The 60,948-nt window shown below is 62.1% G+C and overlaps 1 protein-coding gene and 1 long non-coding RNA gene across 3 annotated transcripts; one reads left to right on the top strand and one right to left on the bottom strand.

The window, feature by feature from the left end:
* Nucleotides 1–13,313: 13,313 nt before the first annotated feature.
* Nucleotides 13,314–18,782, bottom strand: LOC141585724 (uncharacterized). The gene is made up of 3 exons (XR_012519384.1): nt 18,478–18,782; nt 14,240–14,338; nt 13,314–13,532 (listed from the first exon to the last, which is right to left on the bottom strand). It is a non-coding gene; the product is annotated as an uncharacterized LOC141585724 (long non-coding RNA).
* GATA5 (GATA binding protein 5) lies at nt 17,316–31,115 on the top strand. Of its 2 annotated transcripts, none has more exons than XM_039479244.2 (7): nt 17,316–17,371; nt 17,746–18,289; nt 20,048–20,223; nt 27,984–28,109; nt 28,584–28,671; nt 29,007–29,131; nt 29,461–31,115. In XM_039479244.2, the coding sequence occupies exons 2-7, from the start codon at nt 17,767–17,769 to the stop codon at nt 29,614–29,616; spliced, it is 1,194 nt and encodes a 397-aa protein (XP_039335178.2). In that variant the 5' UTR covers nt 17,316–17,371; nt 17,746–17,766; the 3' UTR covers nt 29,617–31,115. The 2 variants fall into 2 exon arrangements, with proteins under 2 accessions (XP_039335178.2, XP_039335177.2); XM_039479243.2 differs by having other exon boundaries at nt 29,546–29,629.
* Nucleotides 31,116–60,948: the final 29,833 nt, after the last annotated feature.

Raw genomic sequence — 60,948 nt, 5'->3', positions numbered from 1 at the left:
CTCGGGACGGACAGGCAGGGGCAGCCCTGGGCCCACGCACTGGATTCTGACCGCCTGGGGGTGGGGACGGCGCGGCTGTCCCGACTTCACTCTGAGCTTCACCTGAGTCTGGGCTTGGGGCCCTGAGCTCCTGACTCCCCCGGGCTCTGGCCCATCACACACACAGCCTTCGTGGGAAGACGGCTCCCACAGACGCCCGGTCTCACTGCTGAGTTCAGAATGGGTCTTTTTTTCAGCACCTTGTGAGTAGCGCTGCTGGGCCCCCCGATGGCTGTGGTGGCTGGCTGAGGTGGGGGTGCAGTGGCGTCGTCTACGCCAAGGGGACAACTGTCTGGGTAAGCATCAGACCCCATCTGGATGTCGGTTCTTGGCCTGGCTCGGGGTGGGTGTGGGGCTCACTGAACACTCCTCTCTGGAGCCCTGCACCTTTAACTTGAGGAAATCTACCGCGTTCAATCAAGTCTTCCTGTTTCTTCTCGGTCTGCATTTGAGCAGGTGTGACCTCCCCCCGCCCCCCGGAGGAAGACAAGACCTCCCTACGCCAGGCTCTCCCAGGCAGCTGCCGCTCAGGTCTCCAATGTCCTTAAATAAGTCTCTTTCTAAAGGAACCTACCATGGTGGCCACAAGAGGCAAAGCAGCGTCACTCACTGCCCGAATGGCGACCATAAAAATAAATCAGGACCTTCCGGCAGAGGCTCGTCCACTCCAGCCTGCGGCTCCTTGGTCTCCAGGACCTGTGCTGGGCTAAGAAAAGCGAGGGCGCCGGGGTCCCTGCTGTGCTCTGTGCCCCCCCCCCCCGCCGCTTAGTTCTTTTCCCCACCGAGCTTCCGTGGCCTTGGCTCTGTGGGAAGCTTTCTTTTCAGTGGCCCATCCCGTCCCCAAGTACCGAATCCTGCAGGACTTTCCTCCCAGCCCTCCCCTGAGGCTCCAGTCCCTGGGGCCTGACATCGCAGCCACCTCAGAGGTGGCAGAGACTCAACAGCAGCTTTGAGGGACAGAGCGCTGTGCCTGCAGCCTCACGGTGCATCCCAAGGTGCCAAAGGCAGTGCTCATGCCAGGTGGGGACAAGTCATGGAGACGCCCAGGGCCAGAGCCCCCAGCTGAGCCTCCCCACAGCCAAAGGCGGCGGACGTGCAGCCCACCAGGGCCTCGCCCTGCGCCAGCCTCCCCCGCGCCCCCAGGCCATCCTCCGACGCCCCCCCCCCCGCACCCCTGAGGTGCTGCAGCAACAATCCCTCCTCCTCCTCGTTTTGTGTGAAATACATGGCCGTCTGTGTCTAAGCATGCTGTGGTTTGCCTGGACTTAATTTGGCATCAAGAAATGAGCGTTTCGGGCCCATCCATGCCCGGGTGCTGGTGGCCCTGGGAGAGGACATCGAGTGTCACGTTTGCAGTGAGCTGGAGTCACATTGGATCAAGGACCTAAAGCCCTGGCGCTCCCGGCCCCAAACTCCCAGGACCTTATGGAGACCCCCGAAGACCCAGGCCCCAGAGAAGTGCCCCGCAAGGCCACCAGGGGGTGCACGTCACCGGTCGGACCCCACCCCTCACAACCCCCATCCCCCACAACCCACGGTGGGGGGGTGGGCGGGATAGGGGCTCGGGTGGAGGACTAATAGGCCCTGCCAGTTACAGCTCAGCCGGTCTCCCTGGGTCTGACCCCCGAGGGGGTGGAAATGGGGCTCTCAGCCAGGCCCCCAAAGCCCAGCGCTCCACCTCCCCAGGTGGCCTTCCTGACCCCCAGCCCCCGCACCTCTGCAATGCCACCATCCCGGGGCCGCTTGAGTGCCCAGCTGACAGAGGCAGGCCAGCCCCCAGAAAGCCGGGAAAGCCCTCGAATGTGCTGGGCCCCACCTGCATCCACACGCCCAGCCCCCATATGGAAATGGCCACTGCTGACCCATGGGGCGGGGCCAGGTAGAGACGCGGGCGGGCAGGCCACCCAGCCCTCCCTGCAAAGCAGAGTGTGCAGGAGGAGGAAGGGGTGCAAGGCCCAAAGACCGGACTCAGGAGCAGCTGGGAGACGCCAGCGGCCAGGTACTGGGCTGTCTCCTTCTCTGCAAACTGAGCGGAGCTGTGGGCAGCCTCGCCCTGACCTGTGAGAAAACAGCCTGGGGAAGGTAAAGGGCATTCTGGGAGCCTCTGAAGTCATCACCTTCCTGGGTGCCAGGTGAGTCCAGGGACCTCCAGCGCCTCGGGAGGTGCAGGGAGCCTGGGCCGGGGCTGGCAGGACCAGGGAGGCCACGAGGGCCAGAGCCCAGGGAACCTCCAACTGTCCCCTCCCTCCAGAAGCCTCCATCTGTCACCCACACGTGCTCAGCAAACATCCCTCTGCGGCAGGCGGTAAGGGAGGGAGGTGAGTCCTGGCGGTGGTGGGCTAGTCTGCTTGGGAAGATGGGAAGGAGCCTTCATCAGACAGAGTGGCTGGGGTGAGGGGCCCTCGGAGCCAGGGCAGGCTTCCTGTAGGAGGCAGCGATTGCCCCACCAGCAGAAAGAGGCCACAACTTCCTTGGCGCCTGGGCCCCCCTCCACCCACAGCCTGAGGACAGCCCGATGGAACAGGAGGGTACCAACCTCTGCCAGTCTTGGCACCGCAGGGGCTGAGGACATGCTCGCCCGCGTCCATCTGTCTGCTCTGCGCATCAGGGACCCCATACGCCTCCTCCTTGTAACGAGCCCCTGCCCACCCCACAGGACATGCAGAGTGGATTCCGCTTTCTGGAAGACATTGTGTGTTGTTGAGAATTATTGGACACTTGGAAAAATGTGTTCCGGGAAGTTTCACAGCTATATTTAGTCTGGCGGTTTTTCAAACCAGCTGACATCTCCCCGAGCCTCAAAGGAGAAGAATTGAGTGCCGCGCCCCATCCTGGCGCTCCATCTGCACCCAGGGCCAGCGCCAGGGTCCCGGGGCAGGGCCCTCCTGCTGGAGACCGGAGCGTCCTCAGTTTTCCTGTCTGTGAAGTTGATGTCCGCAGTCCACCATGCCTGCTCCCCCAACATTTCTGCACCCAGGAGGCCGGTCTCTGAGACTGCAGATTTCCCAGGGCCTCCGTCAAGGGGTGCTGTGTCCTGTCCCAGGGCGCAGGTCGAGGTCTGACGCCTGAGCTCTGGGGGGCCTCAGGGCATTTGGAATCTCCATCTGAGCAGCGCTCACAGGAACCTTCAGTAAACTCCTGTTGCAAAGGACCCCTCCCACCTTCCTGTATCTGCAGGCCGGCCCTAAAAGTAGTCTTGGAATGAGGGCAGAGGTGGCGTGAGGCAGGACTTCAGCCTGAAAAGGCACAGTGGGGAAGGCAGGAGCGACCACTGCCCATGCTTGGGGGTGAGCAAGGCCTGGGCTCCACCCTGGCATGGACTCTGGCAAGCTCACAACCTCAGACAGGCTACCTGCCTTTCCCAAGCCTCAGTTTCCCCACTTTGGGTCCCCAGCAGAGAGGCCTCGTGTCCTCATCAACTCTGCCTGGTCCGATGGGGTTGAGGAGCCGATTTCAGGATGTCCTGGGCTGTGATCCCAAACCCAGCACTCTCCACTGGGGGACGCCTGAGCTGGTGCCTCTAAGTTCTCATCTGTAAAATGGCTGGCAATAATGCCACCCTGTGGCAGACACAATAACAGCTCCCCAAGATGTCCACACCCTAATCCGACAGCCTTTCAATATGTCACCTGATGTGGCAGAAAGGACTTTGCAAAGACGGTTCAGGACATCAAGATGGAGAAATGACCCCAAATTAACCAGGGGGGCCCTCCATGTGAGCCCGAGTCCTTATGAGAGACAGGCAGAGGGAGATTGGAAAGAGACAGCGGGGGAAAGACCCGTGGAGACACAGGCAGGGACGGCGGCCACGCGGCCACGAGCCCAGGAACGCGTGGAGTCCCTGGAGGCTGCGAGAGCAGGAAGGGGCCTCCCCCAGGGCCTCCGGAGACAGCAGCTCTGACTTCGGCCCCTTAAGGTTCATTCAGAACTTCTGACCCCAGGACTGCTCCCTGAGGAAGCAGTGTGGTCTCGGACCCTAGTGTGTGGTCATTTGTTGTGGAGCCTTCTGACTAACAGTCCCGAGACGTCTGCAGGGTTCCACAGGAGGCCCTGCGCAGAGGTACGCAGTCCACGCGGGGCGTCTGGTCCAGCCTCAGCCTGCTGGGTCCAGGCAAGACGCCCCCACCACCTCCCTGCCCTCTTCCCTGCACAGCGCTGCTGGGACCCCTCCAGGGCTGGGGCCCTCACCGCTTCCTAAGCAGCCTGCCCAGAAAGCAGAGCACGACACCAGCATGGGGCCACCTGGGGTCGAGGTCACAGCCCACAGCCCCCGAGGCCAGCCCTGCCTGGGAGGCTCCAGGGTCAGTCCCTGGGAAAGGAGCCCCTGTGTTCTCCCAGAGCACGGAAGAGCCCTGAGGGGCCCACCCCCACCAGACAGCAGGGTATCCCAGGGACTAAGCAGGCGGGAGGGCTGGGCGCTGGCCCGCTGTGCAGAGCCTTGGCAGGATCTCTTGATGCCGTCCCCAGGCTCTGCAGGGCCAGGAATAGGGCCACTGGCCTCAGGGTCCTTGTGCTTCAAGGGTCGCCCTAAACTGCAGGGCTCTAACTATAGAGACCCCAGGGCAGTGATGCCTGTGCCTGCCTGCCTGTCACTCCCACCCCTCACACTCCCCCCGCCCCCTTGCCCTGCCCCGCCCCTCACTCACACTCACGCCCCCTTGCCCTGCCCGTCACACTCACACACTCACTCCCTGTCCCCTTGCCCTGCCCGTCACACTCACACTCACACTCACTCCCCGCCCCCTTGCCCTGCCCCTTACCCCTGCCCTGGCCTTCCCCTCCTGTGATGGTTAATGCTAAGTATCAACTGGACAGGATTGAAGGATGCAAAGTATCCATCCTGGGTGTGTCTGTGAGGGTGTCGCCAAAGAAGACATTGGAGTCAGTGGCTCCCCGTAAATCACATCCTGTCCCACAGCGTCACTCACCGATCTCCACACAGGCAGTTGAGAAGGAGCCACGATGAATCCCACTTGGCAATGAGGAAACTGAGGCAGGAGCGGCTCAGCAGGTTGCCCGGCGTCAAGAGGGAGGATGCACGGTTTGAACCGGACACCGTGGCCCTAGGGCCCACGTTCTTGGATGTGTCCTTGACGCCCCCAGGAGCACGGAGGGCCCTGGGCCGAGCAGAGAGTGCCTGCTTCCCCCAGAACGCAGCCGGGAGAGGCTGAGCACCCCTGGCCCTGAGCCCTGCTACCCACACTGGGCTCCCCTCCCATTCTGTAAAGTGGGGGGCAGATGACCTGTGGACTCTGTGACACTGTTAGTTCTCCAGCTACCCTTGCTCCCCTCCCTGGGACTCAGTTGCCCTGGCAGTAGCAAATGAGTTGGAATAGGTGGGTCTGGAATGGGTGATTGTCCCAGAGTGGCCCAGGCTGCCCCCTGGGGAGGGAGATCTGCCTAGCTCGGGGGAACACTGAGCCTGTCACCCCGACTTTATGGCTGGATGAGCAGTGAGTCACTGCCGGCTACAGGCTGTGTAGGCACCACCTCCCCGGGCGGCCCCTTGCCTTCCTGCCCCAACCCTCAGGGCGCCCAGCTTTCAACGCTAGCCCGCCACCTGCAGTTGCGATGCCGCTGACGTTTAGGACGGTGTGTGCTGGGGGACGCCCTCTCCCTGGCCCCCGAGGCCCAGGCTCAAAGTCCAGAGCCGCCTGCCTGCCTCGCCAGGCTTCTGCCCCAGGAGTGCTCAACTGGCAGGAGGGCCCCAGAGCCCACTGGCCATGCAGGGCCAAGCACAGGCGCAGGTGCAGAAGGCCCAGGTGAACCTGAGGGCCAAGCCACTCCAAGACAGAGAGCAGCGTGGAGCCACTCAGGGTGGCAGAGAGCAGCGGGCACAGGGCAGTGTCTTCCCCTCCAGCCGCCAAAGATTTTCAGCAGAAACTTCAGGTGTGGCAGGGGAGGAAACAGACCCGCAGGTGCGTGGTTGAGACGCCCTTCGTTTCGGGAAAGGGCTGTGCAGCATTTGTTCATGGCGTGTCTCACTGTCCCCAGCAGGCCCCCTTCTGGGAACTTACAAAGGCCGCTCACTGCAGCCATTTACCTGGGCTGGAAAAACTGGCGACACCTGAGCATCCATCGCCAGGGACTGGCCAAGGCCCTCACACCCCATCCAAACGTCCTGCAGCAGGCAAGGGAGGGAGAGCGGACCCCAGCCTTCCGGGGGCTTGTGGGGAAAGGGGTGGCGTGGGAGAGGCAAAGGATCGTCGCTTTTCTTTTTAGAAACTGTATTATCTGAACGGTTACCGTCAGCGCGCAGTATTCCGGAAGAGTCCAAAAGGAAATCCTATAGAGAGCTTTGCTCTGACAAAAAGAAGGAATTGATTCTTCTGCCTTAGCATCCACTGTCTACCAGATAAATTCCCAGCTCCTTGAGCACCCCCGATCCCCAGGTGTCCTTCCCCATCTTCAGTCATCCCAGTTCCAACCACTCACTCATGGCAGTCACTCTCCATGTGCCTCAAGACCCTTCTTACCATCCCTAACCCGTTCCCTCTGCCCTGAAAACCCTTTCCTCCCATTTCACTCAGCAAACTCCTACTCATACCTCAAAGCCCTGCCCAAATGTCCTCTCCTCTGTAAGGCTGACAGACATCGTTCCATGGCAGATAAGCTCCAGGCTGGGGCAGGCTGATCTGGGGGGCTTCTAGGTTCTTCCTTACGGAGCCTGCATTGGTTGGTGTCCAGCTACAAAACAGGGCGTGATGGAGCGAGTGGTCTTCGTGGCCTCTAAGTGTCTGACAAGGATGATGATGACGATAGCATTGTGGTGAGGACGGAGAGCCAGACTGGGGTGAGCTCTGCCCACCCCCCAGCTCCCTTCGAGGCTGGGCCCATCACCCCACTTCTTGGATGAGAACCCTGGGCACGTGGGGCGCTGACTCGCTCCAGACACAGAGTGGAGGAAGAGCTGGAACTTGCCGCGGGAGGCCTCTGGCTGCGTCCCAGTCCGTGCAGCAGAAACCTGCGTGTGTGGAGGACGGGGTCTCCAGCTCACCTCCTAGTGTTCCTAGCGTGTCCTGCTCAATTGCTCCACAGTCACAGGGCCCGTGCAGCTCAGGGCCACAGCTGGGAGGCGGACAGCGGAGGACACTCCCCTGTGCCCCAGGTGAGAGGTTCCTGCCCAGAGCGGCCTCTTCAACCACCAGCCCCCCTCGCCCCACTAGAAGAGAAAGAGCAAGAGGAAGGTGGTATTCACTCCACCCCCAGCCCCAGCGGCCTACAGGGGCCAGGGCAGGGGAGGGGAGGGCGGACTGGGCAGAGCCCTGGTGTTCTCCAGCCAAGGCCAGGGGATTACGCGGCCAGATAAGGCCTCTGGCTGGAGCAGGGCGCTTATCAGACCTCGGCAACAGCAACAGAGAGCGCTGCAGCGGGGCGGGTGGACGCCCCTCGGCCCCCCCGGCCCAGCCCTCTGCAGCCTCCTGTCCTATCCTCATCCCGGGCAGGGACTGGCCCTGTCTGCAAGGCTTATCTCCAGGGCAAATGTTCACCTCCTTGAATCAGGTGCAAATGCTGCCAGCTTCGTGACTTATCAGCCCCTGAGTGAGGAACGTGTGAACAGTCTTGTGGGAGGCACCAGATCTTAGGAGGCTGGGAGCCTGGGTCTGCCTGGACAACAGGCCCCACCCCACCCAGAAAAGGAGCCCGAGGCAGGGAGAGCCCCACTCCTCCCTCCCCCGGCCCTGAGACCCCCGGACTCCAGAAGCTGAAGTCAGCTCACAGAGGAAAGATCCCACCCTCCCCCAGCTCTCAGTGGGGAGGGGGCAGTGATGGGGCAGTGGGGAGCGCAGAGCCACGGCCAGACCCATCCCGTGGCTTAGGCCCGTGGCTTAGTCCAGCGCGGCTGAAAGACGTGTCCGGAGAAACCCTTCTTGCCGAGCCACGGTCAGTGCCTCGGATCCCAGCCCCAGCCAGTGCTCCAGAGCCCAGGAAAGACGGGGCGGAAAGGCCCCCCCAGAGACCCCTCCTAAGCCTCTCTCCGTTTGTTTCCTCCTTGGGTTTCCTTTTGCAGGAAGGCCTGCGAGGCCACACCAGTCTTGCTCTGAGGAACCTGCCTGGTGGACTCCATTCATCCAGGCCTTTAAGGGTTAGAGAGGGATCCGAGGTCTGTCCCCAAGATGGTGATACACGCAGCCCCTCGCATCCCGAGGGCCCTCTAAGCCATCGCGAAACCTTCCCCCACTGGATGCGGCCGGACAGCACACTCAGAGCCAGCGTTCCAACCAAGGTGGCCGCCGTCGAAGGCTGTGCGGTTCACAGGATTCGTCCACAGCACAGACGTGGGCACACGCGGCACTGCGCTCCACAGTGGGAGGTGGGTGCACGCAGGGAGTTGTGGCACGGGGGCACCCCCAGCTGCGAGCTCTGAGCACCTCAGGACAGTCCCATGACACAGGTGTTAGCCCCTCTTCCGATGGAGAAACCGAGGCACAGAGAGGCAAAGTCCCGCTCAAGTCACAGGGCGACTGGTAATGAGGGTCCAGTCCCGAGTCCAGGCCAAGTGACCTCCTGAGAAGGAGGACCTGCCCGTGGGGGCCGGGCCTGCCAGTGAGATACCTGAACCAGGGGATGGGCCACAAAGAGGCCCAGCAGGCAGCGGGTGAGACGGCAGGGCGTGGGGGCACCTCTGCCCGCCTCGACGTGCAGAAACCTGCCCGCCGTGCTCACAGCTGGCTGTCAATTTTTTTCAAGAAAAAATAAATGTGGGCTTTTACATGAATTGTTCCCATTTTTAAGAGCACAGTGTGTCAACCGCAGCCACCAGTTTGCAGCCTCTGACCTCACAGACAGGACGGCATCCCTCGCCAGGGTGCCACAGTGATGGGGGTGCTGGGGGCAGGCGAGGGTCTCCACCCCTGCACAGGGAGCCCCTGACCGTCTCCATGGGGACTGCCCGGCCCTCTCTGCATCGCCCACACCCCGGGGAGACGCCAAGGTTTCCCTGTGTGCCTGTCCACACCTGCCACCCCACCCTGGAAGGCTCCAGAGGGCAACTACATCCACTGGCTCACTCTCATGTCCCCCTGTCTGGCCCGTGGCAGATGCCATGGAAAACTTGGCAAAGGAGTCCAGGAGAGAACACGCTGGCTTGTCCTTGGCTGTACTCAGCTCCAGCTCTGAGTGCGACACGGTGCCCCCAGGAATGAGTCCTCCCTGTGTGCTGGGCACGCCTGAGCCCCTGGCTCCCGGGCTGGCTGGGGTGGCACAGCAGCAGCAAAGCCCCCAGGCTGGGGCCAGGCGGATCTTGACCCTGAGGGCTTCCTTCCGCAGCAGGAGGGGAGGGCGCTGCAGGGGCCGAGGGAGGTGGAGGCTGGGCCCCGAGGTCTGCAGCTGCCTCTGGCGCCTCCCTGTCAGCATGCTGGGCGGGTTCTTCAGCCTACAAGATGCCAGGAGCCCCTTATCTCCCCTCCAAAGGAAGCCAAGCCAGGGCAGGGGATCCAGGGCTCGGACGCCAGCCCACGTCTGCAGGAGGAGACAGGAGACGCTGGTTTCCCTCGGAACGACCCATCGGGAGACAAGTTCCAGCTGCAGTGGCTGCGGCTGCTCGGGAAATTCTTTGCACATGAGGAATGGGCTTGGCCATCTCCAGGCCGGCGCTCGGAGGCAGGCGCAGCCTGGGACGGGTAGATTGGGGGTGGAGCAGAGCAGCTATCTCGGGGGTCAGCCTGGGAGGCATCCACAAACCTGCTGGCCCTGCCCTCCTGACGAGGGGACTGCCAGCCAGCCTGGGAGCTGCCCAATGGGCTCAGCGGCCCTGGGCCCCTGCGCGGGCTCTTGGCAGGGGTGTGGTCGGGCTGCTGCCTCTCAAGGGCTCGGGTGGCCGGGACAGCAGCAGCCTCGGACTTTCTTCCTGCCCTGCTGGCGCAGGGCTGGGGACTCTTCCAGGAGCGACAGTGGGGCTCCTGCTCGCTGCCCTGCCCGCCAGCCAGTGCTCCTGGGTGCTGCTCTCATTGCCTCACGTCGACCTCACCACAGATGGGGAAACTGAGGCTCAGAAATGGTAGGATCTGACAGAGGCAACCCCTCCTGCCAGCAACAGAGCAGGTCCTGATCCCAGCAAGAGTCTCATTCCAGCAGGGACTGGCCACACCCCGGATCGTGCTCAAAGAACCCAGCGGGCCTGGGCCTCACCCAGGAGGTGGACATCACCACCCTCCTCCAGGATCACTGACTGAGGCGCAGGGCATGCGAGTGGCTCCCCCAGGGCCCCAGAGCCCAAGGGGCAGGGCGGCCCCCCAGGGTGACACCCCACTCCTTGCTCAGAACTGTGCTCTGCTCATCACTGGCAGGACAGTGGCTTCCCTCTTCTCTCAGGCCCAGCAAATGTGTGTCTTTGCTGCGAACCCTCAGAGCTTGAAACCACGGCTGGCTCCAGGTGCACCTGCGTTCTCACCGCCTCGGGCAGGTTTGTGCGTAATCACCAGAGCCGCTGCAGCCAGACCCTAGAAAATGTGATTTCCCTTTTCAGAGCATCTCCTTGAATCGCCCATTAAATTCTTGAGTGTCTCGTGTCAATGAGCTGTTTTGTTCACTGCGGAAAATGCGGAACTGCAGGAAAGTGACAGGATGAGAATAAAGGTTCCCGTCGCCCCAGCCCTCGACCGCCCCAGCCCTCGACCGCCCCAGCCCTCGACCGCCCCAGCCCTCGACCGCCCCAGCTCTCGACGGCCCCTTTTTCACGTAGCCTTTTTAAGGCCTTCCGAAACTTTTTAACTCCCCCGGATTCTCATCTCGGGTCCCCTCCCACCCACGGAGCGGAGCTGACGCTGTGACACTCACCGAAAGCTGAACATCGGGCAGACAAAACTGGAACGTGACAAAGTCTGCTGCTGGCCAGAAACCCCGTGGTCCTGCTCAGAGGCAGAGAGGCGGCCGCAGGGCTGCTGGGCAGGAAGGAGCAGCTCGCGGCCCACAGGAAGGCTGGACGCTCCCGGCTCTGCCACGCTGCTCCTCTGCGGAGGGCCCGGCCCACGACAGGTCCCCTTAATGGGGGTCGAAGCCCCTTGCTGGCACACGTCTCCAGGAAGGCAGAGCAAAATGAGGAACACGAGGTCAGGTGGCTGTGGGCTCCCCAGGGCCCTCCATGGGGCAGTTAGGAGCCAAAGGAGGGAGAGAGGGGAGGAACGGGGAGAGGAGGGAACACATGAGAGACATTTTTAAAGACAGAGCAAGAGAGAAAGCAGAGGCTGGGATGCAGGGGATGGGGGCTCCCAGGCACCAGGCAAAGGCTCCAGCCAGCCGATGATCCAAGCGCCTCCACAGCAAATCCCGCCCTGACATCCTAAGGAGGTGGCGTTGCTGAGGTGGTGGCTGGGCTCCACAGATGGGGCCACCGTCCAGTCGTACCTAGCCCAGCCCAGTTGACCCCCGAGCCCCCGAATCTGGACCTGAAAGTGAGTTGAGTGCAGGCCCCGTCACAAACGGCCACGCCTCCGCACAGGACCAAGGTCACCCCCAGCCCCGTTTGCCTCCCCAGGTAAGTCTGCCATCTGGGAGACTCCGGGAGTGCGGAGGGGGTGTGACAAGGGGTGTCACCAACTGCAGGGACATCAAAGCAGCTGAGACGCCCTGCAGGCCTCTCGGCTTTGGGTCCTAACAGCCCAAACCTGCTCCCATCCCGGCTCCTGGACCCCAAGCCTGTGGCGGGAGAGGGGGTGTCCCAGCACCGGGCAGGGTGTTTGCAAACACTACAGTCACAGGGAGACTCCCCCTCAGAAGACCACCCCCGCCCCCCGCCAGCGGTCCTGGGGTGATCTGGCGGCCGGCGCCTGCCGTGCCGAATGCTGAGCCCCCGTCGCAAGGGGCTTTGAAAGCAGATCCGGTTACACACGCGACGGGGCTGAGAGCTGTTTTCTTGCCCGCTCCCTTTTCTCGGCAGCCAGTTTTCGCCCGGCCGGCCGGGTCACCCACAGGCCAGGCTGTTTCCAAGACCCAGCGTGTTCCGTCGACAGGACCTGGCTGCCACCTCTAACACGAAGCCTGCCCAGGGGGTGGGTCGAAAGTGGAGCTGGTGGGTGCGGGGCACTGAGGTCTCGCCCCACCCCACAGACCCTCTGAGGGCTGCGGGCGCCTTGGATGATGGAACACCCACAGAGCGGGCGCCAGCAGGAACTGAGGCTGCGGGGCCCACAGAGCAGCACCCAAGAGGCAAGGAGCTGGGTTCAAATGCCACCCCCGCCCCTGCCCGGCTGTGGCCCTGGAGCAGGTCACCTCTGTGCTGGCCTTGGTTTCCTAACTCATGAAACGAACATGAGAATCACCCACCTCCAGGAGCTTTCAAACGTCAGCTTGCTGAGCTGAGCCAGGCCCAGGAATGCTCCAGAAGCCCCAGGCTGCAGTTGGGCAGAGAGGGGACATTGCCGACCTGTCCTTGCCCCTGGAGCCCGACCTAGAAGTGGCACCAGCCAAAGGGGCAGCGGGCTGTTGAGCCCAAGGTTTCCGCAGAAGGGGGCACACACTGCATCCGAAATGAATTCTTACACCCGCGCGGTGCCCCCAGGCTCCCCAGCCGCACCCAGCTGGGCCCACTCCCAAAGCACCCACCTCCCGGCCCCCTCACCCTGATGTGCTCTGCAGTCCTTGGCCTTTGGGCGAATGGAGCCCCCTGCGTTGGGGAAGGCCCGGAATGCTGCCCTGTGGACTCCAAGGGGTGGCGAGGTCCTGAGGGTGCTGTGGGCCTGGCGGGGTCAGCCGATGCCCCGGGCCCCACAGCCCTGCAGGGTGGAGCCTGGGAGAAGGGCAGTGCAGGAGGCGGCGAGGGGCATGACCCAGCTTTCCCCCACTCCGGGGCCCAGGGCCATGAGCTTTACCTGAAATAACTGCGGAGGACACTGCCCTCCCCCTGGCAATGACCACCCCGCGGAAGCAGGCCCTCCCCTCCTCTAACGACCTGTCCCCTCACCCCTAGGCCTCAGCACAGCCCCCAGGCCTCCTTCTCTGCCCCGGGGTCTCTGGGACATTTCCCCACAGCTTCCCATGGCGTTCGCACTTGCAGGGAGGGGCAAGAGCCAAGGAACCCCAGGACCAGGGCTGAGGGGGTCATCCCAGCCGCAGCCCTCAGGCAACCCTGACAGCCCCCTTCGAAGGGGCACCCTCCCCCTGGCTGGACAGAGGGTGGCCTTCCTGGAGCTCAAAGCCCCAAGTGGAACCATCCCCGGGGCCCGAAAGGCAGAGCATCCACCACCTGCAGGCATCGAGCAGGGAGGTGACCCCACCTGCCAGGGCCAATCCCTGAAGGGGGCCCTGCCTGGGGTGTTCCTGGGACAGGGCCCTCCCTGGGCCCATTCCTAGGCAGGGACCAAGGGCCCTGGGGGAGGGCATCCTGTACCCAGGACTCCACCCACAGGGGCCGCATCTGAGGTGTCTCCAGGGAGCTGGTCCAGAGGCGTTGATGCCCCTTATCCTCCTGAACAATGGGCTGTTTTCTTTTCCTTGATAAGTACGTCTGAGTCAAGGGTTCCCAAGCTGAGGGCAGGCTGCGGGCGATGCGAGCGCTGCTAGGAAAGTGACAGCGGGAAATGAAACCAAAAGCCTGATGGTTAGAGCCTTCCTCCCCACACCCAACCCCCAACCCCCACCCCTCTCCCACCCCAGCCTCCAACCCCCAACTCCCACCCTTCTCCTACCTCAGCCCCCAGCCCCCACTCCCAACCCCTAACACCCACCCCTCTCCCACCCCAGTCCCCAAACCCCAACCCCCACCCCTCTCCCACCCCAGCCCACTCAGGCTCCCAGAAGCCCCTCACAGCTCAGGACTCATGAAACTTAACTCTGCATGGTCACCAGGGGGTTAACATGCCCACCCTCTTATCTCACAGGTGTGGGGGCCCCCACCCTAGAGATGTGTCCTCACAGGCCAGCCCTGGCAGGTCCCTGCATCCCAGTGAACCAGGGAAGCCTTCAGGAGACAGGGGTACCCGTGGCAGGGCCAGAAACTCGTTCCTGGGCTTTATCACTCACCCCAGCTGCCCGGCTCTCAGGGCCCAGGACACACAGCTCAGAGCCTCCACCCCCACACTGGAACCCTTAACCCTTTACTCCTGGCCAGCATTAGCACAATGCCTGCTGCATGCCCATCCCAGGACAGATCCCCTTGGTACCCAGTCCCACTAAGGCCTCCCCAAAGCCACTGCGAGAGGCAGGCACTATCATCACCCCCTTCTTACAGATGAGGAGAGGCACAGAGAGGGAAGCAGCTCACCCAAGGCCACACAGCCTGGAGATGGAACGCCAAGTCCCACAGTTCTGTGCCCACTCGATGCCCTGACTCGCTCTTCTGGAAGCTGTTCTGGCTCAGCTTCTGCTGTGACAAGACGGGGCACAAAGGCATCTGACCACACAGCACAATGAGGCACCAGGAAGGGGAGAGGGGCACGTAAGGAAGGGGACAGGCAGGGCCCTCCGAGACAGGTCTTGAAGGATGTGTAGCAGTTCAGCAACTAAAGAAGAGGGCAAAGGGCCCCGCAGGCAGAAGCACGGGCATGGGGACAGGGGAGAAGAGGGCTTGCAGCTGGGCGGGGTTCAGGGGTACCTGGGCCTGGCGGGCTGGGTCACTGGCTCAGGGCCGCGTCCTTCCTGAGGGGCCCAGTGCCCTGGGGTACAGAGCGGCCCGGAGCATGACCATGGGGTGGAGGGGGCTGGGGACACCTGGCTTCTGAGGTTTGGGCTGAGACGCCTCTCTTTTTGGCTTAAGTAGAAACAGATCTGTGAAGGGGTCCAGACACTGTCACAGACAATCCCCATGGATACATGCCCACACCACCGGCCACCGCGGAGGCAGCCGGATCCACGTGGAAAACACGCCACCAGTGGCTCCCGCTGCTGCAGAGCAGGTGAGCTGTGACCCACCTAGCAGGGAGGCTGTCGCACGCTTGCGGGGGCTGTTCTCGAGTAGCCAGAACAGCCCCCCGACTCCTAGCCCTGTACAGCCCTGGGTGAGGTGCAGCCTTGGAGAAGCCTTTGAGGAGTAAATGTTCCCTTCTCCACCCTCCACAGAGGCCAGGGTTTAATACAAACGTCCACTGTAGATAGATACTAACTCAAAAAAGCAACCAACCACCATCACTCAGAGACTCCCTTCTCTGTTTTAATTGGCTTGTTAAATTGCTAGCTGTGTGGCCTCCGGCAGGTTAGCTCACCCCTCTGCGCTGTTTCTCCATTTGTGACAGCGTGATCTATCGTGTAAGATCGATGTGGGAGCTACGTGGAAACGTCGGGACGAAACACAGCACCCAGCAACGTTGGTGTTTCCCATTCGCCAACTTTACAGATTTTATTACAAAAAGCACGAGTTCCCCCCTCAGTCCCCCCTCCTGAGTCCCCCCGTGCCCCCCGAGCCGCCCCCAGAGTCCCCCTGAGTTTGTCCTCAGCACCCCAGGTTTGCAGTGGTTCTTTTCTTGTTCTCTAGACCTTTCTTGGTGTTAGGGGTGGCTCAGCCCCCAGCAAGTCACAAGTGTCCCTTTTCACTTCCCTTCATTCTTGGTGCTCACGAGAGCTTCGGGCTGAGGGTCAGAGCTCGGTGCAACCAGCTTTGCTGCGCTAGAGCCCTCTGCTACAGCCTCGCCTCCCGCTGGCACCGCTACGGCCCCTCTCCGCACCGTCACGGAGCACACTGCCATCCGCAGACAAAGTCTACAGGGGTGGGGGCAAAGGGAGACCCTCGTGGAGACCCCGAGTGCCGGGAGGGCAGAAAGCAGGGGAGTCCACACAGGGCAGCCAGCACCTCCCCGATTCCTGAGGACAGGAAAGGAGGGAGCACCTGGTGGGAAGCGGGCGGGGAGGAGGCTGGGAGCTGGGAAAGGGGTGACGGAAGGTCGCCTAGCTCCCTATCCCAGTGGCACCCACCCCGGCACCCCAGCCTGAGAGACGCACTCTCTCCAGCAGAGGTCTGAGCCCACTGCCAAACCGTCCACGGGGTCCCAAGGCCCCCACAGACCAGGGGCGTCAGCCTGCTGCCTTCCCAGACACCGAGACCCTGGGCGCTTCGACAGGCACCCTGAATCCTTGTCTGCTGCGGGGGAAGAGGAAGGCCGGGAGAGAAGGGAGCGTGTGGGCACCCCAGCTCTCCCCAGACCCCGATGCGTGCCCATCCAGAGCCCAGTGGTCTCCGCGACACCCACCCCAAGGGGGCAACACTGCAGCCTTCCTTCTTTCCCAGCTCTTCAGCCTCCACCTAGGAGAGAACCCAGCGTCCTCCCCTCTGCCCCTGACTGACAGGAGCCGAGGGCTCCTTTCTGCAACGGAAAACGTTCAGGCAGTGCTCACGCCTGTAATCCCAGCAACTTTGGGAGGCTGAGGTGGGCAGATCACGAGGTCACGGGTTTGAGACCAGCCCCGCCAACATGGTGAAACCCTGTCTCTACGAAAAATACAAAAATTAGCCAGCTGTGACGGTGGGAGCCCGAAATCCCAGCTACTCCGGAGGCTGAGGCAGGACAATCGCTTGAAACTGGGAGGCAGTGAGCTGAGATCGCGCCACTGCACTGCAGCCTCAGCGACAGAGCAAAACTCTGTCTCAAAAAAGAAAGAAGAAAGAAAAGAAAAACTTTCATGGCCCAAGCACCTGGGTCAAGCTCTGTCCACCCGGTGTGCTCCGAGCCCCGCCGTTCCGGTTCCGCCATGTGCCGGACTCCATCCAGCCCTCACCGGGAGCGAAGGCGGGGCTCGCTTCCCTGACCTGAGTCGCTTCCGACCCGCCCGCGTTGCTGGCGCCTGGAGGAGACTTTCCCCGAGTCCCAGAGCCGCCTGAGAGTCCCACTGGGTGGGGGCTTCGAGCCCAGCATCCAGATCAGGCCTTCGAGGCTGGACCCTGCCCGCTTCCACTGGCACCCCGAGCCCCCGGCGGTCCGCTTGGGGGAAAATCGCGGGGCTCCAGCCAGGGCACCCCGTCCCAGTCCAGCGACCCGAGCTGGGCCTTCCCTACGGGAGCCAGGTCCCTGCACCGAGCCCTCGGCGAGGGCGCGCACCAACGGGGTTCCCGGGAGAGAAGGACGGCTCGCGCCCCGCACGGAGTTAGAGGAGTCTCTGCGCCCGACTCGCCAGGGCCCGGGAGCCCTCGGCCCGCCTGTGTCCCGGCACTGGCCGCCCCGTGTCGTGCGTCCCCGTCGCCCATCCCCTTGAGCTGGGCCCGCCCGGGTCACGTGGCTCTGCGGCCGGAGCCCCAGCTCTGACCCTGCGGGGAAGGAGGGGCGGGCGCGGGAAGGGAAGGGGCGGCGCGGCGGGGCGGGGTGGGGGCTGCCGACCCTCCCAGGCCCTGGCTCCCAGTCTTCCGCCCGCCGGTCGCCGACACATCGCCACTGCCACCGTCGGGTCCTCCCGCCCTCCCTGCCCGCCGGTGAGTGCTTCAGCCCGGGCCGCAGCCGCGCGCCCTCCCCACCCGGCCCCTCCTGGCGCGGCGGAGCCCCGCTACCGAGGCCCCGCGTCCCGCCGCGGCGCCCTGCCTGTCCTTCCCGCCCCCCACCGAGCCCACCCTGGAGACCCCCGAAACCTGGGCAGGGAAGAGCTGGGCTCGGCTTCGTGGCTGCCCCGGGATGACGCGCTGGCCGCTTCCAGCCCCGCCGTTCCTCTCCCTCCGGTTCGGGGACCTGCCCGGGGAACGGCCCGGGCTGGGGAGTGGGAAGCGCCGCCCGAGCGGCCGCACCTGCCCGGCAACAGCGCGGCGGAGGGCGCACGGCTCCGAGACCCACACACCTCTCCTCTGCCCCGCAGGTCAGGGCCGCTCCCGGGAGGATGTACCGGAGCCTGGCGCTGGCCGCGAGCCCCAGCCAGGCCGCCTACGCGGACTCGGGCTCCTTCCTGCACGCTCCGGGCACCGGCTCCTCGATGTTCGTGCCGCCAGCGCGGGGCCCCTCCGCGCTGTCCTACCTGCCCCGGTGCGAGCCGGGCCCACAGCCCCCCGAGCTCGCCGCGCGCCCCTGCTGGGCGCAGCCCGCCCCCGCGGATTCGTCGGCCTTCGGCGCCGGCAGCCCGCACCCGCCGGCCGCGCACCCGCCCGGGGCCGCCGCCTTCTCGTTCGCGCACAGCCCCCAGGGACCGGGCAGCGGCAGCAGCGCGCGGGGCCGGGACCGCGGCGCCTACCAGGGCGCGCTGCTGCCTCGGGAACAGTTCGCGGCCCCGCTTGGGCGGCCCATGGGCACCTCCTATCCCACCACCTACCCGGCCTACGTGAGCCCCGACGTGGCCCCGACCTGGACCGCCGGGCCCTTCGATGGCAGCGTCCTGCACGGCCTCCCCGTCCGCAGGCCCGCCTTGGGTGAGTACGGGGCTCCACAGACTCGGGGCCGGGGCTGGCCGAATCCGGGTGCAAACCCGCACCCTGCGAAACGCTCCCTCCTCCCTCCTCCCCACTCCCCAGAGCCCGAGCCTCCCCGCCAGGTGCCACCGCAGCACCCTGGGCAATCACCCCGCACGAGAAACTCCGTCGGGATTCCGTGTGTTCACCTGTTCGTGGGAAGGAACACGCATTTCCACACGGCATTCCAGACGGCCGGGGTGCAGCCCCAAAAGTCTTCATCGTCGCTCTGTTTGTTTTGTTTTGTTTTTGAAAAGTTTTGGAAACTATTTTTATAAAGTCCGAAATGCCGGCTTATTGAAGTGGCCACATTCGCCTCGGTTCTAGGAGGGTTACCTATTTTAACTGGAGACCTGGTTTCAGCCGCTCCCTGAGTATCAGTTTGGAGAGTCGGATTCTAGGCCTGCGAAGGCCGCGGCTCTTCCCGGGTGCAGCGCAGGCACTTTCCCGCGGAGGTGGCGCCTCTGAGCTCCCCGGGGTCCATCCCGCCCCTCCGGGACCGTGGAGGCCTCGACACCCAGCTCCGGAGCCGCCTTTTGGACCCTGCCGGCCCTCTGGCGCAGGAAGCGGGCGCAGCCGCAGCCGCAGCCGCCGAACCCCTGGCCCCCCGCCTCCCCGGGCAGCCCCTTGGCTGGAGCCCACTCCCGGCGGGGCGATGATGGATCCTTGCCCCACCCCCACTCGGCGCCCGGGCCTCCCTCCCGCCGGCGCCTGGCGGGCCTGGAGGGGACCAGGAAGAGCTCCACCCCCGCCGCGGTGTGTGAACGGTCCCAGGGGGGCTGCGAGGCGGAGCTGTCCCTCCAAAGGACGCTGGTTGCCACCACAGCAAAGCTGACAGAGGGCGGTCTCCACCTCCCAACCCACCTTCTCCACCCTCCCAGCCCCCACCCCGCCATGGACCCGCTTTGCAGAAAAGGAGGCCAGCAGGGTTAGGGTCCCAGCAGAGTCAAGGGGAGCCCAAGAGCCGCTGCCAGATAAAACTCCTTCATCGGGGGGGGGGCGCGGTGGCTCACGCCTGTAATCCCAGCACTTTGGGAGGCCGAGGCGGGCGGATCACGAGGTCAAGAGATCGAGACCATCCTGGCCAACATGGTGAAACCCCATCTCTGCTAAAAGCACAAAAAAAAAAAAAAAAAAAAAAACTTAAGCCGGGCCTGGTGGCACGCGCCTGTGGTCCCAGCTACTCGAGAGGCTGAGGTGGAAAAATCGCTTGAACCCAGGAGACAGAGGTTGCAGTGAGCCAAGATTGCGCCACTGCACTCCAGCCTGGCGACAGAGCAAGACTGTCTCAAACAAAACAAAACAAAACAAAAAACCCTACATCACCTCCCCCGACAGTGTAGACACCCCTTAATCCGCCTCCCCCACCAGTGTAGACACCCTGCTTTCCCCGAAGGTCAAACAAGCAGAGGCCAGTGCTGGATCCTGGTCTGGGAGGGGTCCCAGGTGTCTGTCTTCAGGTTGTGTTTATTAACACCCATTTTTGTAAAAGTAACTCTAACAAATTTTATCATATGTAAATTAAAAATTTTTAAATAAGATTAAGTAAATAAGCAAATAAATTTTAAAATAAATTTAAAGCACAAAATGTGTGCTTTAAATTTAGTCGTCTGACAAAAGCTGCCAGGCTTCTGGGGAGGGGAGGGCGCCGGCCTGATGGGGAGCTGGGAGGCTCCTGGTGAGGGGGAGGGAGCACCCACGAGCTGCCTGTCCCCTCAGTGTCTGACTTCTTGGAGGAGTTCCCAGGTGAGGGGCGTGAGTGTGTCAACTGCGGGGCCCTGTCCACACCCCTGTGGCGCCGCGACGGCACCGGCCATTACCTGTGCAATGCCTGCGGCCTCTACCACAAGATGAACGGCGTCAACCGGCCGCTCCTCCGGCCCCAGAAGCGCCTGGTGAGTTCAGGCTGGTGGGGGTAGGAGGGTGGGGGGGCTGCGTGAAGTGCTCACTCCAGGGGACCTCTTCAATTTACCCAGGCCACACCAGAGCCTCTGGGGTGGGGGCGGTGGGTGTGCCAAAAACAGCCTGGATGCCCACTCCGCTGGGTCTCGGGTCTTCTGAGTGCTCGGGGCAGGGCAGGCATCCTAGTGGGGATGCCAGGGCCACTAGCTCATAGCACCCAGCCCTGGGAGAGCTCGGGGGCCGGACTCAGGAGCAGTGGTGCCAGCCGGGCTCTGCTCAGGGCTGGCTCCGGGAAGGGCTGCTGCAGGGAGCCAGGAGCTCAGCCCCACGAGTCGGTGGTGGCTGACTGTGGCCTGGCCAGGTCTCCGAGGCCTCAAGGTGACCCTGCCTGGGATGAGGCTCCAGGGACAGTGGCTGCTGGATACTTTATTGAAGGCGTTAAAGTCTTCAACTGGAGAGTCTTTGGGTCCACAGCCCCCTCGGGGAGCATTTTCAACCCAGACTCAGGGACTGCAGGGACACCAGGTTTATACCTGTCCCCTGACTCACGGGCAGAACTTGTTTTCACTTTTGGTTCTCCCTGGCTTGTGGCTGAGCAGGGAGTGGGGGATTCCAGAGCCCGGACTTTTGCCCCAGGCAGGGCGCAGTCCCCAGAGGCTGGGAGAAGCTGAAAGCTACTTTGTTTCCCAGGCAAACTCTTACTTTTAAGTAATTTTACAAATAAGGATTTGCGGTGTTGACATGTTTGCAAGTTATTGAAAGTTGAGGGGCCACCATAGCCCCTGGGCTGGAAGGCTGGGCAAGGGTATGTTCCTGAGCACCAAGCCCTCCTCCGTGGGTGGTGTGGACTCTGTGTGGGGGTCAAGCCCTCCTCCGCGGGTGGTGTGGACTCTGTGGGGTGAAGCCCTCCTCCACGGGTGGTGTGGACTCTGGGGTGAAGCTCTCCTCCATGGGTGGTGTGGACTCTGTGGGGTGAAGCCCCCCTCCGCGGGTGGTGTGGACTCTGTGGGGTGAAGCCCTCCTCCGCGGGTGGTGTGGACTCTGTGGGGTGAAGCCCTCCTCTGCGGGTGGTGTGGACTCTATGTGGGGGTCAAGCCCTCCTCCGCGGGTGGTGTGGACTCTGTGTGGGGGTCAAGCCCTCCTCCGCGGGTGGCGTGGACTCTGTGGGGTGAAGCCCTCCTCTGCGGGTGGTGTGGACTCTGGGGTGAAGCTCTCCTCCATGGGTGGTGTGGACTCTGTGGGGTGAAGCCCCCCTCCGCGGGTGGTGTGGACTCTGTGTGGGGGTCAAGCCCTCCTCCGAGGGTGGTGTGGACTCTGTGGGGTGAAGCCCCCCTCCGCGGGTGGTGTGGACTCTGTGGGGTGAAGCCCCCCTCCGCGGGTGGTGTGGACTCTGGGGTGAAGCTCTCCTCCATGGGTGGTGTGGACTCTGGGGTGAAGCTCTCCTCCATGGGTGGTGTGGACTCTGTGGGGTGAAGCCCCCCTCCGCGGGTGGTGTGGACTCTGTGGGGTGAAGCCCCCCTCCGCGGGTGGTGTGGACTCTGTGGGGTGAAGCCCCCCTCCGCGGGTGGTGTGGACTCTGTGTGGGGGTCAAGCCCTCCTCCGCGGGTGGTGTGGACTCTGGGGTGAAGCCCCCCTCCGCGGGTGGTGTGGACTCTGTGGGGTGAAGCCCTCCTCTGCGGGTGGTGTGGACTCTGTGGGGTGAAGCCCTCCTCCGCGGGTGGTGTGGACTCTATGTGGGGGTCAAGCCCTCCTCCACGGGTGGTGTGGACTCCGTGTGGGGGTCAAGCCCTCCTCCATGGGTGGTGTGGACTCTGTGTGGGGTGAAGCCCCCCTCCGCGGGTGGTGTGGACTCTGTGGGGTGAAGCCCCCCTCCGCGGGTGGTGTGGACTCTGGGGTGAAGCTCTCCTCCGCGGGTGGTGTGGACTCTGTGTGGGGTGAAGCCCCCCTCCGCGGGTGGTGTGGACTCTGTGGGGTGAAGCCCCCCTCCGCGGGTGGTGTGGACTCTGTGGGGTGAAGCCCCCCTCCGCGGGTGGTGTGGACTCTGTGGGGTGAAGCCCCCCTCCGCGGGTGGTGTGGACTCTGTGGGGTGAAGCTCTCCTCCGTGGGTGGTGTGGACTCGTGTGGGGTACATCGGCTGATTCTGGCAGTCATCCTGGCTAGAAGTGAGCCCTCCAGCCACTGTCCTGTGGGGCTGCTGTTCTAGATGTCTCTGGATTTGCGTCCTGCACCAGGCAGCTCTGTATAGTCCCCGGCTACAGGCTTAGGGGGAAGCCTGGGGCCTTGGGCTATGGGGAACCAGGACCTGAGCGTGCGAGGTCCCAGCGGGGCAGGTGGGAAGGAGGACTGCAGGCTGGGGGCAGCCGTCACTTCTCTTCCTTGGAGCTGGCCTCAGGCCTGGGGCTCTGCGGGCCCGGCCTCCTCTCACGCCCGCCTCACAGGGAAGGCTCCTCGGAGCCCGTCTCCCCGGGCCTGTTTGCCCTGCAACTATGCCTTTGTTCCCAGGTGCGCTCATCCAGCCTGGCGTCATGTGGCCTTCACTGGGGGGGAAATCGAGGTTGAGAGCGTTTGGGGCCAGGCACAGTGCCTCCTACCTGTAGTCCCAGCACTTTGGGAGGCTGAGGCAGGAGGATCACTTGAGCCCAGGAGTTAAGACCAGCCTGGGCAACATAGCAAGAATCCATGTCTACTGAAAATTTTTTAAAAATAGATTAGCCGACATGGTGGCACACAGCTGTAGTCCCAACCACTCAGGAGGCTGAGGCAGGAGGATCACTTGAGTCCTAGAGTTCAAGGGTGGGGTGAGCTGTGATCATGCCACTGCACTCCAGCCTGGGCAGTGGAGGGAGTCCCTGTCTCTAAAAGTAACTAAATTGGTCCTGTGCACTAGCTCACGCCTGTAATCCCAGCACTTTGGGAGGCTGAGGCAGGAGGATCACTTGAGCCCAGGAGTTTTAGACCAGTTTGGGCAACATAGGGGGACCAAGTTTCTACAAAATACTTAAAAATTAGCCGGTCAAGATGGCACATACCCGTGGTCCTAGCTACTTGAGAAGCTGAGGCAGGAGGATCTCTTGAGCTGAGAGGTTGAGGCTGTCCTGAGCCAAGATTGCACCACTGCACTTCAGCCTGGGCAATGGAGCAAGACTCCATCCAAAAAAAAGAAATTAACTTCTGTTCAACTTCATTACATTTTAAGCTAAATTAAATTAATTTTTTAAAAAAGAGAAGTGGTAGGGAGCTCAGCCGGCTTCTGTGAGACCACAGCCCGGGACCCCTTCCCTGCCCTCGCCCATGGGGAAGGCTGCCCCTCCTCTGGCTGTGTCCTCTCTCCCACTGCCAGGCCCTGAACCGGGCACCGGGACACGCTGGTGTCAGGAGGAGGAGCTGGGAGGAGCCATCCTGCTGCCTGCCCTGCCCTGCCCTGCCCTGCCCTGCCCTGCCCTGCCCTGCCCTAGGTCTCCAGCCGGGCAATGCCTGTGTCCGGCCGGATCCCAGGCTCCTGGGCTGTGGCATCTCGTGGACAGTTCTGCGGCTCCCTGGGCCTTTGTCTCCTCATTTTTGGAGTGGGGAGAGGAACTTAGGGCCGCCCCACGCCTTGCTGTAAAGATTGTCTTAGGCGGCGCTGTGTGTTCGGGCCTTGGCTCTGAAGACTGACCCATGGGGGCCTTTGGCATGCATGATAAGGCCTCCCTTCCCTGGTCTGGGGGATACGGGATGGGCTTTAAGATGCCTGGTGGGGGAGGATCCTGTTTACTATCCATCTGGCCAAGACCAGAGGTCTCGGAGGGTGGGGACCGTCCAGTACTGTGCCCTCTCCCCGTGGTCTGACTCTGTGAATACACACTGCTGGGAGCATGTGGGCCCCCAGCAGCCCAGCCCCAAGAACATTGGAGCCCGGGCTGAAGCCTAGGGTCCGGCAGCCAAGGTCAGTGGGGACAGCAGACCCCCAGCCCAGGGCCACTTCTGACCCCAGCTCCAGGAAGTAGCCAGTGTCACACGGGGCCGAACGTCTTGTCTTTCCCGTGCTGCTGAGCAAACCTGGCCCTTACCTGGAGTCAGGCACCTGACACACCCCGGCCCCAGGGCTTCCTCCTTCAAGCCCCTCACAGAACCACAACCCCGAGTCGGTTTGCCCTCAGCCAGCAGGGGACATGGGAGAGCGTCCTGTGTTTACCACGCCTCCCCTCCAGTCGGGGACCCGTTTGGATTCGGAGACATTCCAGCCACTCGCTGGTACCCAAGGGTCAGACTCTGCAGTGCGGCGGCCTCTGGCTGTCCACGGCCCAGTCTTCCGTCTCAGAGGAGGCAGCTGCACTGCGGGCGCTGTGACCCGCCACCTTCACGTCCCCCCTCCCAGCCAGGCTCGGAGCTCCCTCCCTTTCCTGTGCTCCTTGAATTTCCGACAGCACCCCGGGCCCTGCCCTGCCCTGCCTGATTTATTTGGATGTCTGAGATGCACGCAGAGCCTGGTGCTTAGAGCTGCTTAGAGCGGCTCCGCTGTGGGCGAGCAGGCTTTGAAGTTTGACTTCTTTTGAAAAGAACCGACAAAAAAGAAAAACGAAATGCAGCCGGGGAGAGAGGCCTGGGCCGGGAGGCTGGAGAGGGCAGAGGCCTGGGGTTGGGGAGGCTGGAGAGGGGAGAGGCCTGGGGTGGGAGAAGGGCCTGAGGGGCGGGGTGCTGAGCGCAGCCAGGCCGGGCTGCGTGTCCCGCAGTGAGGAAGGACAGATGGAGGCGTGGTTTTGGTACCGTGGCACAGCACAGGCGAGCTGCTAGAAGCGTGTCCCCAAAGTGTCTGGCCAAGGGGCAGTTCTGTCCACCCCAGGCCTCCTCAGTTTCCTGGGGTCCCTCAGCTCCTCTGAGCCTCAATCTCCTACCTGTACCGCCTCGACCTGGTGGAGAGTTAGGAGAGGTAGGCGAGGGCGCACTTTGAAAAGTGTTGTGAGGTCCGTGTTTTTCCCATTTTCTTAATTTGATAGAAATGAAACTGCACTGTGAAGAGACTCAAGGTGGGTTCCAGGCATTTCTGTGGCACTCGCAGGGTGCGGGGTGATGGGCATGCCCGCTGCGGGGGGTCCAGCCCACACACCTGCATGCACACACCTTCTTTCTCCCCGTACCCTGTGTCTCAGACACGGCTGCATCATGGGCATGCTGGCAGCTGTGGGGGCCGTGTGGAGGGTGCACATGTGTGTACATCCCCATCTGTGTGTGCTCAGGGGCGATGGCTGGTCCCAGACCTGAGGGTCCCGCTGCTTCAGGGAAGAGGACGGGCCTTGGGCTACGGATGCCCCTCAGTCTGAAGGCGGGGACTGCTGTGGGCCATGAGGAGGGGGTCAGCAAGTAAATTAAACTACAGAGCACTAGAGGGTCCATGTGGTTTCAGATAAACACAGACATTTCGGCACTCATGTCCCAAATACCGGAGGAGACAAAGGAGCTGTCACTGAGCAGAGACACATTTACCTGCACATCCTGGGTCCCTACGTCTGGCAGCCCTGGGGAGACTTCTTTCCACGTCAGGCAGATCGACGGATGGGTGGGTGTCCGAGAGGCCGGGAGGACACTGGGCCTCATACTGGACAGTGGCCTGAGGCCACCAAGGGAGCAGCCACAGCTCCTGGCACCCGACGGGCACAGAAGAAAGGGAGCCAGACTCAAATCCTGTCCAGTAACGGCAGCTGCTTCTAGACCCGTCAGGGTGTGCATCCCAGAGAGAGACACCAGCCGGGGACCCTAGGTGACCCCAGCTGCTCCTGCAGAAAGGGTTCCGCCATCCAGTGGGCCGGGCGCCATCTCCCTTCCAGCTCTGCCGGGGCCTGGGCTGGGCCCTCCAGCGTGAGTACAAGTCTCACCCCAACGTCCCCCCCAGGAGACCACTGGAGACCCTGAGTGGCTGGACGCTACGGCCCAAGGTGGGGGACATTGTCCTCCGAAGTCTCCCCAGCTAAGCCAGGAGCTGCAGGCCGAGGCACCTCTCAAGCCTCCCCCGGCCTCACTGGTCTGGCCTCTTCCTTTCCTTTCTGCCCCTTTGTTATAGAGCTCAGGGCAGGGTCCTGCCTGGAGACAGGAGGCCTGGCCTCAGATGAAGTGGGGACAGCATTCCCAGAGCCTTCGGCAACTGCCTGCAGCCTCGTCTAGGGGTCGAGGAGGCCTCGAGTTTGGGGGCTGGCTGGTGCTCAGGGCCGCACACAGGCCCCCACGCTCCCACTCAGGCCTTCAACAGGGCAGCCTGTGCCCTTGGCTGCAGCCTGGGGGAAGGGTGGGCAGGAGATGTTCAGCAAGGCTGGCACTTATCTGGTCATAGAGGGCTGTAACAGATGGGGAAACTGAGGCTGGCTGTGTGTACTCATGGCAGTAGCTTATGGGGAAAATGAGGCTGGCTGTGTGTACTCAGCAATAACGAAGCTGGCTGTGTATACTCATGGCAGTAGTATATGGGGAAACAGAGGCTGGCTGTGTGTACTCAGCAATAACAGATGGGGAAACTGAGGCTGGCTATATGTACCCATGGCAGTAGCTTATGGGGAAACCGAGGCTGGCTATGTCTGCTCGGCCCTCGCCCAGGATGGAGTCTTTCCCCCAGTGTGTCTGGCTCTCTCGTGACTGCTCTCTGGCTGTGTCCTGGCTAGAGAATCCGAGGCATGGCTTTGAGCGTGGGGGCCTCGTCCTCACGGGCTGCATCCTATGCCTCAGCACACTGACGGTCCGGCCCTAGCTGCTGCCAAGGAGGGAGGACAGAGCTCCTGCAGAGCCCCCACTGTGGTCCTGGCAAGAGGGGTGGGACCCGGACCAGGCGGGGGCTGTGCAACCCAAGAGAAGGAACCCATGGGCTCAGGGCAGGGGCTGCGTAGAAACGGCGGCCCCCGGAGGACCAGGGCTGGCAACAGGTGGCTGGAAAAGGTGGTGCCACCAGCAGAGCTGTGCTCTGAGATTTGGGAAAGGGCTTTGTGTCAGAGGGGCCTCTGGAGCCCTGGGCCGGAACTCCCAAACACCACCTCCCTCCAAGCACCAACGTGTGAGGCCAGCGGGAGAGAGGGCGGCTCGAGCTGGAGGGAGGCCCCAGGTTCACCTTCAACAAGGATCCCCAGGCAGCCAGCTCGGAACCTCCCCCAACTGAGCCCACGGACTGGGGCCCTGGATGTTCGGGACCTCTGATTGGACCTGGACCTGCCAGAATCGGGGGGGGGGGAGGTCACTCTCTACTGGGAGCCACGGGAAAGAGGGAAGCAATGTTGAGGCCTCTGGAAGGTTCCAGATGAGTCCAGTCTTGCTCTGACACCAGGCACAGTAGACAGAAGAGGGGAGACATAGGCAGGTGGGAACTGGAGCCCTCAGCCGCTGTCTGGTGGGGCCCCCAGTCTGGGAAGCAGGTGCCCGGGGGGACCACAGGCCCCGACTCTTGCTGCGTCCTGGCCTCCGGAGGTCTTGTGACCTGGGGGTCCAGGCCCAGGGTGGGTGCTAAAAGAGACCACAGGAAGACCACCAAGATGCCTAGGTGCCTGGCCCTGAGGGGCTCTCAGCCACAACCAGCCTGTGGTGGGTCTGTTATCACCCCCATTTTACGGGGGGCGAACCGAGGCCCAGGAAGGTAAAGTGACCTTTCCCAGGACTCCAGGGTGTGTCCAGGCAGAGCTCACCACCTTGATGCTCCAAATGCCTTCTTACTGGGTCCTGCGTGGCCGAAAGGCTGCCCTGAGCCTTGCTTCCGTCCGCTGCTCCCCACCCGGGGCTCACCGCAGTCTCCCTCCCCCAGTCCTCATCCCGCCGCGCCGGCCTGTGCTGCACCAACTGCCACACGACCACCACCACCCTGTGGCGGCGGAGCTCGGAGGGTGAGCCCGTGTGCAACGCCTGCGGCCTCTACATGAAGCTGCACGGGGTGAGTGCGGCCGGGGCAGGGCGGGGCCCTCTCCAGCCCCCCAGCAGGAGCCCTCCCCACTCCCGGCCCAGGGGCCTGGGGAGGAGCCAGCAGGAGGGCCGCTGTCCCTGGGGCTGAGTGTGTCACACAAGTCCCCGCCGACGTGGCATCACCCCAGTGGCCCGGGCCATTCCGGTTACGCCATGGCACCGACACGCTGACCGAGGCTCAGCACAGCCATTCGGCCTGGGCCGGACAGGGCACGGCTCCTGCCTTCGGGGCACCCCCTGTGCCTTCTGGCCCCTGACAGCTCTGTGGGAGGCAAGGATGGGAATCCAGCCCCACAGGCTCCCCCTCCACCAACCCACCAGGGCTGTGAGGACGCCGCCAGCCCAGGGAGTGACCGGCTCTGGGGGGCGGAGTGAGGGGGTGCTATGCTCGGGGCCCAGGGCTGAGCAGGACGGAACCAGCCTCCACCCTGGCCGCCCCTGCCAGGTGCCGCGGCCTCTGGCCATGAAGAAGGAAAGCATCCAGACCCGGAAGCGGAAGCCGAAGATGGCCACCAAGCCCAGGGGCTCCTCAGGTGCGCCGCAGCCCTGGGGTCAGGCCTCCTGCCTCCAGTCCCGCCACGAGAGACCTGTGTGTGTTTGGTTCAAGCGCTGTCCTCTGAAAGTCCAAATGCCCCCAGATCTGCCCTGTAGTGACTTTGCTGGGGGACGTGGGGGGTCAGGGTGGTGACAGCAGGTGGGCGGCAGGGGCAGAGGCGGGGCTGAGGAAGCCACGCCCTGACCAGTCCCCACCCACGCCCAATGTGTCCAACCTCTCTGGGCCCAGGCCACAAGAGACTTTGCCACATGGCAGGAAGGGGAAGTGAGGGCACACCTGGCCCCTCTGTAAACACCCCGTCTTCCCTCCCAGGAGCCACAGCGAACACCTTGGCCTCCCCATCTGCTGTCCCCAGCACTGATAGCTCAGCGGCCACGTTGAAACCTGAGCCCCGCCTGGCATCCCCTATGTGCCCTGGGTCCGGCGTGGACCCCCAGGTGAGGGGGTGGGCATTGGTGGGGTGCCCAATGCTGGGGCCCCTGTGCTTTCTCAGCCCAATCAGATCCCATCCGAGCCCCTTGGAGCCACTCCCGCCAGGTGGACTGGATACCCTGTCAGCTTTGGGTCATCATTGTGGTGGCCCTTCCCCCAGAGCTGGCTCTGTGTCCAACGTGGGGGGAGCACTGATGCCTCAGGAGGGGTCCCACATGCCATTCCAGGACATCGAGGGGTCCCAAAGGGCAACCACGGTCATGGGAGCTCCTGACCTAAGAGACTGCAGCAGCCCCCCACGACCCCGAATTCTCATGCTCTCCTGTCCCTGCAGGCCTCCGGCCAGGAGGATGATTCCCTTGCCCCCGGCCACTTGGAGTTCAAGTTCGAGCCTGAAGACTTTGCCTTCCCCTCCACAGCCCTGAGCCCTCAGGCTGGCCTTGCGGGGGCTCTGCGCCAGGAGGCCTGGTGTGCGCTGGCCTCAGCCTAGGTCCCAGGCAGCCTCCGTCGGGGAACAGTCTGGAACAGAGCACCCACTGATTCGCTCCGTGACTCCTTCACTCCAGCACAGCAGAGACCAGCAGGCCAGAGACTGGGTGTCCGGAGTCCCCTCAAGGCGGTCGGGAGGCGGCCCCAGAGCAAGAAGGCTGGTGAGGAAGGGCCCAGCTCCCCACGCCGCAAGGGACTCCCCAGGTGCAGCCGAGGCTCCGGACCACACCGGCCACCCTGCAGCACCACCGCCAGCTCGAATCCCGTCCTCGGCGAGCACCATCAATCTGTTTACAGTTGTAGCCGTTGGGGAAAAGCAATCAAGCTCCCAGTGCAGAACCAAGATGCCAAGCGAAGTGCCTGGGGCCGAGCCGGGGAGGGGAGCGAGGGGGGCAGCTGGGCACGGGCCTCCCGGGGCCTCGGCCGTCATCCACCGTCCCCACTGATAGACGGAGCTGGGTGCGGAGAGCCATCCCGCAGCCGTTGCAGCACTGCCAAGGATGGGCGTGCAGGCCACACACGGTGCCAGGACACGCCAGCGGGAAGCCATTCTCACTGCGGTCGTCACAGGCGTGTGCGCTTGTGCGGACGGCTTTTCCAGAGGGGATGGGAAAGGGCCCTGTTCTGGCCGAGGCTGTATCATGACGGTTCTTACAGGCAGAGTGAAGTGTCTGGGAGCCCTGCCCTGACCCATCCAAGCGCTGCTGGGGCTGGTGGTGACGTGGCCGCACGGCCTGGCTCACATGGGACCGTGCGGTCTGGTCTCTTGTCCCAACAGAATCATTAGTGATCTCCTTTCGCTTGCAAGCCCCCTCCACGTCGGGTTGGGCGATACCTCAGTGGGTCACACTGGCGAGAGGCACCCTCCCTGCCCAAGGCAGCTGTGAATGCCAGCAGCTTCGTGTCCAGGAGGCCACAGGGAGCGGAGGGGCCGGCCGGCCGGCACAGCACCCTGCACAACTTCTCCCGCCACCTGCCCCGCACTGGACCTGGCTCAAGGGAACTCAGGCAAGGCCCTGCGTCCTCACCTCCGCCCGGCTGCTCCATTTCACCAGCAAGGCCTGATTTTTCCAGCAAAGCCGGAAACTTGGATTTTAAGTCTTCCGATTTGATTCAAAAACCTTTTGAACATTGTGAGCCAGCCAGACCCCCGTGCACTGCCCCATTTAAAACTTTTATATTTAAAAACGCTTGTGTCCAGCATCCACTTCGGGAGCACAGCCGTCGTCCTGAAGCCGCGCCTGCAGAGCGCCCCCGAGCCCCGTTTCCGTGTGATGTCATCTTTTCTAAAAAAGACGAAGCCATAGGAAATGTGAAATAAAGCCTTGAACCTCACTCTCCCTCCCCATCCATGACCCGTGGGATCTCACAGCCCCACCCTGCCGGCTGGTCACCACCCTCCTGGCAATTTTCAACCATCCTCTACATTCAGAAACATCCCCGGCCCCCTGCATCCCCACCAGGTGCCCTCGAGGGCATCTCCAGGACCCCTGGGGCTCAGGACCACTGATGCCCCCAGGTCCCCAGCGACTGGAGGGGGCAGCGGGCAGGTGGGCGCGAGGCTCGGCAGTGGCCCTCAGCAGGCCTGGGGCCTGGCCCGGTGGTGCAGCAGAGGGGCTGGCCTGTTGGACACCTCCATTCCCCCAGGCTGGGTTCCTGCTCAGAGCCTCCTCCCAGCCAAGCCCACCTCCTCCTGGAAGCCTTCCCTGCCTGCTCCCAACCTCCTCCATCCTATTAGGCACTGGGGTGGGGGCTGTGGGCAGCTCTAGGAACTTCTCCAGCCACCAGCCCCCATCACTGGACTGATCGAGAAAGAATTCAGGCAAGGCCACGTTCTAGCCCATGCAGTGGGAGCCAGCTGGGGATTTTCAGCTCAGCAGGATCTGAGGTGAGCCCTGGAAATAAGCATGTTAATCAGGAACCCCGCGAACCCGCTGGGTGCCTGGAGGCCCACACTTTGAGAAACCTTGCTCTAGGATGGCTTTAGGATCTGAATCTAATTCAAGTCCCTGCCCTGCTCATCTGGCCTGGGAAGGGGGTGTGGGGGAACGGGCTGGGGCAAGGTGGCACCTGTAGGTGACATGGCACCCACCATATGGGTCCCATGTGGCATCTGGGCACCATTGGGGTTCCCTTGCTACTGTCCTGTCTGCAAGCCCAGAGGCCTCAGGCTGCCATCCCGGGTGCCTGTGCAGTGAGGGCACAGGCCCAGGGAGACTGAGGGTCACCTCCCCATCCTGGCTCCTGCATGGCCCCTGCACATCTGCCTCAGGGCTCATGCTGGGCCGCTGGGTGCCCGAATAGGAAAGCAGGTGACAGTGACCTCCACAGGACTCTCCAGCCCGGGCCGCAGCGGGAAAGGGCAGTCTGTCCCCTTGCAGGTCGGACAGTCGCTGTCTCTGGCACCTGCAGGGCTGACCTTGGGAGTGAATCCATGTCTCTATGGAAGGTAAGGCCAGCCCAGCCCGTTCTCAGCACCCCAGACCCTGGGTGAGGGGGCGATGGGGCCACAGACCCGGGGGAAGGAGCCCTGAGTTCGGCCCGGGAGATGGCGGGAAGCCGCAGAGCTTTTTGGGACGAGGAGCTGGGGCCAGAGGCGGTGGGTTGGCGACTGTCTGCGTCATTTCCACATCGGCACCTCCCCATGCCCGCTGCTGGGTGGCACTGCCAGCCTCTGCCCTCGCACTCCCTGCTCCCAGGAAGCAGGCGTTGGTTTTCCTCTTCCCAGATGAGACACACCATCGCTTAGTGAGGTGACCCCGGCGCCAGGGTCAGAGGGCACCGCACAGTGCCCCCAGACCGCAGTGCTGGGTACAGTGGAGCTGCCCTCTTGCTTCTGTTCCAGCCTCAGTTTCCCCCACCTTTGCTGGGGAGGGGTGCCCCACATCCGTGGCCGTGTCTGTAATCCATGTGCTTGTGTAGCAGGCGGGCTCTGGGGAGGCCCAGGCACCAACCCCTACCTGGAGAGGCTTTCCGGAGGTGTTTTTGGGGGGTGTACAGGATGGGCAGGGCCCCTGGGAGGCCCCAGTATAGGGAGGCAGCGCTGGGCACAATCCCGACCTGGAGCAGCTTCCCAGAGGTCTTTTCAGGGGCGTGCGGGACAAGCAGGGTCCCCACAGGTAGAGAGGAAGGCGTCCAGGTGCTGACCGGGCTGCGGGACTTTAGCCCTGGACATACCCCATCCATGAAGGGAGGACCCCAGAGGAAAAGCGGAGGGTTGCTCATGGGCAAGGGGGAAGCAACCCTTTCCCTGTTTTTATTCCATTTTTTAGGGATGTGTCCAGGATGACGGAGTCTGACAGCTCCACCAGTGGGCATGGTCGCTGCTGCTAAATTTAAGCCTTTCTCCTCTTGGGGCGGAAGCCATGAGGCCCAGGCCCTTAATATAGCCACCAGGCACCCTTCCCACCGCCCTTCCTCCTGCCAGCCCGCCCTGCGCACTGCCCAGCTGGCCATAAACAACCAGATGAGCTGAAGGCTGGCGGCAAAGTGTCCGGCCCCTTATGACACCGACAGGACTGAAAGGAAGGCCCCTTTACCTGCACTGCACAGACCTGGGCGCACTCACTCCCCTCCACCTTTCTAACTAAAGCAGATGCCAGGTGCCTGCAGGAGGAGGCGTCACGCCTGGAAATCCCCAAGGACCTTGCAGGGGCCCCTCCAGCCTGCAGAAAGTGTCCACCAAGCCCCACGGTGCTCTGTCCTGCGGGAGGGAGGAGACCCTGGTGACGTCCCACAACTAAGCGCAGGAGACACAGAAAAAGAAGAGCGGTCGGCCTGCCAGCCGGGGCGTCCTGACCCAGGGCCATTCATAGACCCTCCCGCTCCAGGCCCTTCATTTATTGCTTCATTCAGGGCAGAGCAGCAAGGCTGAACGTGTCCAGGGCCCTGGGGGCTATGGCCCTCGCTCCTCAAAGCAGGCCCCGAGCCTCACGCAGCATTCCTGAGCCTCGCTTCGGCCAACCGACAGGCTCCTCGGTGCCCGTGGGTGCCCCTTGGCCGAGCATCAACACGGGATCCCGAGAGCCGCCGGAACAGCCTGAACCCGACAGGGCGGCTGGGTCCCGGGACACGTCACATCCCCACCGTGAGGGGCCGGAGCTGCCAGGGGTGGCTCAGGCAGAGGGTCCGCCTCGCCTTTGCTGTTGCAAAAGACAGCTCATGGCTAAGTGAAGCCTCTCAGGTACTCCTGAAACATGCACCATGCTCATTCAGGAGGGAGATGGGAGGCTGAGGTGGGAGGATCACTGGAGCCCAGGAGGTAGAGACCAGCCGGGGCAGCAGTGACAGCCCCGTCTCTACAAAAAAATTAGCCAGGTGTGGTAGCGTCTGCCTGCGGTCCCAGCTGCTCAGGAGTCTGAGGTGGGATGGTCACTTGAGTGCAAGAGTTCCAGGCTGCAGTGAGGGGTGACCGCACCGCTGAGCTCAAGCCTGGATGACAGAGCAAGACTCTGTCTCAAAAAAAAAAAAGGAACATTGTTAACGAGCGGTGCCTCTCGGTGGGGACATTCTCAGAAGAAGACGGTTCCCACTGTCGCCATCATCAAGCAGGTCCGTCCGCCACCAGGAACACTGCTGTCATGCCTGAAGGGGACGTCGTCACCCTGCTGTGTGGGTGTCACAGACTCGCAGGCCGTGTGTGGCTCGGCTGCCTTCTCCAGGGTGTGGACCGCCTATGGGGACAGCCAGCTGGACGTGGGCTGAGTCAGGGCCCGGTGTGCGGTGTGGAGGGCGGGGCAGGGTGGCTGAGTGAGCAGAGAAGAGAGAGGATGGGGAGGCCCAGGACGGAGGGGAGGCAGGACCGGCTCTCATGTGAGGACGGCCAGATCTACAGCCTCAGGGATCGTGTTTCTGGGGACACCAGACCTGCCTTCGGAAGCTGGCCAGCACCCGGTCCACCCCAGCCCAGGCTCACCGAGGCAGGAGCAGCTGGCAGTGACCCTCGGGCACCCTGGGTCCAGCCTCCTCCTTGGAGGGCCACAGTGGGAAGAGGCGTGGTGTGTACGTGGTGGGTTTCCTGAGGGAGGCTCTTCATGCACCAGGGCCCAGGCTCAGATCCCCTCAGCAACCCCCTCCTGTGCCGGCCGGGGCCCCATCTCCACGTGGCCCCCAGGCGCTCGGCCACGAGGTGGAAGGTGAGGCCCAAAGAGCGATCACCCAGGCCCTCTCACCGACATCTGCCTCTGTGCCGTGCCCGGTCCCTCCACTCACCAGGACCCCCAGCCACCGATGAAAGCCGAGGCTTGAGGGACCGGCACCCCCGAGGCTGGGAGGCTGTGGCTGGGGACAGATGCCAGGGTGCCCACGTCCAAACCCCCCACAGGCACCTCAGCAGCGTAGGCTGCCTAAGCCCATAGTCTCCCCCGGGGGGCTGGCTGGGGCGGGCAGCCCCTCCCCCACAGTGCCCTGTGCGGCCGCCAGTTGTTGACACGGGTGGCTCCAGCCGCCTTATTTATTATCTGATAACGCGCTCTTGGCCCCGCTGCTGGACGGCGTCGGGCGCACTGGGGCCGCGGGCCTGGGGGAGGAGGAAGGCGGGCGGGGGACGGAGCCCAGCGGCGACCACACCACAGCCGGCCGGGCCTGCACGCTGGACTCTGGCTGGGGGCACTGAGGGATCCCCCTGCCTCCTCCTCCATGCAGGCCAGCCTTCTCCACGGCCCAACAAGCCAGTGAGACTAGAATGAGCGGCCGGAAGACCTGCCCTCCCTGGTCCCGGCAAACCCCGGCAGGGTCCCTCCTGTCCGCGCCCGTCCCCCACGCCCTGCACTGGCCCCACTCGGACGTTCCCCGATGCAAATCTAGTTCTGTTTCTTCTTTGCATCCAAACCCTCTCTCCCTCGCAGCCGGGCTCTGCTGCAGGCACCCCGCGCCGCTGGCCCCACCCTGGTGCCCCGTGGCCTCAGGCCCGCCACTCCTGACACCTGCTGCACTGTCAGCTGCGGGACCCTTGCAGTGTCCAGGCCCCTCACGTCTCGGGGTCTCCACACCTGCTGTTTCCTCGGACCCCATGGCCCTCCTCCTCCATCCAGCCCAGAACGTGCTGCTCAGTGGTCGGCTGAGGGCCTCTGATGCCACCACTGCCACCTCCATAGCTAGCAAGAGGGGCCGAGGTGCACAGGGCCCTCCTGCCTGGTGGTCAGGAGCCCAGGCCTCCCAGGAGGCCCCTGGCTGTGTGGACAACCCACATGACAGCATGCACACACCTGCATGCACCTGAGAGCCGGATGAGTGGGCGTACCAGGTGCGCGGACATCGCGATGGGCAGCGTCGGGCCCTCCTCTTGGTGGCTGCCCAGGGGCCACCTCCCACCTCGGGCACCTGCTGCCAGGTCTCCAACAGACAGAGCCATCGCTGACCCCTGGGCTGCCCTGGGACGATGGAACAGCAGGGTTCCCAACAAGAGCGGCTGCTCTGGTGGCTGCAGGCAGGTGTGTCCAGGGGCCCTCTGCGCCCTCGGAGGACGTGAGAACTCAGACTCACCATGGAGACACGGCCTCTCCGGCCATGTACACGGTGTCACCGACCCCTGTGTGGACAAGCGGTGATGCTTCTGGAGGGGACAGATAATAACCATAGTTCTCGCTCGACAATTAGAGCATTTCTACGTTCTTTTTCCTAAAACCTTCTCCAGGGAATCAGCGCTGATCACCAGGAGGCAGTAACAAAGGTGGCCTTTGTGGCTCCATGGACAGAGTCCCCTGACCCAGGACACACCCCGGGAGGCAGAGCAGGGCTCCAGGCAGGGCACCAGCGTCAAGCAGCTGAGAGTTTGGGGCCTGAGCTCGGATGATTTGGGGGCGACCTCCCCCCAGAGGATGGGTGGTGGTCATCAGCCTCAACTCAGTGCCCTCTGGCCCATCTGCCCACCTCAGGGAGAGCCGAGGGGTGCAGAGAGGGGCCTTGGAAGTGAGGCGGCTTCAGAGACTGGCCTGCCGTCACACGGGATGTCATTTCCTCAGCTGAGCCAGGAGAGTCCACCCAGCCTCAGCTGAAATCAGATCAGCCGAGAGATGGCACTCAGAGCCCCTCCCCTCAGTGACCCAGAGGAGCCCAGGCGCCAGCAGGATCTGGGGGACGGCTGGCCCTTCATGAGTCTCCACGTCCAGAGGCCTTTTCTGAGCCCTAAGCCGGAGCCCAGGCAGCCACTTCCTCAAACAGTACTGTTGGGGGAACACTGATGAGTTTTCTGGAGATTTTAAACTAAACACAGGAAACCCTCCTGAAATCGACAGCCCTTTCGAGCGGGTGCCTCTGCTCCCGCTCCCAGGTCCGGCTCTCCCCAGGCCTCCTCCGAAGTGTCACCAGGATTTTCTAGTGAAAGATTTAAGCTCCTCCATCCCAGCCTGCTAACCTCCCTGATGAAAAACGCCAGGTCTGGCCACTTCCTGTCCACTCCTCCCTCAAACGCAGACCCTTGGGGCTGAGTTCGGAGCGGCACACGCGCTGCGGGCCCAGACTGCGCAGAGCCTGGAGGAGTTCACAGCCGCTTTCAGATCCAGCTCCCTTGTTTATTTTATGGATGAGGGGGGAAATGAAATACTCAAATACAGTCATTCTTCCATGCACTGGAAGCCCAAGAGACACTCAGACCCCCTAGCTCTTGTGGGAGCTCACGGGAATTCCAGCCGAGCCCCTGGGGAGGCCGTGAGGGAGGCTCAGGGCGGGGTGGGAGGCCCCACTGCTCTGAATTTGGAGGGCCCAGGGTAAGTGCTCGGCCTCCCTGCCTGCAGCCAGTGAAGACTGCGGCACGTGCCCGCCCAGTCGTCAGTGCTGGCCACTCGCCTGGTCCCGAGACATCCTTGCGGCCTTTACTGCTGACCCCTTTCCATGGATGGGACCCCACTTGGCCTCCGCTCTGCTCAGCCCACCTTCAGCCTGTCCCAGAGCAAGACGGGGGCTCCTGACCTCCCCCACACCCCGTCTCCCTGCAGACGGAAGAATGTGCCCACGGGCGCCAGGCCGGCTCCAGCTCTGCAGAGGAGCTGGGCACCCCGGGCCCTTCCTCTGGGCCCAGACAGGCAGGCTGCCCCCTCGGTAGAGATGAGTTTAGAGGAACCTCGTAGTGACGGACAATGGGCTCTAAAAATACCCCAAAGGCAGGCAGGGTTTGCCAGTAACATCTGTAAGTCCTGTCCGGCGGAAGTTGTAACTACTAAATAATGTTAATTCGGAGCCATTTGTCATTTGGGGACAGCTGTGTCCTTTGTGGGGACAAGGGATGTTTTTCCAGATTCCTAATTTATGGCTCTTTACAGTTAAATCCAGCTACAGACAAAAAAAGGGAAAATCAAGCAAGCAGGGTCACCCCCGGAGCCACTGAGAGCGGCTGCTCCAGGAAGGCCGGGGCCACGCCGGGGCCACGCCAGGGCTGCCTCTGTCCTGTCCCCAGGCCCGTGGGAGACCCATGCCCTCGGCCCCCACCCGGCTCCCGACTCAGCCAACGGGACCTCCATGTGACCCCATAGGACCTTGGGCCGTCCTTGGTGTCCCCAGGCAGCCAGGGTCGGTGTGCACCTGCCTCCTGAGAGGGCGCCACTTCCTCCACTTGACCCCACCCCTCCGCCCCTGGGCCGCCCAAACGGCGTCCTTCTCGCCCCACCGACTCCACACTGCCATCTGCCCACTCCCTTCCCACAGAGGCCCTGCGGCTCCTCAGGGCCCCCCTCCCCCTCTCCCACCTCCCCAGCCTGGGCACCCTCTGCCTGGCTGTGTCGCCCACCCTGTGGGGCCCAGCATCCTTCCAGGCCAACGTGGGTCTGTGTGGCCCTCGGTGCCGCCCCCAACTCCGGAGCTCAGCCATGCTCACAGCCCCGTTGTCATTGGTGTTACTGGCAGTTTGCACTTGTCTCTGAATCCCAGCCCCGGGAGGATGGGTCCCGTGTGGATGTTGGTTACTGCACGAAGGGGCCTAGACAAGGCCTGGCATACAGCAGGTGCTCAGTAGAGCCCCGATGGGCAGTTGGGACCATGCAGTCCCCACCGGGGGTCCCCTTTGAGGGCTCCTGCCAGGGCCTCAGTGGCCAAACTCCAGCAAAGGACAGGCCAGGACCACCTGGGGCTGCCAGGCGCTGGCCTGAGGGTGTGGGTGCAGCCGGGCGGGTGATCAGTTACCCCCGCTTATCACAGAGCAGGTGAAATGTCACCGAAGTGGCACGGTAAAGGGCTTCCCTGCCCCCCAGAACTTCCCACAGCCCCAGCCACACCCAGCTCTGCCCTGACTCTGCCCCACCCTCCCGCCCAGCCTGCCTCCTCAAACCCTGACCCCTGCCTGGAAGATGGTCCCGTTTCCTCCCCAGGGTTTTGCATCTCAGGAACCTGTGCTCGGAGGGTGATCTGGGTGGAGCCCAAGGAGGCCCCAGAGCCACAGCGCTCGGCTGGTAATTGCTGTGTGGCCTCAGGCGGGTCCTAAACCTCTCTGAACCTCAGTTTCCTGCTCTGAAAAGAAAAAGCAGTAAGAAGTCACCCCCAAAGGACAGCAGCCTAGAGGCGCACTACACCACCCCCCATGCACATCCTGGCACAGCGAGGGCTGAGGAGAAGGACCCAGGAGGGCGCGGGGCTTCCGAGAACCAGAGGGGGTCTAAGGTGAACCTGAGCCCCGAGAGACCCGGGCCTTGGCGCCAGGCGCTAGCACTGCCCTGGCTTTCTGCCAGCACGGAGGTGCAAATTCCCCTCCACCCTACGAGCTCCTCGGCTCTGCCTTTGTGTCTCCACGTACCTCTCTCCCCACCGTCTCTTTCTCCCTCCCTCGCCCACTCTCTCTCCCCACATTCTCTCTCCTGTCTCTCCCCCCACCAATCGCTGCCCTCCCCAAATGCATGTGCTCATCCTTCAGGAGGCTGTGAGGCCCGGGGCAGTGGGGGGACTCAAGTAGGCTGGGAGACCCAGCACCCCCCCATCCGCCCTGATCAGAATGTCACCACCCAGGCCTCCATGGCCCAAGTGAGACCCCCAATTCCACCATTCCACCGTGTGCTGGGGGGTGATGCCAAGATGGCACTGGGCAAATAGGACCGTCCAGGCCTGGAACCACAGCTGAGGCTCGGGGAGCCACCATCCGCCTGGGGGAAAGGCCTTGGCTCCGGCTCCCTCCAGGGTTGCTCTAAGTCAGCTGGGCTCAGGGCTGACCCGAGGGGCCTCCAGGGCCTTGACTAGGAACTCTGCCCCTTCAACCCCCCACCCTGATGGTCATGGGGGGCCCTCTCCTCAGAGTCAGGGGATGGTAGCTATTCCTGCCTCCAGGATGGTGGTCTAATGCGGGGAGGGGAGGAGAGCGAGGCCTGGGGGGGAGGGAAGAGATCCTGGGGGGAACCTGGGGGAGGAGGGAGGAGGGCCTGGGAGGAGAAAGGTGATCCTGGGAGGGGGATGGAGGGGGATGGAGGAGGGGTCCTGGGAGGGGGATGGAGGGGGATGGAGGGGGGGTCCTGGGAGGGGGATGGAGGGGGATGGAGGAGGGGTCCTGGGAGGGGGATGGAGGGGGATGGAGGAGGGGTCCTGGGAGGGGGATGGAGGAGGGGTCCTGGGAGGGGGATGGAGGGGGATGGAGGAGGAGTCCTGGGAGGGGGATGGAAGGGGATGGAGGAGGGGTCCTGGGAGGGGGATGGGAGGAGGGGTCCTGGGAGGGGGATGGAGGGGGATGGAGGAGGAGTCCTGGGAGGGGGATGGAAGGGGATGGAGGAGGAGTCCTGGGAGGGGGATGGAGGGGGATGGAGGAGGGGTCCTGGGAGGGGGATGGAGGAGGGGTCCTGGGAGGGGGATGGAGGGGGATGGAGGAGGAGTCCTGGGAGGGGGATGGAGGGGGATGGAGGAGGGGTCCTGGGAGGGGGATGGAGGGGGATGGAGGAGGGTCCTGGGAGGGGGATGGAGGGGGGATGGAGGAGGGGTCCTGGGAGGGGGATGGAGGGGGATGGAGGAGGGGTCCTGGGAGGGGGATGGAGGAGGGGTCCTGGGAGGGGGATGGAGGGGGATGGAGGAGGGGTCCTGGGAGGGGGATGGAGGAGGGGTCCTGGGAGGGGGATGGAGGGGATGGAGGAGGGGTCCTGGGAGGGGGATGGAGGAGGGGTCCTGGGAGGGGGATGGAGGGGGATGGAGGAGGGGTCCTGGGAGGGGGATGGAGGGGGATGGAGGAGGGGTCCTGGAGGGGGATGGAGGAGGGGTCCTGGGAGGGGGATGGAGGGGGATGGAGGAGGAGTCCTGGGAGGGGGATGGAAGGGGGATGGAGGAGGGGTCCTGGGAGGGGGATGGAGGAGGGGTCCTGGGAGGGGGATGGAGGGGGATGGAGGAGGAGTCCTGGGAGGGGGATGGGAAGGGGATGGAGGAGGAGTCCTGGGAGGGGGATGGAGGGGGATGGAGGAGGGGTCCTGGGAGGGGGATGGAGGAGGGGTCCTGGGAGGGGGATGGAGGGGGATGGAGGAGGGGTCCTGGGAGGGGGATGGAGGAGGGGTCCTGGGAGGGGGATGGAGGGGGATGGAGGGGGGTCCTGGGAGGGGGATGGAGGAGGGGTCCTGGGAGGGGGATGGAGGGGGATGGAGGAGGGGTCCTGGGAGGCAGATAGAGGAGATTCTGGGAGGAAGATGGAGGGGTCCTGGAGGGGGATGGAGATGGGGTCCTGGAGGAGGGGCAGGGAACTCACTCTCACGGGCAGGGGCATCCTGTTTCCACACAGGACTGTCCACCTGGCCCTGCATGGCCACATGCATACTGGTGCCCAGCACAAGTCGGCACACTCCACCCTCCTGGGAAACTGGAAGTCGGAGGGACATCACCCTGTGCTCTCAGAGGCACAGTGAGGTTAGGGGCCACCTGGGAAGACCTGGGGGCTGCAGGCCCAGACCATACAGGCCGGACCCTCCAGGGTAGACCGCCGTCCACTGTTAATGAGGGAGAGGGACCGCCCAGCGCCCTGGCTGCCCACCACCCCAGCTCACGGCTCTCGCCTGCTGAGTGTCCTCCCCCGGCCAGAGGAACTACCCCAGGCCCTCAGCCTTCCTCGGCCAGGCAAGACCCTGCTGGCCCTGGCAGGACAAACCTCCGGGCAGGGGATGGGGAAGAGCAGCCATGTGGTCAGGAAGGAGTGGCCAGTCCCAGAGCCCCAGCTTGGGTGGCCGGGGCGAGTGACCTCTGAGACATCTGCCACACACGGGGCAGGGATCCTGGTACAAGGGTTCCAGAAACGAGAAACATCATAAACCAAAGGGCAGCTTCCACGGAAGAAAGCATTCCAGCTGCGGTGGGCCCCCAGCGGCAGGAGTGGCTGTGGAGTCGCCGGCTGGGGTGTGTGGGTGGCAGGTGGAGACTCGGGGCCTCTGCTCCAGCAAAGACCCTCCTGGGGGTCGTTTCCCTAATTGTCTCAGCAGAAGCTTCCAGAGTGGGCCACTGAGACCCACTGGGAGCCCGACGCACCCCCAGAGCTCAGCATCTCTCTGAGGACAGTCAAGAACCAGAGCCGAGGCCAAGCCTTTTCTATCTTCCCGGGGGCTTCGGGAATATTGAGAACTGAAAAATGTGAAAATGGAGCTAATGTTGCGTCGTGTTCCACAAATTCATTCTTCACCCATTGTGCGCCTGGCACTGAGCCGGCCGGCCTGCTTGGGATGGGGACACAGGTAACAGGGACACAGTCCCACTGGGAGCATCTGTCCGGGGCGACACAGATGGCGGAGAATCTGCCATGGTGCTCAGGGCTGAGAAGGCTGGGACGCTGGCTCCTTTGTTCCCGGTCAGGTGCGGGGGCGGGGGACAAGCAGAGAAGCCCCAGGCGGGAAGAGGTCAAAGGATTCCAGCGTTTTAAAGCTGCGTGTAGCTCAAGGAAGGCCTGGGTGCCTCCGGGCTCAGAGTGGCCCAAGGATTCTGGGTGCTGGCGCCCTGAGCCAGGGTGAGCCTGGGGTACCACCCAGCCAGGTCTCCTGGGCACTGGGTCTGTGCCCACGGGAAGAGGTCCTAAGTGTTCCACCTCCTGTGTGGCTCCACGTGGGTCCTTCACCCGCTAGCCCAGTGGCTTGGATGTGGCTCCATCTGCCCACAGCTGTCCCTTTCCCAGGGAACAACGTAGGCCAAAGGGGGCCAGGACCCACCTCACCCAGAAATGCCTGCTGCTTCTGCTGCTGCTGCTGCTTCTTTTTTTTTTTTTTTTTTTTTTTTTTTTTTTTTTTTTGAGACAGTCTCGCTCTGTCACCAGGCTGCAGGCTGGAGTGCAATGGCCCTATCTCAGCTCACTGCAACCTCTGCCTCCCGGCTTCAAGTGATTCTCCTGCCTCAGTCTCCTGAGTAGCTGGGACCACAGGTGTGCACCACCACACCCAGCTCATTTTTGTATTTTTAATAGAGACGGGGTTCCACCGTGTTAGCCAGGATGCTGTCCATCTCCTGACCTCATGATCCGCCCGCCTCGGCCTCCCAAAGTGCTGGGACTACAGGCGTGATCCACTGTGCCCAGCCAGAAATGCCTGCTTCTTTGGGTAGTGGTCAGCAGCTAGCATGGAAGTGGTGGTGGAGAGGGGAGGATGAGCCCCAGAGAGGCCCCAGCCAGGAGCCAGCTGGTCAGTTTAGTGTGGCTCCGGAGAGGAGGTCGGAGGCCCTCACCTTGCCCTCACCACCTCTGACCCCTCTGCTGTCCATGCTGAGTGAAACCAATGGGGTATGCTGAGTGGAGGAGCCAGTGAGTGAACAAACGAATGAATGAATGAATGAATGCGTGAATAAATGGAGGGTGCAGGGAAGGACACGTTCTGTCCCCACGTGTAGCCAGCAAGTGCCTGCAGTCCAGAGCCCACCGTCCAGAGCCCACAGTGCAGAGCCCACCGTCCAGAGCCCACCATCCAGAGCCCACCGTCCAGAGCCCACCGTCCAGAGCCCACCATCCAGAGCCCACCGTCCAGAGCCCACCATCCAGAGCCCACCGTCCAGAGCCCACTGTCCAGAGACCACCTTCCAGAGACCACCTTCCAGAGCTCACCGCCCAGAGCCCACCGTCCAGAGCCCACCATGTGCCTTGCCTGCTGCTGGGCAGTGTGAGCACAGACCCCCAGGCCCTGCCTATGAGGCCACCACAGCCAGTGGCTTCTAGAGGAGGGCACAGGGACCCGCCTTGTGGGTGAGTCGGGCGTACTCTGGGTGCGTTTCAGGCTCTGGGGCTATAGCTGGGCTGAGAGCCCCTCCCAGCTCAGCCACCCAACCCCGTGTCCCACACCTCTTTTCTCCTGGGAGCCCCTCCCAGTGAGCCCCTTGCACAAAAATCTCCCTCTCAGACTCTGTTTCTAGGGAACCTAGAACCTGTGCATTGTAATAAAGCCTGTGGGAACCCTGGGAAGAGCGACAAGGTGGCCAGGTATCCCCAGCACCAACTCACCCTGACCGTGGGGCTCCCGGCCCCATTCTCCAGCAGCTTCAACCCTTGAGACTCGGAGCTCCCGCAGAAGGGTCCAGAGCCCAGGGCTGCTCCCGCTCACACACCCAGGTGATGCAGAAATTGACATGAAGACCTTCCCAGCACCCCGGAAAGCAGCCTTATTGGAAATCAGGTCACTGCTAAGATAACTGACTAAGAGGAGGTCTTGCTAGATAGGGGTGGCCCTTATCTAACAGGCCTGGGCCCTCAGAAAAGGGGAAATGGCACAGACAGGAGCAGGAGCAGGTCTGAGGGTGGAGACGGAGACCACGATGCATCCATGAGTAGAAGAGCAGCAGAAGCGGCTGCACCAGGAGCCTGGAGTGGAAGCAGGTCCCTCACAGCCACTCCGCCACCTCCCACAACAGACTCCGCCCCTCCACCACCTCCCACAACAGACCCCGCCCCTCCACCACCTCCCACAACAGACCCCGCCCCTCCACCACCTCCCACAACAGACCCCGCCCCTCCGCCACCTCCCACAACAGACCCCGCCCCTCCGCCACCTCCCACAACAGACCCCGCCCCTCCACCACCTCCCACAACAGACTCCGCCCCTCCACCACCTCCCACAACAGACCCCGCCCCTCCACCACCTCCCACAACAGACCCCGCCCCTCCGCCACCTCCCACAACAGACCCCGCCCCTCCGCCACCTCCCACAACAGACCCCGCCCCTCCGCCACCTCCCACAACAGACTCCGCCCCTCCACCACCTCCCACAACAGACCCCGCCCCTCCACCACCTCCCACAACAGACCCGCCCCTCCGCCACCTCCCACAACAGACCCCGCCCCTCCACCACCTCCCACAACAGACCCCGCCCCTCCACCACCTCCCACAACAGACCCCGCCCCTCCACCACCTCCCACAACAGACCCCGCCCCTCCGCCACCTCCCACAACAGACCCCGCCCCTCCACCACCTCCCACAACAGACCCCGCCCCTCCGCCACCTCCCACAACAGACCCCGCCCCTCCGCCACCTCCCACAACAGACCCCGCCCCTCCACCACCTCCCACAACAGACCCCGCCCCTCCGCCACCTCCCACAACAGACCCCGCCCCTCCACCACCTCCCACAACAGACCCCGCCCCTCCACCACCTCCCACAACAGACCCCGCCCCTCCACCACCTCCCACAACAGACCCCGCCCCTCCACCACCTCCCACAACAGACCCCGCCCCTCCGCCACCTCCCACAACAGACCCCGCCCCTCCACCACCTCCCACAACAGACCCCGCCCCTCCACCAGCTCCCACTCCAGACCCCGCCCCTCCACCAGCTCCCACTCCAGACCCCGCCCCTCCGCCACCTCCCACAACAGACCCCGCCCCTCCGCCACCTCCCACAACAGACCCCGCCCCTCCGCCACCTCCCACAACAGACCCCGCCTCTCCACCACCTCCCACCCTCCATCTGGAGTCATCTGCCCAGGAGAGAGGGCTTAACACTGGTAATATCACCCAAAACCACAACCCACTCACTCATACGGACTGGACCCTTTAAACAATGGGCCTCTGACCTCCCAGCCAGAGCCCTCCCCAGCTGCTCAGCAGCCTGGTGAGACAGCTGAGTGGCATATTTGTCCCCATCACACAGATGCGAAAACTGAGGCCCAGAGACTTGAAGGCAGGGTTCTGTACCTGGGCCAGAGTAGGTCAGAGACCGTCCCCCAGAAACCTGCCCACTTCGGGGGTGGGAGGGACAGAGCAGAACGGACCATGCGGGGCCAGCCACTTAGGGTCCACTCTGCAGCTGACCAAGGCAGGCGCTGACTTCACCTGAAATGTCACTTCATCCGAGATGTCACTTGTGGGACGTCTCCCTCACTGTCCAGGCCGCCACTGCCCCGTGTGACTTCAAAGGTACAAGTGGTCGTATTCAGAAGAGAAAAAAGAAACAGATTGTTTTAACGATATGTGCTAACCCAGCGCAATGGAAATGCCGTCACCTCAGCATGCTGTCAGCATTACACCCAGCGAGTGGTTCCTCTGTTCACCCCAGGTCTTCACAATCCATGCACACTTCACAGCAGCCCCACGGCTCAGCAGGGACCAGCCAGCATGAGTCAGAGCCACTGAGCCAGAGGAGATGGCTCCATGGACCCCATTTCACACCCACAGGTGAGGGCACGCCAGGCTGTAGGTGATTATTTGTACTTGCTACACGAATGAATGACCACATGGACAGACGTGCTGTGACACAGGCTGGGCTGAAGACAGGCGACATCTCTGTGGGTAGGTGGGAGGCCACATGTAGCTCCAAGGTGTGCGTGGGAAGAGAGAGCTGGGTGTGGAGGTGGGACTCTGCCCCTGGTGCCCTCCCCAGGAGACAGGAGGAGGGGAAGGAGGTCGGGACACCACACCCTCAGTCCCCTCCATGAAACCCAGGGGGAATCAGGACAGAGGCTGATTCCCCCATCCCAGCCCTGGCCAGCCAGACCCCTGCGGCTGTCATTCTAGCCCTGTAGAGGAAGGGCTGAGTCAGCATGCAGAGGCCCAGCAGAGCCCCCCAGGCCCACAGGCAGACCTCTGCTCAGTGATAGATGGGGTGGAGTTTCCATGCAACCTTCCAGCCAGCTCCCAGAGCAGCTTGGCCACCCAGGCAGGGTAAGGGTCATGCCAGCATCCTCTGCCAGGCGGAGGTGTCGGCTGATGCCCCTGGCGAGGAGGGTGCCTGGTGGGAGCCAGCAGCAGGGAGGGAGACGCACGTTTTCCAGGGAGAATGCGGAGGCCAGGCCTCAGGGAGGCTACAAGAGGGGGCCCTGGTCCCTCCCAGGGCTGCTGCTTTGGGCGGTGGCTGACAGCAAGCACACAGGAGGAGGGACAGGAGGATGTGCCCCAGGAGGCCCCAGCCAGGAGCTGGCAGCCAGTGTAGTGCAGCTCTGGAGGGAAGGCCGCAGGCCCCCACCCTGCCCTCGCCACCTCTGACCCCTCTGCCACCCACGCTGACCTGAGCAAATGGCGCATGCTGAGCAGAGGAGCCAGTGTGTGAAGGAATGAATGAGGCCATGTGTGAATACCTGAATGAAGGGGTGCGGGGAAGGACCCGCTCTGTCCTCAAGTGTAGCCGGCAAGTGCCCACAGTCCAGAGCCCGCTGTCCGGAGCCCGCCGTGTGCCTCGCCTGCTGCTGGGCAGAGTGAGCACAGAGCCCCGGGTCCTGCCCGCCTGGGGTCCTCCAAACCCCAGAGGGTGAGACCTGGGCGGGAGAGTCCACGCCCACATCTAACAGCGTCCTCAGGGACGGGCAGGTACAGGCCAGGCCACGCTGGCTCCGGCAGCAGCTCTGACAGCCTTGCTGTGTGGTCTTGAGCAGGCGCTTCCTTCTCTGTGCCTAGTGTGGGTAAAACAGCCCTGGGGTGACCTGGGCAGAGTAGAAGAGGCGTGGCGCGGGATCCCGAGGCTCTGCCTGTCACTGCGGAGCACGAAAGCCCCAAGCCCATCATTCTGAGAGCTCCAGGGCAGAGCCCTGTTTCCGGGTCCTGTGCTGAGGAAACCCCGTCCCCCAGAGAGAAACTTGCTGCCAGATGAGACCTGCACCACCCACGGCTCTCAGCCGGAAGGGCGGGCATCCCAGGAACCTCAGCCACCTCTCGGTGAGGCTGGGGGTGCGGGGACGTCACCACCACTCGAGGACCCTCACCATTAGAGTTCTGTTTAGGAGGACGTGTTCCTGCGTTACTCATCTCATTAAAAATCAGTTTACCAGGCACCTGCAATCCCAGCGCTTTGGGAGGTCGAGGCAGACGGATCGCTTGAGCTCAGGAGTTCAAGAGCAGACAGGACAACATGGCGACACCCTATCGCTACAGAAAACGCAAAGGAATGATCTCGGCGTGCTGGTGTGCACGTGTGGCCGCAGCTACCGCTGTAGCCAGCAGGATGGGCACGTGTGGCCTGGGATGACCCCAAGTTTCCTTCCTCAGAGCTACCTGCAACAGCTGCTGGGGGGGTGGAGAAGGGGCTACGCTTAAGGGGACGTCTTCTCTGAAGCCCTGAGCCTCGCTGGCGTCGCTACAGCCATGAGTGATATCAAGCTCTGGGGGACGGATCTCCTGGTCAGCCCCAGCCCTGCAGGCCCGAAGCTGGCCGGGCTGCTCCCTTCCTCCACCCTCCTCCTCCCACCCTGTGCATGGGGGGTGAGGCCCAGCCTGCGGGCTGGTGGCTGGCAGATGCAGGGGTGGCTTCTCCATCCACCTTCCCCATGCCCCTGAGGCACGGTAAGCTCCCTGAATCCTCGTCCCAACACTGAGACAAAGGGGCTGGTGCGTCCCATTCCCTGCTGCACAGATGAGGCATCCCAGGACCATCCAGCTACGAGCAAGGGTTTCATCACTGAGCATGGCAGCTTCAGTAGGGGCCAGTGAGCACTCAAGGTTCTGAGGGATGTGTAGGAGTTCACCAGATGGAAAAAGAATGCTGAGCCGAGATGGTGAGATTGGACATTGAGATCCGTGCCCAGGCAGGGCTGACCCCCGGCAGCCCCAGCCTAGACCTGTGGCCATGGGCCATTGCTCCTCACCTCCCTCATTGCTCTTCCTTTTTAGCCTCCCTTCCTGTTGAATTAAAACCTATCGGCTATGTTTTAATTCAACGAGGATGGCGTAAGCACCTGCTGTACACCCGGCACCCCTCTGTTCATCCCTGCCCCCAGCCCTGCCCTGAGATGACCAGCAATATCCCACTCAGATTTCTCTGCACTTTTCAAGAACTGGCCTCAGTGTGGAATCCCAAAGGACTCCTGGCTTGCCCCCGAAGGAGTCCTGGGATCGGTTTGGAGGTCAGAGGCAGGGAAGATTGACAGGCATGCCTACGCCCAAGTCTACCCTCCCGTCCACAGCACTATGGACACATGCGAAGGAGCAAGTCAATGGGCTGCAACATTTGCAACATATATGATAAAGTATTATTAGCCTTAAAATATAAAGAGCTCTTAGAAATCAATAAGAAAAAGATGAAAACTCCATCATGAAAAAAGACACCAGACAATGTGAAGGCAATTTACCAAAGAAGAAATATAAGTGACCGATGAATATGACAAATGGTCAACGTCACAAGTCATCTAAGAAACTCAGATTAAAATGAGATACTGCTTTACCCAGAAATTGGCAAAGTTGAAAAATATGTGATGCCCTAGTTGGTGAGACTGTGTAGAGGTCGATCATCTTGGGCCTGCCACAGAAGTTGAGGGGAGAAAGTCCCACAGGGCAAATGCGGCGTGTAAAGAGCCTTTGCAACGGACACAGCATCATCGGGAGTCAAGGTCTTGTTTAAGAAGAAAGAAATGAGTGTGGCCGCTCCCCCACACGTTCGGCTTCTGGGGGACCTTCCCAAGACAAAGCCTTCCCAAGACAATGCCATGTGCCTGGAGGTGTCCATATAAAGATGCCCGCTCCAAACCAGCCCCGGTGCCCACCCACAGCAGCTCACTGATCCCATGAAACTTCATGCAGTTTTAAAAATTACACAGCAGGCGCGTGCCTGTAATCCCAGCTACTCAGGAGGCTGAGGCAGGAGAATTGCCTGAGCCCAGGAGGCGGAGGTTGCGGTGAGCCGAGATCGCGCCATTGCACTCCAGCCTGGGTAACAAGAGCGAAACTCCGTCTCAAAAAAAAAAAAAAAATTACACAGCGAGACTCAAAAACGCAAGAACGGGCCCATGAAATGTCGCTAAGTGAAGGGAGCTGTGTCTGCAGCAGCTCAAGAGGACCCCGTTTTTGTGAAAGGAGAAAAGAGAAAGAAAACCACGAGGGCAACAGTAGCCGGAGGACAGGCAGATGGACACATAGATACGCAGGTGAACGTGCACGCACGGAAAGAGAGTTCCAGAATATGCGTTGTGTCGTTTGGGGCGGCAGGCTGTGGGCTGTGCGTGACTGCTTCTTCAGCATTACAGGTGTGTATTTATTTCCCCGGATTTAGAATCTTCAGCAGTATCCACGTGGCTGTTCCTGGGTAGTGTCCTCAGGTCCACGCCGTTCTGCGAGCCCCACTTTCCCCTCCTGCCCCCACACATGCAGGCACCTGCAGGGCATAGGACGCCCCACCAGCCCCACTCCAACAGCACACAGTGGACCTGCCGAGAGGAAGAGCCGTCTCTGTTCTGGGCATCAGTGCCTCAACCTGCACAGCGAGCGCGTTGGACCCCAGGATGCAGGGTCATCTCTCTGCCGTGGCGGGGCTTCCTAACCCACCTGGGGGCTTGGAAGGTTTGCTTCAACCCCAGCCAGCTGACTGACCGTGACCCCAACTGATCCTGATCCTGGTTGGCCATGACCCTACGACCTTAGCTGGCCATAACTCCAACTGACCATGACCCTGGCTGGCCATCACCCAGGGCTGATCGTGAGTAGTCTAGACTGGACTCACGCCTGGCTCTCAGCCCCACTGGCCCCATGCTCCAGAGCAAGTGACTCAGCCTCTCTGAGAATCCGTCTGCCTCCTGCAAAATAGGTTTACATGGGTGGCCCCATGGGGAGCTGCAGTGACTCAGAGACACACGCGTGGAGCCCTCACAGCCCGTCAGTGTCCGGCAGGTGTCCTCTGTGAAGGAGGAAGGTCCAGGGTGGCCTGCAGGCTGCCTCACAGGTGGGTCTCCCTGCACCCAGCGCCCCTCCCCAGGGCACGCCCCCTCCTCTCAGGGGCACAAGGCACCTGGCAGGGCTTTCTGTGTCTTCACTACCCTTCCCCTCCCTGGGAGGGCTCTACCCACCCCCTGCCCCCAAGGAAGAGGAGGCGTGAGCTCTTTTCCTAGGTCCAGCTAAGACCCAGCCAGGGGAAGTGGGAGCAATGGCCTAGGGGAGTCTCCAGCAAAGCGGGGTTCAGTAAGGGGATCCCCAAAGGTGTGGGAGGAAGACTAGCTGGAGGAGAGGAGGGGCCTGGGCTCTATACCGTGGACAGGCAGCACAGCAAGCTGGGACGCTGGAGACCCTGGGAGCAGAAGGCAGGGCACTCGCCGCTGTGTGGGGTGCAAGCCGGGAGGGAGCGCCACACAGCCCTTGACACGGACCGCAGGAGCCTCCGCAGCCCCCAAAGCCTGCAGGACACCCCCAAGGCCACCAGCCCCTCTACAAGGCAGAGCTGAGTGGAGCACCCAGCGTTACCCCTGCAGCTCCAGACACCTGGGCCAGTGGTCAATTCTGTGAAAAGAACGTTCTGGGCCCTGGTCAGGAACCCAGCCCTCAGGGTGACACGGACACCCCTCACTCAGCAACCAGCCATTGCCTCAAGGCAGATCTCATCCCCAGCAGGCACAGTCCACACCCCTGGACGCCCCGTTTCCCAGCAGGAAAGCCAGGCTGTTCCAGAACGTGGCTGCGGCCCTGGGAGTCGGCCCCACAGGGCAGGTACTGCGCGCTCAGCCTCTTGACAGGAAATGCCTGGGACTAAAAAGCAATGACAACTCCAGGAACGCCACCGTGAGCACACACACACCACAGTGCATCCACCCAGGCTGGGACCTCCACCCCACTGCGTCGCGTTCTGCAGACGCAGAGCCTGAGACCAAGCACCTGGTGACACCCCGCGGCTGCCTTCAGGGGACAGGTGAGGAGGCCGGGCGGGGGGGAAGGAGGGGCTGGGCGAGGATGGGGTCTCCGGGGCGCCCAGCCTCCCTCTGGCCCTGCGGAGTGTCCTGGAGCATCCGTTGCACCACAGAGCTTCTCCCACTCCGATGCCGGCCGGGTGTTACCCCGACACTGCTCAGTCACCGCGTATGGGCTGCCTGGGGGCAGGTGGGAAGACGCGAACTCCCGGTCCCTTCCTAGGAAGGTGGCTCTGGTTTCCTAGAGCAATTCTCAGAAGTGACGTCTGGGGGCTGCTGGGGACACAGGTGTGGGCTGCTGGGTGCCCTTAGGTGTGGGTTGCTTAGAGCACAGATGTGGGCTGCTTGGGGTACAGATGTGAGATGCTGGGGTGTACCTGGTGTTGCCGCTGGGAGCACAGGGTGCCCTGCAGGCTTCTTTCACTTCTCGTGAACCTTGGGCATCCTCTCCAGGGCATCCCGGTGGGTCTGCTGTCACGTGAGCTTCCTGTGAGGACACCGGCCATGTTGGTCAGACCTCCACAACGTCATCTCAAGGTGACCACGTCTGCAAAGCCCCTATACCCACACAAGGTCACTGGGGACCAAGGGACCACTTGCAGGTGCCAGGGCTTAGAATTTCAGCGTACCTTCCAGGAACACCAGTTGCCCCCCGCTCCCCGCTGTGTGCCTCAGACCCTCAGTATCTTCCTCTGTAGGATAAACAACTGTCTCCCTAGCGGCGAGCCTGAGCTGGGGAAGGAGTCACACCAAACGCTGAGTGTGCGGTCCTCAGCACTGCGCCAGGTAGAGGTCGGCACTTCACCAACACCCTGCGCTCCGCGTCTTTTGGCATCGTGGCGCGGAGTGGGAGGCTCCCGGGAGAGGCCGAGGAAGCGCCACCTCTCCAGTCCTCCCTGGCCAGGTCTGTCCCATGGAATTGCCTGCATTTTCCAATGGAATCCCGGCAGCACCCCTACCTGACCCCAGAAGGGTGGGGCCAGGCCCTCATGAGGCCCCCCAGGAACTGGCGACAGCAGTGGCCTCTCTGCACAAGAGCTCCAGGGCCTTTCCACAGAGGCCCCTGTCCTGGCCAGGCTCTGCCAACCCCAGCACCCCCCTGCACCAGCAGGGCTGTGCTGGTGGGGCCCTGGCCTGGTCGCTCTACCCGACCTCCACCTGGTGCACCACTGCCCCATGGTGACACCACAGAGCACACCCCCCTCCTCTGTGTGCGTGTCCTCGCAGGCCTCTCACACGGCCCCCACCCAACCCTGCGCATGACATCACGCGACACACAGGGAGGCCGGCCGGCAGCGAGGACTCGCCTGAGCTGGCTCAACATCCCGCGGCAGTCGTGGGCCCCGTGCCCCGGAGCGCCACGTCTCTGGAAGGACGGTGCTCGGCTGCCAGCTCCCCGGCGCCAGCTGTGGCTCTGAGGCGGGCGGTTGGCCAGGGTCCGGCAGCTTGCAATGCTCTTGAGCCCACACGGCCCCCGCCCGACACCCCTTACTCTCATGTCCGGAGGCATCTCCCTGCCTGCCCGCTGAGCCCCGGGCACTGGGTGGCTACGGGAAGGGGTGCTCACCTCCAACCCTGCCGGCCCTTCCACCCGCCCGAGCCCAGGGCCGCTCTCTGAAGGCTCTGCCATCAGGGACAGGATGGGTTTCTTTCCTTTCCGCTCTCTAAAGAAGAGACCTTTCTCCTGCCTTTGATCTTCCATAAAGCACTGTGGCTTCTGCTCCCCATCGGCCAGGACATTGACAATTGTTTATTAGTTTTAAAATAGCTGAAATTCATGTCAAACATTCCGCATGTTAGAAAAATGTTTATGAAGTGTTATCATCGTTTATGTAACTGTGCGTGTCTAGGAAAGCAGCGTGGACTGTAATGGACCACACAGACCTCGGCCTCAGCCCAGGCAGCGACCCCTGGGCGAGGGAGGGTGTCCCAGAGCCTGCTGCCCTGCCTGGCCCCTGGTAGCAGATGGCCAACCCCGGCTCCACAGCCTGCCTCCCACGGCTTTGTGGAGGCCAGGGAACCATCCAGGCGATCTCGAGACCCCCAGTGCCCAGATTTGAGGTGGGGTCTCTGTCCACCCTGTGGGGGCACTATTGAAGTTTCAGAGGGGTCTCCCTCAGTCTCGGGGCAGAAATGCCGACCTACTTATCTGGCTTCTCCCGCAAGGCTGAAGTGTCCACTGATCATTCCTCTGGACACCTTCATCCAGAGGTGGACCTCTGGCTTCCTCCCATAGATGGGGTGAGGCTGCCCAAATCACTCATGCTGCCCAAATTAACAGCCAGGTGCCAGGCACAGCCCCCAGGGCCAAAAGGACAGGCCTGATCTCTGCCTCCTGGGTCTCTCTTTTTTTTTTTTTTTTTTTTTTTTGAGACAGAGTTTTGCTCGTTACCCAGGCTGGAGTGCAATGGCGCGATCTCGGCTCACCGCAACCTCCGCCTCCTGGGTTCAGGCAATTCTCCTGCCTCAGCCTCCTGAGTAGCTGGGATTACAGGCACGCACCACCATGCCCAGCTAATTTTTTGTATTTTGAGTAGAGACGGGGTTTCACCTTTTTGACCAAGATGGTCTCGATCTCTTGACCTCATGATCCACCCGCCTCAGCCTCCCAAAGTGCTGGGATTACAGGCGTGAGCCACCTCACCCGGCCTCTTTTTTCAGCAGGACAGAAAAGTATCACCTGCCACTTGCTGTCATTTCAAATGCATCAGTCTGCATGAAAGCTGAGGGCACACGCCAGCCCAGGTGTGCTGTTCCCGGCTCACGAGGAGTATACAACCAGGGGAGGGGGCAGCCAGAGCAGCTGTGCAAAGGCCCTGGGGACAGGACAGCCCCTGCATGGCTGGAGCAGGGAGGAGACGGGCAGGGATGGGCTGGAGGCGGGGGGCCACTGAGGGCTTTAGCGGCATCGGGGCATGGGGGTGCCGTGTGAAGTGAAGGCCTTGCAGTCTGTTTGGGTCCCCAGGGGCCAGCACAGACCAGCCCTGTCTGAGAGGTAGGGTCACAGTCCAAAGGTCAGGGACAGGTTCTGACCCTGTCGCTCCCCGCTCTGCGGCTTGGACAGCTCATCGCATCTCTTGGAGCCTCCATTTTCTGAGCTTTAAATGGGGACTAATACCAACAAGAAATGCAAAGATTAAAAGGACAGACAACACCAAGTGCCGGGAGGACGTGGCGGGACTGGAACTCTCCCGCCCTGGCAGAAATGAACATGGCGTGGCCACGGCCGGGAAGCAGACAGGCAGTTTCCTGGGAAGTGGTACAGATGTTACCGCAGGGCCTGGCCACCCATGCCTGGGATCCCGCAAAACCGGCACACAGGTGTTTATCACAGCTGCATTCACAGTCGCCAAAACATGCAAATGAGCGGACGGCCACCGCAGATGGATGGGTGAGCAGAGTGCCACGCACACAAGGAGCTCGCTGGGGCCCATGCGCCACACAGACGGCTCCCAGTCCATCGTTCTGGCTGCCAGTCAGGCGCCAGCCTCACAGGACACGGAGGCAGGGCGGGTGAGCCCCAGCATTGGGCTTAGCCCTCGTTCGCTGTGCTGCCTAGGCTGGAGTGCAGTGGTGTGATCTCAGCTCACTACAACCTCCCCCTCCCGGGTTCAAGCAATTCTCCTGCCTCAGCATCCTGAGTACCTGGGATTACAGCTGCGTGCCACCATGCCCAGCTAATTTCGTATTTTTAGTAGAAACAGGGTTTCACCATGTTGGTCAAGCTGGTCTTGAACTCTTGACCTCATGATCTGCCCACCTCAGCCTTCCAAAGTGCTGGGATTACAGGCATGAGCCACCGCGCCCGGCCATACCTGCTTTTAATTCCAGGCAAGTTAAGGGGTGAGTTATTCTGAATTTTCTAGAAAAAGGGTGGTACTCCAAGTGGAAAGGGAAACTCCCAAGTGTTGCCTTGGCAGTGGTAAACTGGCTGGCACTGGTGGGCATCTTGTGGAGAGGTGCCTCTTCCCTGTTTCAGCGAGTCTTCAATTTGGTCCAGAGTTTGAGCCCTGCCTCTAGGGTCAAGTACCACCTCCTGCCTCCATGCGGTTCCATGTATACAAAGTCCTGGAATAGAATTCATCTCCTGCAATAGAAAGCAGGGCATGGGGTGACACTCACGAGGAATAGGCACCCAGGAGCTCATGGCGACCGGAACGTCCTCTGTTGTGACCTGGAGTCACATGACTGTCCCTGTCTGTCAAAACTCGTTGAACTGGACAGTCAGGATGAAGTGTGCCCTTATATGAACTTGTGAACTCCTCAGCAAAATGTCTGGGACCAGGCAAACGCTCAAGAGAGGTCTTGATTCTTCAACAGGCGCGCCTCTGAGGGAGAGAAAAGGTGTCTCAGCGCCCGAGCAAAATACCTACCGGAACCGAAGGCAGAAGGAGTGTGCCTAGACACCCACAGCGGCCTCTTCCCAGCCGAACGTGGTATGGGTACGGTCACACGAAGCACCCAGCTAGCAGATCTGGGGACAGAAGCGGGGGGTGTCGTCGAGCAAGGGAGGCAGGGAGGGCTGGGCACAGGGTCTCCTTTTGGGGACAGGAAAACGTTTTGGAACCAGATCAAGGTGGGGGTTCATGACACAGTGAATGCACTGAGGATCCCTCAACCAACTCCCTGAAAATGATTGGTTTTATTGACTGGATTCTCACTTTAGCAATAATCATCTTAAAACCTGAGCAGACCCGTGGCAGACCCTCGCCCTGGGTGTGCCCGTGTCCCAGAGGTCCTCACGCGGGCACAAGGGGCAAAAGAGAGCTGCAAACAGCCGTCGGGCCCCGAACCCCCCCACCGACTCCAGCCCGGAGCGCAGCTGTGGGCAAGGGTCACAACTTCCCACAGCCAGGAGAGAAGAGTGATTCGCCCAGATCAGTCCGTCCCTTGTCCCACAGGCGCTCCTCAGTGCAGATTCCAGGGTGGAAGGAGCTGGTCCCGGGGTCTGGGGGACTCCGCCCCACACGCGGCTGCACAGCTCCGGCCGGGACCTGGGCACCAACGCCTCGGGCACCGAACTGCCCAGTCACTTGCTCCTTTCCCGAGGGCCATTCAAACCGATCTGTCACATACAAATCTGAACCTGAACCAGAGAAAATTGTTATCTGACAAGGAGCATGTGGCAGCCAGGAGTTTCCTTCTGGAAAGAGCTGGGGTGAAACCGGCTCCTCTGGTGTCCTCATCCACGCTCCCTGTTCCTGCCCCAAACCAGGAGGGGCCTGGGCTTCCTGGCGGCTCTGTTCCTGCCGTGCGCCCCTCTGCCGAGCCCCACAACTGTTTGGACAACCCCAACGCCCCCGTCCTCTATCTCAGCTTTCCAAACCCTTCTCGAGGAGGAAGCTTCTAACTGAGCTGAAGGTTCACGCAGAGGCTGCCAGAGGCTGCCAGAGCCGGCCAAGTTCATCAAAGCCGGGCGCCCTCCCCCGCCACATCCCCATCTAGGACGCTGGCCCGGGCAGCAGCCGGTCCTTCAGCCTCCCTTCCCACATCCTCAGCACTTCACTTTCTTTCAGGCCATAAAATTCTGACTTTATATTTTCAACTTTCGTTTCTCATAAAAACAACAATACTAGTATTTCTTTAAAGACACATAGACCATTACTGTATCTTTACGACGTGCGCGGGATCTGTGAGGTATGGACCGTGTCTCCCCGACACCAGGCTGCCGGCCACGAGGCACAGGTTACGACATCTCGGTCTGACAGTCTCCGCGTGCTGCAGGACCACGCCCAGCTCAGTCCACGTACCGCTCCCATCACACACACCTCCTGTCCCCGCTCCGGTCTGCCCTCCAAAATCACACATCAAGTTATCCCGACGGACAGAGATTTATGGTCCCACTTTGCTCTCATTAAATTCCCACAGCAGAAGGAAGCTGAGGCCACTCTGTGTAGACGCCTGGTCTGGGAGCACCGCCACAGCTGTTTCCAGCCAGGGGACAAAGTCAGCAGACAGAAAGTCCAGACGCACCAGCCAGGCTCGAGGCGGCCATCGCTGCCCCAGCCCCCACCGTCCTAAGCTGTCATCCTGCCTCTGTCCAGCCCGTCTGCCAATGCTGGCACTGCCCTGGGAAATGGCAACGAAATAAGAGCCATCTCAGGAGTGCCACTAGGACCTCAGAGGGTGGCACAGCCCGGGGCCCCGGCACAGAGCCCCTCTCATTTAACTCCACATCCTCCAGGACAGACACACCAGGAGCAGCCCCACCTTCCCAAAAAGGAAGATGAGGCCAGAGAGGCTGAAATGGCCCAAGGCACCCTCTGGTTCACCCCCAGGCACCTCTGCCCCGCTCCCCGGAGCCTCCACCCCACACAACCCAGGCAAGAGCCCAACCAGGACTTCGCCTTGGGAAGACCCCTCCGCCCCCAGCCAGCACCCCAATTCCACACACAGGGTCACCACTCCACAGGTTCCCTAATTTTCATAGTTTTTAACAAAGAAATAGGCACAAATCGTTTAATCAGAGCAAAGCAGGTCTGTCGGCTCTTTGGGAGACAGCCACTCACGGTTCTTGCCATCCAGAGGTCACCTCGTCTCAGCTCAGAGGAGCTTTTGGCTTTGCCTCTGAAGTGCTGGAGTTTTCTGGGTAAGACGCAGCCCAGCGGGGCCAGGCTCAGTGGCTCACGCCTGTAATCCCAGCAGTTTGGGAGGCCGAGGCAGGAAGATCGCTTCAGCCAAGGAGTTCAAGACCAGCTTAGGCAGCAAAGTGAGACCCCATCTCTACAAAACATTTTTAAAAATTTAGCCAGGCGTGGTGGCATAAACCTATGGTTCCAGCTATTCGGGAGGCTCAGACAGGACGATCACCTGAGCCCAGGGGTTCAAGGCTACAGCGAGCTATGATCACGCCACTGTACTCCAGCCTGGGCAGCAGAGCAAGACCCTGTCTCAGAGAAATAGGAAGAAATGTTTATGAAGTACCCACCATGTGCCAGGCAGGGGGCAGGACTCAGCAATGAACTGGCAAACCCTTCCTGCCTCAAGGAGGTGGCATGCTGAAGACCCCCAAGCCAACACAGTCTCTACCCAAGACTTGCATCAGACAGGCCTGTGTGAGAAAGGCCTGACCCCCCTGCAGTCATGGAGGACTTCCTGGCAGAAGAGTGCTTGGGTGCCCAGGAGCTGGATGGACAGGGAGAGGAGCATCTGCAGGGGACTCCAGTCTGCATCTGTGGGCTGATCCAGGGGGATCAGACCCCAAGGCTCTGAGGAGGTGGCCGGCTGTCCCGCCTCAGTGGCAGATGCAGGTCTCAGGAAGGGGACTACCCACCCCAGCCTGGGCCTGTGTGCTGCTGTGCCACACCTTCAGAGCAATCTGAGGAGGTGGAGGCACGAGCAAACCCTCACAGGACAGAGGCGGGCGATGCCGGCACCATGCCCAGATCTCCCTACCAGGCCCGGCTCCTGCCACACCTCAGGGTCCTGGAGTAGACCCCGCCCCTACCTGCACAGCCCCAGGAGGGAGGCCCTCGCCTGCCCGCCCTAAGCCTGTCTTTCCATGAAACGTGGATATTTGGTTCATTGTGAATTTTTCCCATTAGCTTAGATTTCTTAAAAGTATCGCATTGGCCGGGCACAGTGGCTCACACCTGTAATCCCAACACTTTGGGAGGCTGAGGCAGGTGGATCACCTGAGGCCAGGAGTTCGAGACCAGCCTGACTGATATGGTGAAAACCCGTCTCTACTAAAAATACAAAAACTAGCCGGGTATGGTAGCGCATGCCTGTAGTCCCAGCTACTGGAGAGGCTAAGACAAGACAATCGCTTGAATCCAGGAGGCGGAGGTTGTAGTGAGCCGAGATCGTGCCACTGCACTCCAGCCTGGTTGACAAGAACAAAATTCTGTCTCAAAAGAAAAAAAAAAGTTAAATTTAGGGTTACCATAAGTCCCAGCAATTCCACTACTAGCTACACACCCAAGAGGACTAAGGCAAGTGTTCACACCAAAGTCTTCACACCATGTTCATCCACACCAGCAGAAAGTGAGACCACCAAGCATCCCTCAGCTGATGAATGTGGTCCAGCCATGCCCTGGAATATTATTCAACCAGGAACAGGAGTGAGGCCCGGCTGAGCCTTAAAAACATGGTGCTCAGAGAAAGAGCTCCAACGTGAAGGGGCCAGTACTGTAGGGTTCTATTTTCGTGGCATGTCAGCATAGGTACATCCATGGAGGCAGAGGCGCTCACGCAGTGACTGCTGACAGGGACAGGTTTCCCCTGAGTTGATGAAACGCGTTGGAGTCAGATCACAGCGATGGCGGCACAGACTTGAAGGTACGAATGGCACTGAGCGTTCGCCTTCAGATACCACAGCGCGGGCAGGTGCTCACGCAGCCCCAGCAGAGGCTCCCGGGGAGGGGACGAGGCGCGACAATAAAAGGAGACTTTGGTCCTGTTTGCCGTGTTTAGTGCTTCGCAGGCGGGTGGGGCCTCCGTGCCCATCCTGTGTTATCAAAAAGTAATTTTTTTTTTTGAGACGGAGTTTCGCTCTTGTTACCCAGGCTGGAGTGCAATGGCGTGATCTCGGCTCACCGCAACCTCCGCCTCCTGGGTTCAGGTAATTCTCCTGCCTCAGCCTCCTGAGTAGCTGGGATTACAGGCACGTGCCACCATGCCCAGCTAATGTTTTGTATTTTTAGTAGAGACGGGGTTTCACCATGTGGACCGGGATGGTCTCGATCTCTTGACCTCGTGATCCACCTGCCTCGGCCTCCCAAAGTGCTGGGATGACAGACGTGAGCCACCGCGCCCGGCCCGAAAAGGTAATTTTTAAAAGAGGAGCCTACGTTATCTTCAGTGAAACAACTCAGACGCAGAAAGACAGATACTGCAGGGTCTCACACATACGTGGGAGCTGAGTCACGTGTGCTCGTGGGAGTGTGGACGGACAGATGGACAAGGGGGGCGTGCAGGGTGGGGGCAGGGAGGGCAGGTGGCTGCTGGGGTGCCGCGTGCATCGCACCTCGCCAGACACACCGGAGGCCCTGCCCTTGCCACGAGGCAAAGTCTCCGTGCCCACAACTGTATCCGGACCCCAGGAATCCGTACAAACAAATCATGGGCCGGGCGCGGTGGCTCACGCCTGTAATCCCAGCACTTTGGGAGGCCGAGGTGAGTGGATCACAAGGAATGGGGCTCAAGACCAGCCTGGCCAACATGGTGAAACCTCATCTGTACTAAAATGCAAAACTTAGCCAGGCAAGCTGGCACGCACCTATAATCCCAGCTACTCAGGAGGCTGAGGCGGAAGAATCCCCTGAACCCGGGAGGCAGAGGTTGCAGTGAGCCAAGATCGGGCCACTGCACTCCAGCCTAGGCGATAGCGGGACTCTGTCTAAAAAAACCAGTGTGATAACATAAAATAGGGTGAGTAGCATTGAGACCGTGCGGAG

Source organism: Saimiri boliviensis, chromosome 9, assembly GCF_048565385.1.
Source record: "Saimiri boliviensis isolate mSaiBol1 chromosome 9, mSaiBol1.pri, whole genome shotgun sequence".
Classification (NCBI taxonomy): domain Eukaryota; kingdom Metazoa; phylum Chordata; class Mammalia; order Primates; family Cebidae; genus Saimiri; species Saimiri boliviensis.
Note: the sequence above shows the minus strand (reverse complement) of the source record. Positions and strands in the feature narration are given on the sequence as shown.

Coding starts and splice junctions, on each gene's coding strand:
- GATA5 (XM_039479244.2), top strand. CDS start 17,767: ATGTACCGGAGCCTGGCGCTGGCCGCGAGCCCCAGCCAGGCCGCCTAC. Junction 18,290..20,047: donor CGTCCGCAGGCCCGCCTTGG/GTGAGTACGGGG, acceptor CTGTCCCCTCAG/TGTCTGACTTCTTGGAGGAG. Junction 28,110..28,583: donor TCTACATGAAGCTGCACGGG/GTGAGTGCGGCC, acceptor CGCCCCTGCCAG/GTGCCGCGGCCTCTGGCCAT.